We start from the raw sequence: 72,089 nt of genomic DNA on the forward strand, positions 1-72,089 counted from the left end.
GGAGAAAGATAAAGAGCTTTGGACTGCATAATTCCACCTAACTAAGGTGGAGGCAGATGAGAGCAGGATGGTAACCAAAGACAAGAGTCTGTTCAGTTTCAGTGTAGCTCATTTATCACAATCACAGCCTCAGCCGAGCGCTTTGGGAACGTTCACTGTGCATGTGTGTTTGTGAATATTCAGCCGAGTAAATCAGAAAAAGATGTAGCAATCCCCGAGAGAGCACAAGGTGTTTTATTCATTATTATTCCAATAGTTGTGCTCGGCACCACTCCTCTACAGAAACACTTGTTTCAGCGTGCGTATACATCCGTTTACATCCTTCTGCGTTGCTCCGAAAGCTTTCACCGAACTCCAGCATTACAGCTAATAAGCCTCTTACATCAAATTCTCTGGCCTTGTTCGGTGTTAAGAGTGGCTGCGTGTGCGAGTTTCACAGTCGTCCTCGCTGCTGCTCAGTTGTACCGCAGCACTTTACAGCTAGATGATCTGACAGAAATACACAGCAGCCGGCGCTTCAATTCCCGACTCGTTTCATCTGCAGGAGTCGGACCAGTGACCTCAGAGCTTCTCCTGCAGTCTGTGACTCGGAGCTGCTTCCTCCAGAATGCAGACCTTCAATTATTTACAAAGCCTTGGAGTATTTCTTTCTTTTGGGGGAAGATTTATGTAATCATTGTTAGAAGGAGGGCAGGGAAAGCGGTTTTTGTGTGTCCGCCCATCCACCCATCGTCTTCCCCTTTACGGAAGTTGCTAGAATAAGGAGAGAAACACAGATTTCCTGTCGCCTTGCAACACTTTCTAGCTCCTCTCAGCGTGTTTTCCAGGCCATAACTCATCATATAGAACTAATGATCAGAACTGAAATCTGGGTGTCGTGATGGACCCAGATGGACTCTAGTTAACACAACTTACTGCTGTAACTTCATCTTTCACAAACTCACATTTAGGTTCAAAATCTAAAACTGGCTAAATGTATTTTACTTGATAATAGACAACTAAATGAAGCTCAGTCGTTTGACAGTGTTTTTATTTTTGTGATTTTAAGATGTAAAACACCGAGCTGCCTCGTTGCTGAAATGTGATTGATTGACGTGGGATTTTTATTGTTTCTTATTGAATGAAAACACCAAAATTGTGTAATTGTGTTTCTTCCACAATATCTGAAAGTTTTAAACTCATTTCTGTTGGAAACCCAGCCAGTGTTTCTGTTCTGACTTCTCTCCTGCCTGCTGAGGAGTTGGATCGTCGACGTCGGCTCCTTCTTCACCTCCGCAGTTTGGATCAAAGCCGTCATGTCGCCGTCCGTCTGTCCACCTGTCCCTCTGTCCTTCTGTCCGTCTCCTGCTCTGTTCTCCTGTCACTTCTTGACTAAACACCCAGATACTCAAACTGCAGCCTGAGGCAGAGGCTGACCTTTGACCCAGACGTAGAACACCATGTTTTTCCAGCTCAGAGCCTCAGACAGAGAGGAGCTAAATGACCGGAAATAACTCTACAGCGTTAAAGGAAAATATTGAATAAATCTGCTGTTCAGCCTAATTTTAGCTCCATTTGGGAAACGGTTTATCGTTCCACCTCATCTCTCTGTGATGAGGCTGCTTGATAAGGAAGGTCATTTTGTTCTATTAACTTTATGAAAAGTAGGCTCTAAAGACTCTTGTACTAATTTCAGTGTCTTCGGTGGTGGAATGGCTAACGGATGACGTGTTCCCACCGGCCGCCGTTCCCACAAGCTTCGGCAGTTCACCGCTCCGACTCTCAGAAGCTGCAGCCGACGTTCTCTATAAATCCTGAAATACAGTCGGATGCTGCGATAAACTTCCACGTGGGGATGTGATATACGGGCGCTGGAGTCCGGCGTGGTTCTGTTTTTGAGTTCAGAGCGAACATCTGGATGGCGCCGTGAAATTGCATCTTTCAGAGCCTGGAAGGGATGAGTTACGTCTGCCAGGCAGCGAGCGGCGGGGTCAGAGCTACGGCCAGGTAGCAGCTGGACGCCGCAAACACAGAGGAGGAGGAGGATGGCTCAAGGTTGGGACGGTCACAGAACTACAAAACTACAGAGCATAAAACTACAGAGCACAGAACTACAGAACTACAGGGCACAAAACTACAGAACTACAGCTGCAGGGACTTTTTATTTATATGTAAAAAGGAAGGAAAACGAAATGCTACTGCAGCAGCTACAAGCTAAAAATTATAGCAGATGCAATAAAATAAAAACGGATGAAATAAAATCTATGAACATTGAAAATTCAGTTTAGTTAAATTATTCATGGGTTGAAATCAAAGTCAAGTAAAATCCAATGTTAGATTTTTTTCTTCTGGTGAGAAACTGGTTTGTTTTGTTACATAATTTTAATAAAATAAATAAATCTGTACCATCGCAAGTCGAATCAGCAGTTCGTTTTTTTTTTATTTAGTGACTCAATTAAAAAAGTGGACTTAGTTTGCACACAGTAACACATGCTAAGCGTTTCTTTCTGATAACTTATGGCTTGCAGCTGTTAACACAAAATTCAGTTTTTCTGAAAAAACATACATTGTACTTATATAAACGGATTAATAATAAAGAAATGTTGACGTACTGAGAAATGTGTCACAGTAAATACAGTATTCTCACTCAGTTATTAAATTTGTTGATTAATCATCTCAATTCGGCTTTTTACGATTAACTTCCAGGATCATTTTATACAAGAAAATATGTAAAGCAAAACAAGCAGAATTACAAAATAACAAAGAAGAGAAAAAAACAGAACTGAAACTATGTGAACTAAAATATATGAACCAGTGTCAAGTTTTAGTCACAAACCCAAAGCAAGTGGAAGTTCTCCCTCCGAAATTGTATCATATAAAATGTTCAAATGTCATAATTAATGTGCATAAACCTGCAGTTTACTGTTAAAAAGAAATATAAAACAATAAAAACCCAAAGTGATTCCCCTGCTCTGGCCTCACTTTGTTTTTATCCAACTTGGGGATTCAAGTGATTTTTTTTCTTTCTTCTGATGAATCCAAACCAAACTGTGACCAACTGCAGATAAAAATCCAGATTGTTGCAGAATGAGTAAGAGACAATAATATTTTTTTAAAAACAAGCAGCTTGAATCATTACAAGGCAGGAAACGTCCTGAGTTCGTCATCACCTCCCAGCCGGCGCACAATTAAGAGCCGCTGCCACCACTGTTGCTCTCTCTAATTTAATCCATCTGTGTCATCATCCTCTTCCCCATGCAGGACGTAATCTGGGCTAAATGCAACTATAATCCAATTAATCTGTCATAGCACAGTCCCGTTGATGGTATTTTTGCTTTCGACTCACGCTTCCCATTTCCCTCCTGGCTAAATAATGAGGGAGGATAACTCAATTTGGATAACGGCGAGCATTAATGAAAGACAGTTAACACAGCAGGGACAGGCGAGGAGCAAAGAAAAGGAAGGAGAGGAAGTCTCACAAACTACAAAATTAAGTTTTATGTGCCGCTCAATAACGCCAAAGAAGCACATAATCATATTTAAAATATTCAAATTCACATATTTTAACAATTAACCCAACAAAATATAACATAAAGTTATATTTTACACGTTTTAAAGAATTAAAGCATTTCCAGGGACTGCATGTTGTTCTAATGTTTTTGTTTTGCAGCAGCTTCCCCAAGACAAGTCTCCCTCCAGGACAATAAAGTTTATTTTAACTGCATTCTTTTGTAAAAATAGATTTTTAACTTCAGTGGAAATTTCCTGGTGAAATAAAAGTCAATAATAATGTAAGAGCAGTAAAGTTTGTGTACAACCTTAGCATAAATTGTGTATCAATGTGTTTTTCCTAATTAATTATTCTGAAGTACTTGGAGTAAAAAGTACAGAGAAGGAAAACCTTAAAGTCCTAAAAGTACATTTTATCCTAAAGTTACACAAACACTGTAATTTCTTCATCTTCATGATGTCATACTTAGTCATTCTGAATGATAACTTACAGCTTCATGTCAAAGGACGCCATGTTGATCTCAGACCAACATGGCGTCTGCTTCATTCCCACCGTCGGATCGACTTGTTTTATTTACTCAAGTCTCTCCTCTTCAGATTAATGTTGCTTCTAGATTCCAGACAGATTTTTATTCTGAGACAAATTGTTGAATGAATGAAAGGAAGAAAAATAAGATGCTTATTTCTTTAAAAAGCAAATCAAACAATCAACCTAAAGCGTTTTTCATGAGTAACTTTTTATATAGCAGAACTATTGTTTTTTAAATCTGACCACTTTCTAACAAAATCCAACTACATTGAAATGTTTTTAAATATATATCTTATGAACAATATGTTTTTTAAAAACACACAATGAATTTGAGTATTAATTGAACAATTTTTCTCAGCAGGAAAATGGTTGAGAATGAGAACAAAAATAACTAAATATGAGAAAAACACCTGAGAGTACAGCTGAAGCTGAAATGGGTTCCTGGTTACACTGCAAAAACAAAATATTTCCAAGTATTTTTGGTCTAAGAAAATATCTTATGACACTTGAATAAGACAAAACTAACTGCCAAGCAACTTTTCAGCAAGATATATGAGTTTATTTTAAATTAAAAATGCCTTAATGTTGGTGGAAAAACAACCATTTTACATAAGATAACCAGTGGAAAAAGATGTTTTTCATATAAGTTAAAATTTCTTGTAGTGCATCTTTCATCAATATAAAGTAATTATTGATTTAAGTTAGTTTTGTCTAATTTAAAGTGTTTTAAGACATTTGCACTAGAAACTAAACCAAATCTACTTGGTAATGTTTTGTTTTGAGCTCGATTTTATCAAGAGGAGCTCTGAGTGGAGCTACTTCTCTTCTTCATCCAAAGAATCGGTTTGGACCGGTTTGGGCATCTGGATGGGATTTCTGTAGTCGCCTTTTTAAGAAACAAATATCCTCCTGGAAAATGGCCTTCAGGCAGACCCAGGACTCTCTGGGAATATTATCTGAGAGGTTTGGGGTGGAGGAACCTCGTTTATTCGCCGTCGGTTTGTAGGTGGGAAGGGAAACATCTGGGGAAAGTTAGAAGATGTGACAAAATGAAAGAAAAAAGTATCTTTGATTCATGATTAGTAATTTTTTTTTAATGGTAAAAAGGTCTAAAGAGAGTCCAGATGTTAGTTTATTAGATGAATCCAATAAGTAGCAGAGCTGCAGCAAATTTAGCGTCGCATCGTGTCGTTAGGCTTCAGACTCCTGTTTATCTGGATAAGATAGGGAGGCATTGGTCGGTTTTAATGAGTCAGGCAGAGTGCGATGCAAAGCTGAAGCAGCAGCAGCAGTTCAGGACTCACATTAATGTAATTAACGCTCAGAGGACGGCGGCTCCTTTCACTTCCTGCAGTCACTTTTTAAGTCCTGAAACGCCGCAGCAAAGCTGAGCCAGCGACGATTTCATGAGTGAATTCCTGATGCTGTTTTTAGTCCTCATTAAAGAGTAAAACAACAAATCCTCTGAGCTCTCATCCCGCTGCACTGCGACACACACGAGTGGAATAAAGATGCATTCAAAGATCCAACGTAATCTTCATTGTTAAAACATGACGTCGTCCTGCTGAGCTTCCCTCAGGCTGCGCACAGGCAGACCTGAAAATCAGCACATTAACCTTCTGCCTCACAATCACATCAATCCAGCAGAATCTTCAACTCCAAGCTTAAAACTCAACATCATCATCATCATCATCATCGCAGTGAAATCGAAGCTCCTTGCCCTTCAAACATGCTTTCGCTTTTTGCTTTAGTTGGTGTTTCAACGCTTTACAGATCAAACACTTTGTCAAAATAATCATCACAGAAGCCAGATTTTTAGTTTCAGTCTGTCTGAAGGTAGTTTGTAGCAGCAATCATTAGAAAATTGTGTTTTATTTAAACAAATGTGGAAAACTTGCAAACTTGCAGGGTGAATTTCCCCAGAACAAGAAATCACGAGTTGCTTCCATAAAACTCCCAAATAAATGTTAATAGTTTCACCAAAATTAAATTTCACGGACCGTGTTATGACATGAGGTGAGTTGAAACTTTTGTGAATTTATGGATTATTTCTTAATTTACAGGTTAATATGAGGTGACAGGATAGATCACATAATAAACAGGATGTTTCCTCACAACAGATCCTGACTAATAAACTATCAGTATTGTCTATATTCCACTTTGTAAAATATATTTTAATACCTTCTCCTGTAAATGTGAAATGCTCCAGAATGCAATACCTGCTATATAACATCTATTTTAATATTTTCAAGAATTTAGTTAAGATTTAGCATCAAATAAAGCTTGTTTAGCTGTAAATGCTTGAACATTTTTTTTTTTCAAAATTATAATAGTTTTTTTAATTTGTCTGAGGGAGAGTTAGCCTTGTCTTTTTTATATTTAGCATCTAAGTAATGTTTTAGAAATTTTTTTATTTTTGAACTTTTTAATAGCAAGCCCCAAACAGAGGCCGGGTCTGTGTACTAGTTAGCAGCTATAAGTCATATTTATAAAGTGATTGTTGCTTTCACACCTTGAGCAAGTGCTGCCAACGATAAAACATCAGACTAAATACTGACTGCAGAGGCGTGTAAAGATATTTTAGGGGCCAGGTGCTCAACAAACATGGGACCACCATTTGCATGTGAGATTATTTACAGTTACAGCTTGAACATCATTTATAAATAAAATCAGTAGCCATATTCTAACCGGGGTCGCACAAAATACACACAAACAAAAAAAAACACTTTCTTTGTCCAGAGGAAAAGGAGCGGTGTCTGTGAATGTGGCCTATGAAAAGTTCCTCAAAACAACTAGAATATCCGTCTTTCTGTCTTTCCGTCCATCCGTCCATCTGCCGATTAACAAAACTGAAGTTATCATCTTTTTAATCTAAAGAGCAACAATAGACTCAAACCGCAGCATCAGTTATTACAGCTGGAAAACAGAGATCAGGGCTGAAATCTTTGATGGACTCAGACCTGAACCTTCAGAGTCACATAAAGACAGTCACAAAGTCGGCCTTCTGTCACCTGGAGAACATCTCCAGGATTAAAGGACTAATGACTCAGCAAGATCTAGAGAAACTCATCCATGCGTTTATCTTTAGTCTCACTGATTACTGCAGCAGTGTCTTCACAGGTCTGACTAAAACATCAATCCAAAATAAAGCAACAAAGAAGAATTAAAATGTAACTGTTGTAGTTAGATGTGATAGATTTGAGGTCTTGCTTTAGTTTAGTTGACGTGTCTTAACCCTGATTTGTGAGACAAATCTAAAATCTTTTTAGATATGGCCCAAAGGTTTTTCTGCTCAGTCATCCCTCATCTGGATCATTTAGCAGAATAAAGACTCCGACTTTGAATGCGTAACGTCACAGTGAGCTAAGAGGATGATGTGTTTGTGTTTGAGCTGCTGCTGGTGTTCTGACTAAAACCAGGAAGATGGAGGACATCGCTCCTGTAAATTACTGACTGTAAATTACTGCTGTTAGCTTAAAAAAAAATCACTGAACGGCTTAAAGATCTGCTGCTGTTGTCATGGCAACCTTCCAGACCTGAGTCTGGTTCTGGGTCAGAACCAGAACCAGAACCAAACAGCATTCAGCTTCTATGCACCACAAATCTGGAACAAACTTCCAGAAAACCACAAAACAGCCGAAACACTGAGATCCTTTAAATCCAGACGAAAAGCCAGCAGCTCAGAGCTGCTTTTGAAACATAATAAATGAAACATTGATCAACATATTTGATATTTATTGATGATTTTGACAATAGCGCTGGTCAAAATGTAAAATTTGGTTTCTGAATTTTGAATTTAAAATTAAATTAAAACCAATTTTGATTCTGAATTTTAATTTCAGACTGTATATTTATGACTTCTTATTTTTGTGTTTTTAGCACTTTGAACTGCCTTGGAGCTGAAATATGCCATACAAATACATTAGATTTATTAATTATTTATAAACTTAATATTATTATTATTTTTTTACCCCCCCATGGGGTCTTTTTGTGGGCTCTAGTGTCCCTTATATGATAGTAGGCTGACAGGAAACAGGGAAGGAGAGGGGGGAAGACATGCGGTAAATGTCGCCGGGTCCGGGAGTCGAACCCGCGACAGCCGCGTCGAGGACTTGAGGCCTCCAAATGTGGGTCGCGCTAACCCCTACGCCACCACGGCACGCCCAAGAGTTTTATTATTTTTATGGCTGTTTTTTTCCCTGAAAAAATAAATCAAACTTTGTCATAACAGATTATTTAGGGGGTTTTTGTCTTGGCATAAACAGCTTGCTTCACTGGTAATAACTGAGGGAAATTTAATGAGTAAACAAAATTATTTCCTCTTAATGGTTATAGCCAGCACTAATAATCCACCTGCTTCTATAAAAGCATCACATTTATGCCCTGTTTTCATGTTCAGTTATGAATCTCCTCCAGCATTCAGACAGATATTGTCAGTTGAAATCTAATTAACCAAACACCCATCTGTTCTCCAAAATTGTCTGATATTGTTGAAGAAACAAAGTGTGCTCCCTGAGATAACAAATTCATTCATCTTGTTTAAAGAAAACAAAAAGTCGATACCTTGTGAAAAGGAGATGCATGACTCATTATCACAAGAAAAGCAGCTTTGCTTTGTTGAGACTTCTGTGGTGTCAGATTCCCTCTATTGGTTTATCGTGGTGTTCGCTCTCTGACTCAGAGTACTGCTCCCACAGCAGCAGGACCCCCTGGGAACCACAGATCGGGTCAATGTGTAAGGCTACGCATCGGATTGCTCTCTGCCAGCCATGACTGCGATATCACTTCTTTTGGACAACCCCAATCCCCACCAGAACATCAAAAAGCTTCTCTAGTAACAAACTCTGGCCACATAAAAACATAAGCTGGTACCTGTGTGACCACGCCGCCGACAGCAACGGCCGTGGAAAACCAAATTTAAACTTTGTTGTTTCTAGCAACTTGATTTGAGTGTTCAGTCTTCAAATCTTATAAGCTAATCTGATGAAGATTTCTCAATTTCTAGCGTTTTTCAAATGAGTATCAATTTATGATTCTAACCAACATAAAATGAAAATGCCGAATGTCTTTTCATACAATAAATGCAAATATCTGGTTTCAACTGGATCTGCTGACAGGCTCAGAATCCTCCTTCATTCAAAGCAGATCTGCAATTTTCAAGATAAAGCAAATTATATTGAATGAATTTGTGAAACGGTTTCCCTCCTGCACTCCTACTTCAGCTTTTCTTAAATGCGAAGGAAGGGCTCTTTAAATTCCCATTGCCACAACGTACTAAAACCTAATTTTCTTACTTTACCAACACAAAAAAAATTATTCTTGCTATATTGGAACATGATGTGATGTTTTATGAAGTTATCCTGTCAGGATCTGTGTTTTCTGTGTTCATTTAGAGTTTTTTGTCCTTGAGTCTCTTCGTTGTCCTGTCCTCCCCTTGATTGTTCCCAGGTGTGTCTCGTTCTGTCATTACCCTCCCATGTATTTAACTCCACCTGTGTTCCTTGTTCCTCGTCGGGTCCTCGTCAATGTCTAGTCTATTTGTCGTCAGTGTGTCCATGTGCCTGCTGCTCGTTGTTTTGGACTGTGAGTTTCCTCATTAAATCATTATTCATCTTACCTGGGTCCGCTGCGTCTGCCTCACCACCCCTCACCACCGCATTCCATGACATATCCATTAAGAGCAAACACTTAAAACAATTTGTTTCTTCGAATAATAAGAAAAATAGTGGCAGCAACTACCTAACTGTTTTTTTCTTTTCTCAGATTTACAAATTTAAAATGATGCTTCTTTAACTGACCTGACACTACAGTAAGATCCCTAACCCCAATCCTAACCCCTACCCCAAGAGCTTCTTTTTCATATTTTTACCTGCAATTGTGGAATAAATTAAACTCTAAATTTAGAAGCAACAAATACTTCATGATCTACGAACACTACTGTGTCCATAATTTTCAACACTTAGATATTTAATTTAATTCCAAACAAACTCCTTCAGTAAGGAAAAAACCCTTCAGTGTCAGCTGATTTCCAAAAGTTATAAATAGTCCAGAGACCCTTTTTTACTTTTTCCATTATTTTTCCTTTTCTCTTTTCTTAGAATTGTTTTAATAATTCCCATTGATAACTTTTCCACTTTATTATTTGTATTACTAGTTTTGTTTTGTTAAAGATAACTGCCCTTTACTTAAAAGGAAAACTTCTTTTTTTAAAAAAACAAAAACAAAAAAACAAACAGAATAATTTATTTCAGCATGATCTAAACTGTCAGGATGGCTCTATTTTCCCCAAACAGTCCATATTATACTGTATCTCTAAAACGCCATCATTCGTTTCTAATCTTTAGTGATTTATAGTTGGTGGAACTCCATAACATAATGTGTTAGCTCATTGCAGAACTTAAATGTTTACAGATTCGCTTCACGGTTTCCTAATCTTTAGCTTCTTCCCAGGATTCAGAGGGAACCAGAACAACCTCAGAGATCTTCTCTAATATCCAGCTGAATACCTCAATTTAGGCTTTGATGAGAAGAGAGCTGCTCTTTTCTCATCAAAGCCTAAATTGAGGTATTCAGCTGGATAATGTTCAGGTTGGCACCTTAACACTTGCTTGTCAACCTCTCTGGATGTCCACTCAAGGCATCACAACACCAAATTATTATTTTCTTTGCAGTTGTGAAACGTTTAAAACTTCCCATATTATTTCATTCCTCATAAATCATTTGCTTACTTAAACAAGCCACTCTAAAGAGAAAACTGTTCTCTGAATTTAGAAAACTAAAACTACATCAAAATCTTGCCTTATGCGATGATCATGACTTCTCTACTGTCAGACAGACCACAAAACAATCCTCACTCCCTCCTTGCATGAACTTCCTCTCACCTACTTTTCTTTCCAGCTTTTAGATAATTCATTATTTTTCATTTTGTTTACTAAATCATTTATTTATCTATCTATACTCTATATCTTCAAAATCTTCTTTTTATTTTCTTTCTGTATTTGGTTGCTTAAGAGGAAAGGAGATGGGCTTTTTCTGTTGTTGCTCCTCTTCTATGGAACAATCTACTTTTCCAAATTAGATCTGCCCACAGCCTGGATCATTTTAAATCGCTTCTTAAAACTCATTTTTATTCCTTGGCATTTAATTGAACTAGTGTTTTGATACTCTGTTTTTATTCATTGTGTTATTGTCATTCTTGTGCAGCACTTTGGTGCAGTTTTATGCCTGTTTTTAAAGTGCTATATAAATAAATTTGACATTGCTTTTTTCTTATAACTCCTACCTGAGCTCCTCCCTGCTCTGCTGCCTGATCTGCTTCACTCTTCTTGCTCTCCTGTTTTATCCTAACTTTTCTGATTGCCCTTCTCTCTTTTTAGCTCCTCCATCCACTTTTCTAACTCGCCCATTCCTTCACTACTCATATTTTTTTGATTTGATTTTTGTTTTCTGTCATACTTCATCCTATAACTCAGTCAGTTCGTTTGAGTGTTTAATTGGCCCTGAAAGTTATATTTTTCTATCAATTTATTTAAATTCTTTACTGAGTTAGGGTTTTGTCTTTCCATAAACTTCCAGTCCTTACACTGGAGTTTATCTTTCGGTGTTAATTTGCTATTCCCTTTTCCCATTTTGAGCAAATTAGTCAATTTCGTTCCAGTCTTAAAAACACATAGGGTGGACTCTAAAAGACTGGATAAATTCTTAGCAGGACGGTGATCAATCCCCTGTTGTGGTAATTCCCTCTTCAACCTTTTCAGGTGGGAAATTCTTGCCTACATGCATCCACCAGAGGTTTCACCGTTTGCACTCCTGCCGTTTGGTATGAGGACAAATTACCTAGTGGTATTTAAATTCCCTCCAAAGTATTCTCACACTCACAACACACACTTGGTATTACGGGTTTTTCAGTTTACGCGGACTCCGCCGTCCTTCTGTTACCTATCAGTGCCTAGGATTCATGGGTTTTACACCCCAAAGACCCTAATTGTTCGCTCACTTTTAATTTAACGCTACTCAACATGTCCCCCCTTCACGGACGTCCCGGTCAGCCGTTGGTTTCCAGCAGGCGTATCGGACTCCGGCTTCGAAGAGCAATTTATCCATCCATCCAGCTTCTTTCTTCCTTCCGCTTACCCGGGGTCGGGTCGCGGGGGTAGCAGCTTCAGAAGGGAGCCCAGACCTTCCCTCTCCCCGGCCACTTCATTCCAGCTCCTCCGGGGGAATCCCAAAGAGGCGTTCCCAGGCCAGCTGAGAGACATAGTCCCCTCCAGCGTGTCCTGGGTCTTCTCCGGAGGGCCTCCTCCCGGTGGGACGTGCCGGGAGCACCTCACCAGGGAGGCGTCCAGGAGGCATCCTGACCAGATGCCCGAGGCCTCAACTGGCTCCTCTGGATGTGAAGGAGCAGCGGCTCTACTCTGAGTCCCTCCCGGATGACTGAGCTTCTCACCCTTGTCTCTAAGGGAGAGCCCAGCCACCCTACGGAGAAAACCCATTTCGGCCGCTTGTATCCGCGATCTCGTTCTTTTCGGTCACGACCCAAAGCTCATGACCATAGATGAGGGTGGGAACGTAGATCGACCGGTAAATCGAGAGCTTCGCTTTGTGGCTCAGCTCTCTCTTCACCACGGACGGACCGGTACAAGCGCCCGCTTGACTGCAGACGCTGCGCCAATCCGCCTGTCGACCTCCCGCTCCCTTCTTCCCCCATTCGTGAACAAGATCCCGAGATACTTGAACTCCTCCACTTGGGGCAGGACAAACCCCTGACCCGGAGAAGGCACTCTAAACCCTTTTCCGGCTCAAAAAAATGGCCTCGGATTTGGAGGCACTGATCCTCATCCCGGCCGCTTCATCACCTCGGCTGCGAACCGCTCCAGCGAGAGCTGCAGATCACGGCCTGATGAAGCCAAAAGGACCACATCGTCCGCAAAAAGCAGAGATGAGATCCTAAGGCCACCAAAACGGATCCCCTCAACCCTTGGCTGCGCCTGAAATTCTGTCCATGAAAGTGATAACAGAATCGGTGACAAAGCTTCAGCCCTGGCGGAGTCCACTCTCAAACTCTCACCGGAAACGAGCCCGACTTACTGCCGGCAATGCGGACCAGACTCTGACACCGGTCATACAGGGACCTGAACAGCCCGTATCAAAGGGCCCGGTTACCCCATACCTCCGGAGAACCCCCCACAGGGCTCCCCGAGGGGACCACGGTCCGAACGCCTTCTCCAAGTCCACAAACACATGTAGACTAGTTGGGCGAACTCCCGTGCACCCTCCAGGACCCTGCAGGGTGTAAGCTGGTCCAGTGTTCCACGACCAGGACGAAAACCACACTGCTATTCCTGAATCCGAGGTTCGACTGTCCGACGGATAGTTTCCAGCAGGCGGTCGGAGACACAGTCCTGGAAAGGATCTGTGAGACTCCTAGGAGCCTGCGGTGGTCACGGTCCTTCTGATGTCCGTTCCTCCCTCTGGAAGCCGCAGATTTCTGCCTCTGCTTCTCAAGCTTCATCTGAATCTAGCCCTGCTTTTGTGGTCGCTATTTAATCTTATTTCGAAATTAAAATATCCAGGGTGGCACCCAATACCTCAAAGTCCCTGATTGGTACATTTTGATGAACGTTCTCCCAATTATCTGAAATAAATTTGATTTCTCTTTAGTTTTCTTCATCCGGGGTCTGAGTCTCTGTTTGGTCCATCTTTTCTCGTCAGCCTTTAAATTTTCTTCCCTGGCTTTAAGTTTGTCCATCTTCAATTTAAGTCCAGCAATTTCTTGAGTGAGCTCTTCGTTCACCTTGCCAATCCAGTACAACTGTTGCGATTTCTCCTTCATTGAATTGTTAAAGTTTTTTTTATCGACCATTGTTCCCCATTTTACCTTCTTATTATGTGTTGACAGGGCTTTGCTTTCTGATTGTAATTGTTCAACTGTCGCTTTAGCCTCGTCCAATTCACTATTTAAGTCTTGAATTGTTGCTTCAAATAATCATTTTTGCTGACCAGCCTTTCATTCTCTGTCTGCCAGGTATCTTTTTCCTGGCATTCAGTCTCTCAATCTTCAGCCTCAGATTTTCGACAGTTTTCTGAAGCTTCTTGTTCTCTCCTGTAAGCTTTCCGGCAGCTCTTCTCCAAACTTTCCACGTTCTCCAGCAATTCATTTCGTCGCGCCATCGTTCAGTTTTGTTTGAGATTGAAGTCTGCAAATGAATTTCTCTGTGGAACCTGGGAATACAAAGACAGGCGGCTGTGATGTCACAGACAGGATGAGTGACATCACAGCTTCACGTCAAAGCCACAAGAAGTCTGTTGGGTGAGGGGGAGGGAGAGGGGGGCGGATGTTGTTTTTTTTTAAACTTTATTCGCAGACACACTGTATAACGACAGAGTTATGCCTCATTTGTTCTGCCTCAAGAAAAAACAAATACAGATAAACATATTCAAGATAAAGAAAAAGCTAAGGGTTCATTTAAAGCAATACAGATTTAATTGTTTTATTTTCTGTAGCTCTTTTTCTGTCATCTTCATGTCGAATCTTCACATTCAAAGACAAACTCCCAGGATTTCTGGTTTTTATTCATTTTTATTTTTCACAGATTGTGAGAACATCCCACCTTTAAATGGCTTGTTTTCCGGTAGAGAAGAGACATTAAAAAAAATTAAAGATAGGCAACAAGTTTCTATGAAACAGTGTCATTGTTTTTATTGTTTTATACTTGTGCATATGTATTAATTGTTTTTATCTTGTAACCAGGTTGCTATGTATTGCAAATTTTTTGCTCAGGTCCCTCTTGAAAATGAGATCTAGATCTCAACGGGGTTTACCTGATTAAATAAAGGAATATGAATTACACCCATTGAGTAAATATGAATGCAGCAGCGCCCTCTGCTGTTTGACAAAGGTTAAAAAAAAAACCCAAAAAACTACTTGCCGCATGTTTACGTTTATTAAGTGTTATGTCACCGAATATCTTACAAAACTCAAACTCTTATGCATCACTTTTTACACAAAGTGATGCATTTCAAACAGTTATTTTCATGATCCAATCAACTTCTATTCAGACACAAGAAAGTTCCTAACAAAGTTGATAAAATGTCAAATAAAAATGATTTACAAATCCTTTAAACTCACTTACTTTGAGCCATGATGGATGGTTTTGATGTTATTTGGATTTGCATTCATCTTTCACTTAGAAAATATCTGTATTTTTACAGACTCTGTGTGCTGATGACCACACCTATGCCAAAACAGCCGAGGCACAAAATGAGGTTAATTTTAAAATTTACACATAACTAGTAATTTTGATTTGTATATCTTATGTGCAAATGAGACTAAAACCCTAAATGGTTTAAAAAAATAATTATTGTAATTCATTATTTGGACAGCATTTTTTATACCATTAGAGATGGAAAGGATAATATACTGAGAGATATAAAGTGTTAATTATTGTTTAATGCTCTTCACCATGCAGGTACAAAGGATACCACCAATCTTACAGGTAAGATTTAGTCATAATCATATGTGTCATAGCCATTCTTCCGGTATGACAGTCTTGCAATGCACCAGGTTTTTTGTTTTGTTTGTTTGTTTGTTTTATTTTCAGATGCCTTTGAACGTGCTTGACGCTGTTCTCCAGGAGGTGATACCAGCACAGGGAGACTCAGCTTACCTCACCTTGGCATTGACATGCAAGACCTTTCAAGCCATTGTGTCTGACCCTGTTTTCAGGAAGAAGACTCACTTTGCTTGGCTGGATGGTAAGGACCTTTGACTTTTTTCACCCAAAACATGCGAAATTAGATTTTAACTACATGAAATCGATTTTTCATTAACAGGTGAGATCAACTGGGGCAAATTTTCAAAAACATTCAAGGCAGAAAACCGGATTCCTTTTGCGGTTGTAACATGTTCCTCCTGCAACCGGCAATATAAAGACTGCGTGGGCTTCACCGGCAATGGAAGACGAGGAGAGTACCCTGGTTACTACTGTGATGGCCGACCTGGACTTTGCCCTGAGTGCCAATACTGAATTCTAAGAGAATATAAGTTGCTTTCCACAATCTGTCACACATTTCAGTTGTCACACATTGTTTGTTTTTTTGTGACATGCCATTTTAAATAATTTCTGATAAAGCACATTTACCTTTTGACTTGTGCAGTCATCCTTTTTAATAATGTGTTCTTTCAATATTATTTACATTTTTGAATGTTCCTTTTGTTGTAGCTCAGTTGATTTACATAATTTAGTTTTCATAGAAATGGTGCCGTTTCCACACAAAGTTACATTGTGGCTGTAATTTGTTGGAGAAAGTAGAACCAATAAAGTAGTTGTAAATATATTCTAACAGCGTTGTTTAACAATAGGATAACCTTGTTTTAAAAATTTTAAATGCAAGCAAATCTAATAACTTGCAATATACTGTGTTTCCTATACATTTTGAACAATTACTGGAATCAATACAAATTTTCTTTACAAACCTGACATACAGCCAAGTTGTTTATGTTTTAACAGTCAGAATCAACTTGGGCTTTTTTTGTAATAAAGCAAGCACATACAGAAACATATTGTTCAGATACAAACAAGATTAAACGAGCAGAGCGAAGGCGTAGTCGGGGTGGAGGTGATGGAAGCTCAGATGAGGAGCAGTTGCACACATCAAGCCGGACTTTATGAAGGGTGGAGGAGATGAGCCCGGCGCCGTTAGACTGGGATGGAGACACCTGATCAGGTGATTGGCTGAGCAGGTGAGATGAAGACAGTTATAGTTAGAAATTACACACTGGTTTAATTTATGTAACCAGTGACTTTATTCAAAAAGGTTTTCATATAGAACAAAGATCATTCTCTCTGGCGGTTACCAGCGCAGTGTCTACTGCCGGGGTCCGAGGGCCAAAGATTATTTCTTGTCAAATAAACTTTATAAAACCTACTTTCTTTCTGTGTGAGTCTTTCCAGGCTGAAGCTACATTTAAAGTTTTAAATGAATCTCTTTGGGTTTTGCAACAATTGGATATTTAAGGTCTTTATTTTATGAATTGATTGCAATTGGTAGAATTGATATGGGATTTCTAAATGGAATAGTGGGACACCAATCAGTTTACTGGTTGAACTGGAGTCCTTATAGCAAACGTTTCCAATGAGACATTATGGTAAACAATGATAACAGTTGAGCCAGGTCACCTGCAACCAAAAATATTCCAGTTTTCTGAATGGCACTTGTTAGAAGTTCAGAAGTCCTTTGGTTTGTTTGTAAATTATATTCACAATGTGAATAATAAGAAAAATATTTGGCAAATAAACAATAAAAGTGCGCTGTGAATGGACGTACTAAGTTGGCCAAAATTGTTGACTAAATGTTTTACCGACCAAACCTCTTTTCCATCTAGTTCTTATTTAATAAGCCAGAGGCTATTATAGTTTAGATTGTAACTTATTTATTTTAAGAGTACCATTCACAACATCAAAATATATTATTTGAACTTCATTTGTTTATATCTGTTTTCTTAATCTGCAACAGACTGGCGATCTGTCCAGTGTCAGCAGCCCTCATGACCCACTATAGGGATAATTCATGATAATTAATGGGTGGATAAATGTGCTCTTAATGTAATGTACATTTGTCTCCAAAATATTGATTTGATTCATGTTTTATTACTTTTGTTTGAGATAGATTGGGTGTAAGGATAGATAAATACATCTCCATAATGTTTCCTTATTGTTGCTTATTCTAGATTGTTTGTTACTAATATAATTTTAAATAAAGATTTAATAAAGATTTGGAAATAAAAAAGTGACTTACCACGTGACAGACATACCACGTGACATATCACGTTTTGTAGCCATTTCTTTACTATTTAATTTGTATTTTTAATGTTGAAAGTGTTTCTTGGGTGTTTTAAAAGGCGTTGTCAAATAAAATACGTTATTATTAGTATAATTATTATAACACGATCGGTACAGGAAATAGTGTCACTAGCGCCCTCTTCATTTCCGGAATGAAATAGTCCCATTTCCATATAAGGTATGAGACTGACAGTTGTTTTGGACACGTGCATCCTGGGTTCGAGTCCAGCTTATTACCTGGTATCAGACTTTTTGTAAGTCAAACCTATGTGGTGGTATTTGTAGAAGTCTGAATGCATAAGTTGTCAATTGCTTGGTTGGCACAACGGATAGCGTCTGTGCTTTTGATACGTGCATCCTGGGTTCGAGTCCAGCTTATTACCTGGTATCAGACTTTTTTGTAAGTCAAACCTATGTGGTGGTATTTGTAGAAGTCTGAATGCATAAGTTGTCAATTGCTTGGTTGGCACAACGGATAGCGTCTGTGCTTTTGATACGTGCATCCTGGGTTCGAGTCCAGGTCACGGCATAGTTTTTTTGATCTTATGTCAAGCAGCATAGTATTTGTAGACGTTCGAGCGATGCATGTGCATTTAAACCCCCTGGGGGCCTCTCCCTCCACTTAGGGTCGAGTGAGTGACCCTGGGCTCCCTCTCCCTGCCTAGCTTGAGTGAGGGACCCCTGGGGGGCCTCTCCCTCCACTTAGGGTCGAGTGAGTGACCCTGGGCTCCCTCTCCCTGCCTAGCTTGAGTGAGGGACCCCTGGTTCAAGTCCTGGTTGTGGATCAGTATGCACAAACTCAATCCATTGTACCAAACAAGCCTCATGGCAATGTTTTAAAATTTAACATGAAAAGCCTATGTTGTGTTATTTGTAGAAGTTCGAGCCCCAGGATTGTTAGGTGCTTGTTAGGCACAGTGGTTTGAGTCTGCGCTTTGGATACCATGAGACTGGGTTCAAGTCCTGGTTGTGGATCAATATGCACAAACTCAATCCATTGTACCAAACAAGCCTCATGGCAATGTTTTAAAATTTAACATGAAAAGCCTATGTTGTGTTATTTGTAGAAGTTCGAGCCCCAGGATTGTTAGGTGCTTGTTAGGCACAGTGGTTTGAGTCTGCGCTTTGGATACCATGAGACTGGGTTCAAGTCCTGGTTGTGGATCAATATGCACAAACTCAATCCATTGTACCAAACAAGCCTCATGGCAATGTTTTAAAATTTAACATGAAAAGCCTATGTTGTGTTATTTGTAGAAGTTCGAGCCCCAGGATTGTTAGGTGTTTGTTTGGCACAGTGGTTTGAGTCTGCTCTTTGAATTCTATGAGACTGGGTTCAATTCTTGCTCATGGCAAGGTTTTAAAATTTAACATGAAAAGCCTATATTGTGGTCCATTGTGCTTGGTTGGCACAATGGATAGTGTCTGTGCTTTGGACGCATGAATCCTGTGTTCGAGTCCAGCTTGTGACCTGTTATCATAATTTTGTAAGCAAAATCTGCTTAGTGGGTACTTGTACAAGTTTGAAGCGCTCCGTTTTCAGTTGCTTGGTTGGCACAATGGAGAGTGTCTGTGCTTTGAACACATGAATCCTGTGTTCGAGTCCAGCTTGTGACCTGTTATCATAATTTTGTAAGCAAAACCAGCTTAGTGGTACTTGTACAAGTTCGAATTCATCACTTTTCAGTTGCTTGGTTGGCACAATGGATAGTGTCTGTGCTTTGGACACATGAATCCTGTGTTCGAGTCCAGCTCGTGACCTGTTATCAAAATTTTGTAAGCAAAATCCGCTTAGCGGTACTTGTACAAGTGTGATATTATTTAAAACAATGTGGTTGCAAGGAAGTAAATTTGGTAAGACTTTATTTGAAGGGGTGCACGTAAAAAGAACATAGGATTCTTTATAAATGTTGAATTAGGTTTGAATTAGGTCCGCTGTATTTTATATTTCTGTTTTTTTGTAAATGTTTTTTGTAGCGATCTGGACAGGTAATGTCCTGTTCTACAGTGCCGGGGGGCCAGACGGGTGTAAAGATAATTTTCTGGACCCGGACTCAGACCTCAGAGACGCAGAGTGATGGATCCTCTGGGGAGTCAGAGGCAGGAGGCTTAAATGAAGTGAGCTCTGCTACGTGAGCGCTGAGGATTAGAACAAGCAGAAACTATTATTAGTGGTTTATTGTGTTGCTGAGCAGAAACTTGGTGCAGCTTTGGCTATTTTATAAAAGTCTTTATAGATAAAACTGAATCTGATCAACTTGAAAATCTTTATTAATTTAATGAAATAGTCATGGAAAAAACTTTTTGAAATGTTTAAACATAAATAATCTTTAAACTGAAATGTGAACTGGTTGTTATTTTCCATTTATTTCCTGGTAGTGATGATCAGACAGGATTCTTCTCATTAGCAACACACCTCTGCTGTGAGAGGGGGCGGAGCCTCAGGTGGGTCCGGTTCAAGTTCTGGAGAATCGGGTCCAGTTCGTTCCGACTCGGTTTGTGTGAACAGAAGGAGAAGTAAAGATCTGATCAGGTGAGTTTTAACTCCACATTCTTCTGGTTTCCAGTCCTGACTGGGTTTTCTCTCTTTGAGCTGCTGGACAGAACCAGAACCAGAACTGGGCCTGGTTCTGGTTCTGGTTATGATGCAGAGCTGCAGCACCTGGTTTCAATCAGGAACTCTGATTTTTTCTGAGTTTTCATCTGTAACCCAGACAATAAGCTGAGTTTGCTCCCAGTTTGGAGTCAAACTGGTACCAGTAGGTTCTGAGTGTTTGTGGCCCAGCCGAGATATCTGGGTTTCTGATTGGTGGATGGAAAATATTTCAATATGAAGTCTATAATTTATTGATCAGAGAGGATTTCTCTGGGCTTTTATCAGTAGAAAATCCAGATTGAATCAGACATTTTGGATCAAATGCGTTACTTTATGGACTTTCTTTAATATGGAAAACTTTACCTCTCTCTGACCATCGCTCCATTTCTGAGTCTTTCTGGTTTTAAATGTTTGCTCATTAGAAAATCATAAAATTGTTGGTTGAATCACAGCAATAATTTCCACAGCTGTTTGCCAACTTGCTAGGAAAGTTGTTTTATGTATTTTATATTTGAGTCACTGAATACAATCACGGACATTTCAAATATCCATGTTTTTCCTTTACTCTGATTTTGTTTTAATGAGGAAAATCAAAGTCCCTGGTGAATTAATGAATGAAACGTATTCATACCCCTTTAAATTTCTCACTCTGTTTCATTGCAGCCATTTGCTAATCTCAGAAAAGTTCATATTTCTTATGTTTCTTCTCATAACTTAACTTAATACGCATTAGCTACAATAATGCAGAAAACATCTACCGTGCAAGCAAGGAAAACGATTTACACCGCACGCTGAATTGAAGACGAAGACTGAATTGAACTTTGTATACTTCTTTGACTGCCATCAGGGAATCGATGTTTAAAGTGTCTGAATGGTCTCCAACATGTTGGTAGGTGGTACAAGTCAAAGTAGCGTCTTTGTGACTGGTAGGACTATAGATGTCTCAGCAAAAAACATTTCCTAAACCATTGCACTGCCCCCACCAGCTGACCTTCTCTCCATAGTGCAGAGTGTAATGCACACCCACCAGATCAACGTGACTCAAAAACCCAGGATGCTTTCTTTGATTGCTGTTTTTTGCTATGCTCATGTGTCCATTGTTGTTTGCCAATAGACAGGGGTCATCAGGTGTCTTCTAACTGGTCTTTTGCTATGCAAACCAGCCTTCACTTTGCCAACAATCACTTTATTGCTTATATGCCATTGTTTCTGTGGATCCCTTTTGTGAAAAACATATCACTACAGAGTAGGAACACCCAAAAAGAGCAGCGACTTTTACAGTTTCAGCTGTTTTCCATTGGCACACATTCCTTAAGATAAAGACCCAACCTATCTATTCATATCCGCTATCAATTGTCTTAACAAGACAATTGAAAGCATTTTTTCTAGACAGGTTGACTGTTCCACTATACCAGTAATGCTGCAAATTATTTGGTGTTGGTTTGCATTTATGTAGGCCTTTGGTATGTATAGGAAGAAGTGTTGTGGTCAGCAGTAAATTTAGGTCAAGAGTGTGTGTCTATGCATCGTTTCCCCCCAAGAGGAACAGTATGCAAACCCTTAGTCACCACTGCAGATCTAAAAGGAAGCTAAACTTCATCTTTCATTCCTCGAGATAGTGACAGTTCTTTGCTGGAGAATGTTTATTCTTTTAAATTCATATATTAAGTTTATTTTAATCAAAACTTAAAAAGAACAGTGCAAATCAGTGTTAATTTTGAAGACTATTAATTTAATTCCTTTAAGATGTCCTAATTTGAGCAAAGCAGAATTGGAGGACCCACTTGAAGTTATTTTCTGATCTCTAAGCCCCACTGGTGGTTGTTGTAAAGACACAGTTTCCTGACCACATAATCAATCACTTGCGAACTAAACTAATCACTTCCCTCCATTTTTCTCCAATCAATGCACTAACTTTTCCAAAGAGAAGCATTTGATTTGTGCATGCTTTGTTCTCGGAAATAGATAATTGCCTGTTTTAGAAGTTCTGCAACTGCTGAAAGCATTGACATAAAAAAAAGAAAAAGGTGGACTATTTGCACAGCAGCGGCCGATATCTCTTATTTTTGCTATGCCATTTCCTTAAGATAGCTTTGTTTGTGCCGATTGGTTTAACTAGTTTAAATATTGATTTAAAAATGTCCCTGTCTTAGATAATTTCCTATTATTTGACAATGTTTTGTCCACTTTTGCAGTTTTATAGAACATTTTTTATTCAAACAAAGATCTCTGCAGTAAGATAAGGGGCGTTGTTTGTGGGCGGAGTTTGTGTGAGCCGTGAATTTAAGGGGAAGTTCTTAGGTGTAAGTGGAAGTGCTGGACGTGAAACATGAAAGCTTCCATACTACCAAATTTCTACAAACAACCCAGGTCGTAGAAAGTGTTAAATCATGTGGGAAATGCAATATTTATCTGCAGGACTATAATCAATAATTCTTTTAAGACTAATCTTTTTTTTTACTACATAAAATATTTTAAGCTTCCGACTTAACATGTTTAACAAACCAGAGGTCGCAGCTTTTGGGGGCGGAGGAGCAGTTTTGCTTCCAGAGGACACAGATAAAGATTATGTACATCCAAGTTTTAAAATTGTTCTTTTGTAGGTGTAGCATTTACTGCAATAACATCAATTAAAATATAATTATTTGACCTGCTAGCAAAAGTGAAAGAAATCTAAAGAAATGTAAAACGTTATTTTAAGAAAGGGGATTTTTCTTTCTTTATTTCCTTAAGACAAGTAATTGCGTATCGCTGTTTGATGTTCCCTTTTAACATGTTGTGAATTTATAGTCTTATACTTCTCATGATCCTATTATCGAAGTCAAATTGTTATTCATGTTTTTATTGGCACATCTGCAGCTTCAGTGTCTTCTATTTCATGCAACTTCCAACCTCACACATGGATCCCCTTCTTCTTTTATTAGTTAATTTAACCAATCACGTCTTACACAAACTCCTCCCACATCCAGGAACCTCCCTGTTAGTGACTGTGGAGATCCCCTTCTTTTATTAGTCAGTGTATTACTGAAATGCTGAATTTTGTATTCAGAACAGGTCATAATGGAAAGATTTCTTCTCTTTCCTTACTGTAATTTCCAAACACCACAGCACTTGCAGCTTCTCTGCAGGTCAATGTTTTGGAAGCCAATAGATTCATTTGAAATCTCCATTACGTGGGAGGCACATTATTCCCTTCCTTGTACACGTGAGTTCTTCAGGCATCACTTTTTTCCCCCCCAATAATCAGCACTGGCAAATCTGTGTGAAGTTTCTGCTTTTGTTCCGTTCAGCACATCCAGCAAGTATGCTTACAAGTCAGATTCCCATGGCACGACTCCATCTTTCTCCTCACCACTATCGCAGACGTTATAATATACCGAGCTACAATGTTGGAGAGAAGGCACATCCCCTTCCTCTGCTATGAAATAATCTGCCAGCAAGCAGGATCACTGTGTTCCCCTCCCTCTGCTTCGTATCGTCGCTCGGAGGCAACTTCTTAAGTGCCTCCGAGTGTCGGAGAGAATGAGATATCGCGGGCTAAATTGAGATTTAATTTGCGATGGAATTTCTAAACATGCTGTGCGACGCCGAGCAGGTAACACTTTGGGGTGGGGTGGTGGGGCTGCCTCCATCTGGGCAAACAATTCCTAATTACTTCTGTCTGATTAAGTGGAGATTTTGATCCGAGTCCCAGACACAAATGGGTCACAGGTGCTTGTAGAGCAGCCGCACAGGATACCTGTTATGGTTGCTCGCATTCAGAACGGTCCTAATGGCACTGTTGGTGCTGTTTGCGTGTCAGTATTCAGACTCCTAATGTGCGTGATATGCACAGTTGCACTTTCGCCGGGACACATTACATTTTTCACACAGTAGACGGTCAATACGTTTCCATGTAATGTCATTTTGTCTTGCCCGTTTTCTCGTTTCCTCGGCGATGGCTATCTGTTGCGTTCCATAAGGATTTTGGAGCAAAATTGAATCATCGGCGCTTGCACACCCCCCTTACTGTCGATCTACCACTTTGTCTTTTTCCCTCTGTATCTCCCTCCCTCTCCATTTCTCTTTCCGTCTCTAAATAATTACTTAAATGAATCTATTACCGGCCTGGCCTCGGCATTAACTGAAATGCCAGCCTCTGTGGGAAAGTGATGCCTTCCACTGCAGGTGTAATGCTCGAGGGGGCGCAAACTGTAGAGAAGATCTTATCTAAGATGACACGAATGTGCTGGGGCTCAACATTTTCTGCTTAAGACAATTTTGTTTTACTTGCATTAAAAGAAAAAAAAAAGATTTTGAACATCTGAGGAAAGTGTAAAGGCCTAAAATGAAGCCCAGTGATCACTGTCAAAGTGATTGATTAGTTGCTCAGGTGTTGTAACAGCATCAAAGTTATTTTTTTCTATAAATGGCGAAGCTTTGATCAAATGGATGTTAAGGCTGACGAGTGCTCAGCGCCTGCTTTGTTCACATTCCTGTGTAGCTTCTTGATCTCATTTTCAACCACACACAGATTCCTTTATTGCCTTTGTATCACTTACAAAAGACTCCACAGTCTGAACTGTAAAGAAAAAAAAACAAGTCTCTCAAGTGAACAATAAGGTGTTGTTGGATTTTCCTTTAACGTTGACAGAATTGGTGCGACTCTTTTTTTTCTTAAGCATTTGGAGGATAGAACAAATTATTATGGTGGTATTTGCAATGTATGTAGTGGACAGTTTATTCGATCAATCAATCAATCAAATTTTATTTGTATAGCACATTTCAGCAGCAAGGCATTTCAAAGTGCTTTACATCATTACAAACACAGAATCACAATGCAACATAGAAGTCAAGTTACATCAATAAATTTGAAATTGATTACATTTCAAATACAGTTCTAAACAGGTAGGTTTTCAGTTGAGATTTAAAAGAAGTCAGTGTTTCAGCTGTTTTACAGTTTTCTGGAAGTTTGTTCCAAATTTGTGGTGCATAGATACTGAAAGCTGCTTCTCCTCGTTTGGTTCTGGTTCTGGGGATGCAGAGCAGACCAGAACCGGAAGACCTGAGAGGTCTGGAAGGTTCATACAACAACAGCAGATCTTTCATGTATTGTGGTGCTAAGCCGTTCAGTGATTTATAAACTAGCAACAGTATTTTAAAGTCTATTCTTTGAGCTACAGGGAGCCAGTGGAGGGACTTTAAAACTGGTGTTATGTGCTCTATCTTCCTGGTTTTAGTGAGAACGCGAGCAGCAGCATTCTGGATCAGCTGCAGCTGTTTGATTGATTTGTTGGACAGACCTGTGAAGACACTGTTGCAATAATCAATACGACTGAAGATAAACGCATGGATGAGTTTCTCTAGATCTGGCTGAGACATTAGTCCTTTAATCCTGGAAATGTTCTTCAGGTGATAGAAGGCCGACTTTGTAACCGTCTTTATGTGGCTCTGGAGGTTCAGGTCAGAGTCCATCACTACTCCTAGGTTTCGGGCTGATCGCTGGTTTTCAGTTGTAATAACTGAAGCTGTGCATTGACTCTAGATCTATAACTCTACATCTATGACTCTAGATCGTTCCTCTTTAGGTCCAAAAATAATAACTTCAGTTTTGTTTCTGTTCAGCTGGAGAAAGTTTTGGCACATCCACACATTTATCTGTTCAGTGATTGGATGGGGTCAAAGGTCACCTGGTGGCATCGTAATGTAGAGCTGTGTGTCATCTGCATAGTTATGGTAGCTAATATTATTTCCTGTTATAACCTGAGCTAGTGGGAGCATATAAATATTGAATAAAAGGGGTCCTAGGATTGAACCTTGGGGTACCCCACATGTGACCTTTGACCTCTTTGATGAAAAGTTTTCAATTGAAACAAAGAAATCCCTGTTCTTTATGTAGGATTCAAACCAGTTAAGCACTGGACCGGAGAGTCCGACCCAACTCTCCAGTCGATTCAGTAATATGTCATGGTCAACAGTGTCAAAAGCTGCACTGAGGTCCAACAGAACCAGCACTGTGGTTCTCCCACAGTCCGTATTTATATGGATGTCATTGAACACTTTTACGAGGGCGGTCTCTGTGCTGTGGTAACCATGGAAACCAGACTGGAAGGAGTCAAAGAGGTTGGTTGTCATGATGGGTGCGTTTTTCAAGCCCACATGCAGATCATCACACAGGAGAGCAATGTGAAAATAAAGATAAATTTATTGAAAACACTGCTGGCAGGAATAGTTGGCTCGGGTCGGGTCCAGGGAGAGAGGCTGGTTCAGGGAACAAACAGTTCACTAGAGACGCAGAGGGAGGTGATGAGTTCAGGTTTGTAGGAAATGACAACGTTAAGAGTGAAGGGGCAGATCTTACTTGTGATCGGCAGGTTAGAGAAGTGAGAGGGTAACTGCAGCGTCCGGGGTTTTAGTTCTCAGAGGTTCCAGGTGGTCGTCTTGTCTGACAGCGGGGATCCAGGAGGCAAAGGGAGTACGTCGGAGGGCGGACAGGTAGGCTCAGGATCAGCGGTTGTAGAGGAGTGTCAGGTCTAAATACCTATTAGAGACAATTTAAACAAACACAGGAAAGACGAGAGAGTTAAATTCTTTGTTCTCGCGAGGAGAGCAGACAGAGACGTGCTTACAGTTACAAATCTCCAACCGCTCTGAAACACATTTGTCCCCTCCTCGCTTTTTATTGCTTTTAGAAACCCTCTTACACCGGGCGCTGCAACTTCTCAAAGGGAGGGGGAAAACAATTCATCACATAGTTGCAGCGCTAATGACATTCACTATCTAGACACATGTTATCTACACTCTAGATTCTTCTGCTCCAGGCACGGCGTCGAATAGGACACGTTGTATAGCTTCAAAGCAACGGCTTTGTAGCACAAAGAAGAACAAAGCAGAGTTTATTGCAGGACTGATAAACTCAGCTGGGAGCAACTAGCACCTCTGTCTCGTAGGAAGTCCTGCAGGGCAACAACTGCTGAGAGTAGCTGTCACCTCTATTTCCCAGGGAGGCCTTAGGAAGGAATCAAAGTTATTTAACACACAGAAACATTACCCATACTTAAATTAGGAGTAAAAGAGAAAAAACATACAAGTAAAATTATCTAAATGTAACTACAAGGCTACATGATACAACAAATATTTGATAATTATTAAAAACAATACAATTTACCCAACAGGAGCCAGGAGGAAACACCTGGAGGCAGGAGAAGCAACAAAGAAAATGTTCACTAGGAGCAGATCAACAAGGCAAACCAGAAGCAAGCTTCTAGGGGCTCAGAGGTACCGTGACTGGCTAACACTCAGGCGCCGAAGGACTGGCAGTCAGCTCCTCTTGAACATCTCGCTGATGAGCCAAAACTCGCATCAGGTGTGGGATGACGTCATCCACGCCCTCCGACGGAATGGTAAAGGCGCCATCTAGTGGTGGAGAAAAACGAGTGCATGCACAAAAACTCCACAAAGGAGCTAAAAGACCCCGGAACATGACATTGGTTATAGTTAGGAAGCTAGTTAATTGTTTACACACAGCTTTTTCAATAACTTTGCTGATGAATGGGAGGTCAAAGGTCGGCCTGTAATTCTGCATTAGTGATTTGTCCAGATTGTTCTTTTATCAGTGGTTTGATTACTGCTGTTTTCAAAGCCTGGGGGAAAACGCCTGATGAGAGCGATGAGTTTACTATTTGGATCAGATCAGCAGCAATAACAGGCAGGACTTTCTTAAAGAAATGTTCTAGAGTTATAGATCTAGGACATCCAGACAGCAGGAACTGGAGCTTAGTTGACTTATAATTTCCTGTAGGGTTTTATAATTAAGTAGTTGAAATTGGGTCATTTTTCCTGTATTTGTTTTGTTTGGGCACAGCATTGGTACTGACTTTATAGTGGATGTACAGATTAATGCTCTGATTTTTTGAATTTTCTCTGAAAAGAAGCTGGAAAACTGGTTGCAGGCGGCAATACATTGGAATTCAGGCGGTAACGTCACAGGAGGGTTTGTGATTCTGTCAACTGTTACAAATAAAGCTCGAGCATTGTTAATGTTTTTGTTTATGACATCTGCAAAGAAAGCCTCTCTTGCATGTTTTAGTGTTAAATGATAGTTACGCAGTCTTTCTTTATAGATGTCACAATGAACGTGGAGTTGAGTTTTACGCCATTTTCGTTCTGCCCTGCGGCAGAGTTGTCTTGCAGATCTAACTGTTTGTGTATTTCTCCATGGAGATTTCTTTTTACCAGACAAAACCTTCATTTTAATTGGGGCAATGGAATCAATAATATCTGAGACTTTAGACTGAAAATCATTTACCAACTTATCTACATCATTACAGCTTAAGGGTGAGGAAGAAGAGTAGATTTGATTAAAAGTTTCTGCTGTGTTGTCAGTGAGAGAACGTTTTGTGATGGTTGCTGTTTGTCCAAGTGGGTTAAAAGATAAAGAACTTTCAAAGATAACAGGAAGTGATCCGACAATGCGACATCAGTTACAGAGAGATTGGAAATATTCACACCCTTACTGATAACCAGGTCCAGTGTGTGTCCTTGAGTGTGTGTTGCTTGTTTGACATGTTGTGTTAGACCAAAAGCCTCTAAAATATTAGCGAGCTTTTTTGCCCCTCTGTCTTGGGGGTTGTCAACATGAATGTTGAAATCACCAACAATTATTAAACAGTCATAATCAATACATATAAGAGATAGAAGTTCATTCAAGTCAGTAAAGAAATTTTCCATAAAAGTTGGAGTTTTGTATAGAGTTACTGTCAAAGTTCGTTTGTGGCCTTTAACCTCAATTCCAAGATACTCAAAAGAGGTGAAGTGACCCAAAGAGATTTTACTACTATTTATGGTATTCTTAAATATTGAAGCCACCCTAACCCTCGTTTTTTCGTTTTTTGTGTTTTCTATTCTCACTGAAGAAATTGTAGTTAGGAGGCGCAGATTCAATTAGTACGATCGATTCATTATTATCATTCAACAATGTTTCTGTCAGAAACATAACATCGATGTCATGCTCAGTGATGAAATCATTAATTAATAGAGCTTTAGCACAGAGAGATCTTGTATTTAAAAGAGTTTAAGTGACTTGGAGGCCAAGAAATCTTCAGTCTGAGGTTCCTTTAGGAAGGGGATCAGTCTGATGTTTGAATTATGTCCCCTGTATTTTATGTTTCTGTTTCTTGTAAATTTTCTTGTAGTTATCCGGACAGGTAATGTCCTGTTCTGCAGTGCCAGGGGGCCAGACACATTCTGGAGCAAGAAGGGTGTAAAGATAAAGTCTGGACCCCGGCCTCAGACCTCAGAAACGCAGAGTGATGGATCCTCTGGGACGTTAGAGTCAGGTGGCTTAAATGAAGTGAGGTCTGCTACGTGAGCGCTGAGGAGAGACGTCCCAAGTAAAACTTGTTGATTCATTCCATCTGTAAATTTAAGAAACTCCGGTCCAGAAGACATTTCTCCATGTGTATCTTGTGAATCCTGTGAATGAGAGGGTGAGCAGAGAGGGAGGGGAGAAGGAGGACGGGAACCAGTCGCTCCGTCTCCAGTCGATGTATCAACTTGTTTTTGTTCCTGATAAGGTTTCTTCCTAGTCAGAAATCCTTGAGCCTGTTCTTCTGAAGCGATGATCACGTTGCTGTCCTTGTTGATAAAGTGAAAAAGATTTGCAGTGAGCAGCTTTATCCCATGTTTATTAAGATTGCGTCCACTTCTTCCAAAAAGGTGAAAGCGCTGCCAATAGATCCAGAGGTTATCGATGAAGATCACTGAGCTGGCAGAGCAGCTTTTAATCAGCCATTTGTTTATCATGTCCAGCCTGGAGTGTTTTTCGTCTCCCCATTGAGGTGATGGAATTGGACCACTGAGAAATAACTTCATTTTTAACTTTCCCATAGTTTTCAGAAGGATATTAAAGTCCTTTTTCAGAATCTCAGATTTCTGCTTTGCCAGATCGTTGGCTCCAACATGCACAACTGAGGACTCAATATCTGGCTGATCAGCGGTTAGCGAGAGAACTTTACGAGTTAACCCTCCTGTTATGTTCCGGGTCAAATTGACCCGTTTTAAAATTTACAAATTAAAAAAAAATAATAGAAGCATTATTTTTGCATGAAACGTTTTCTATTTGTCTTAATAGGTGCACTCTAGACATAAGTTGAAAATTTATTCATTTTACACATTTGTACCAAACCCTAGGTCTACTTTTTACATCGATACTGTTCGGGTCAATTTGACCCGGCAGTCAGGTTAAAGTGCAAAAAAAGATTTTATAATGTCCAATTTTATATGTTTCCTTGCAGTTATGAACCATATTTCACCACACACACACTCACACACAAACACACGCAAACACACACACACAAGCCCACTTTCTCACTATTCTCTTTACTTCACTAGGAAACTGCGAGAAAGCAGGTGTTCACACAACCTTTGACGGGAATCTTTTCTGTTCCTGTGGACAAACTCCACCCACACTGAGTGGACACTCAGCAGAAGTGGAGAAAAACATAAATACTCTCTGCATGACTCATTTATCTTGATTTTAATCAGCGGGTCAATTTGACCCAGAACAGTATGTGTGTCTCAAGTTCAATTATAAAGATCACCCTTTGGTAAAAAAAAAAAGTATAATATAAAATAATTTACCAAAGGTCAACTTCAAGGAAATTATTGTTTTTTTGTGTCTAGGTTTTTTTCAGTGGACATTAAAAATCAAAATTCCATTTTTTATGTCCAAATGAGTAAATGAACAGGTTGTCGTCATTGATCCTTAATTTCTGAGAAATAATAAAACATCATTGCACAAATATTGATTGAAATGGTTAGTATTGGAGTTAATAATCAGATACAAAAATGTTTTGGAGGAATTTTTTGGTTTCTGACACTATTGCATGATTAAACACTCCCTGGGTCAAATTGACCCACGAACATTTTTGCTGTACCCTAGAAACGAACATAACAGGAGGGTTAAATCAGATACAGTGTCACCAGGAAAAAAAATCACTCTCGTTTTCTTGGGATTGCAAACGTGACTGATTCCATTTACTGCCTCATCTCCAACAATAAGCACTTTTGGCATACCTTTCGTTTTCCTGGTAGCCGCTTTGTCCTTTGGAGCTTTGGGGGGTGGATGTGTTAGACTTGCCTCATTGTTGATGTTTGAAAGCGAGGTTTCACTCAGAGGCTCAGGCTGGAGTACAGAAAATCTGTTTATCAGTGGGATTCCCACAGAGTCAGAATGTTTTGAGGCCCGGGCTGGTCGCTCTGTCCTTGGGAGCGGGGTCGGTGGAACCGTTTTGGTTGCAGCTGCTTGTTTGTTTTTCTTTGGTGGAGCAGGTGTTGAGGTTGAAGGTGGGTTTCGGCTCAGAGCCGGCCACGCTGATTCGTCCAGGTGAGGGGTTCTCCCTGTCAGTCGCCTCATCGGATCTGCGGTGTGAGACTTGCCAGGTCTCTGGCAACTCTACTGTTGCCTTTAATCATAGCCTTACCCAGTCAACTGTGTGGCTGTTTGGCGCCAGCAATATTTCTAAGTTGCGTCCTCTTTTTCTGCTTGGCTTTGAAAATTGTAATATGATTTTCAGTCTTTTTTTCCCCTTCATGTTATTAGGAGAAGGAGAACCACAAAAAGATATTTGCTGTTAATTGAACTAACTTTTTTTTTGTTTTCGTTCATTTATTTTTCTCTCCACAGAAGCTGCACCTGATGAGGCATTCAGTTTCGGCTGTGGTGCCGTACTGGAAGAGGACATTGGTTGAGATAATGCTGTCATCAGCAAATCCTTCTTCATATTCTGCTCTTAACTTTTTATGAACATCAAAAATAATCCAACATCAGTTCTGCTTTTTTGTTTGTTTGTTTTTTCGTGTGTGTGTATCTGCTCCAATCCCCAGTCGGTCGTCATCGCTTGTATTGAGCCGGGTTCTGCTGGAGGTGTCTTCCAGTTTAAGGAGAGTTTTTCCATTCCACTGTCACCACTTGCATGACGGACCACTTTAAAGTCAACAACTCAATGCAAGCGGTTTCCTGCTGTTGCTACGTGCTCATCCAGGAGGAGTGAATGATGAAAATCAATAACTCGATACCATCTGCCAAATTAACCTTGCTGTATTGTTTAACTAGGATCAATTGAAATGTATCTGTGATAGAATTGAAATGATTGATGTACTTTTTGTGTTGCAGATGCTGCCATATCACAGTGCAATTGGAGCTATCTGAACATTGCACTGATCAGATGGAAATAACGAAATGAGTTGGTCCTTTCTGATCAAATAAAAACATAAATTTCTTCTTTTTGTAAGCAGAACGAGCAATGTAAAACAGGCAACTAGCAATATACTGCTAAAATCGGAGTCTGTAGCATATTTTATGTCACATGGCTGCAGGTGGGATGGGAACTCGGGTGCCAACGCTGCAGCTTGAGAGAATAAGGTGATGCCTGTGCCTGGCTGGTTTTGTCTCTCCAAAGACAAAAACTAAAGCTGTTTGAGAATATTTCTAATTGTTTCACACCAAAGAAAAAAACTGCTGCGCTCTTCAGTTAAGTTTGATTCCATGTATGTATGTAATCAATGCTTGTTTTTTTTTTTTCTTGGTGCAGGGGATCATACCCAAATATAGCTTTACCAACCTTCTTTTTACGATGACGTTTCATAGAATTGAAGATGCTGCATCCATCCATCGACTTACCCAATGCTGGAGCCCTTCATCATGTTGCTGATGGATCCGCTACCAACATCAATAATCTATCTACAAATCAATGTCACAGACGTTTGCCATATAGAATATTTTTTTAATGTTTTCTCATGTTGAAAAACCTAAGGTTTGTGCTAACCATAATATGTACACAACCCACAACCCTGTGCATGTTTTGTTCTAACTCTGAGCATGTGTATGTGTTAATATCTAAATTAAGTCACCAAGAAACCAGGCCATACATGTCAAAATGAACTGCAGAATAGCATGGTGCCTCTCAACTTTGCTGTGATAATAATATCAAGTCTTTTTTAGCAATTACATTGACTGCTTTGAGTGTGGTAAGTACCAGAAGAGCAGTGGTTGTCAAATTTGCTACTTAAGGTATTAATGAGCAGTGACTCTTTTCTCCAAGATAAGTGCTCAACCATAGTTACAACTTAAATGTTTAAGCACATGTACACACAAATGCTCCCCACTTTTTGTGAACGTAAGTGGGAAAACAAAAGGTAATTTGTTGTTTAGGAATGGTGCAGTATGAGCATACTTCAGCCTGGGATAGAACTTTAAATTTTTCCAGTGGAAAGCAACTTAATGAACAAAACTATCCTAACTTGGATAGCGCAGTCGATTACATATGTGCTTAGTACCTAAAAATACTAGGTTCAAGTCCTGTTTCCGACAGACACCGACCTTTAAAAGTTGGAGTTCTCCCAACTTTTTTGTAAACAGGACAAGCAAAAAGTCATGTTTTCATTAGAAATGCTCAAATTTGCACTCCCAACATTGTGGAAAATATTTTCAGGAGAGATGAAGATGTAACGGGTGGGTCAGTGACATTAAGCATTTGTTGTAAAAATTGGGTGTTATTTGCATTGTAACTAATGTCCTCATAAAGAGTCTAATATCTTTTTCTACAACCCAGGATGAAAAAAAAGTCAATGTTTAGTGAAACTTTACGAAAAAATACAAAACCTTTTTACTTGCTGTTAATCACCATAAAAGCATTTCAGCCAGAAAGAAAATCAAAGGATGACAGTGAATCACATTTGTGGTATTTGTAGAAGTTTGAGCGTCTAGGTTGCCAGGTGCTTGGATGGCACACTGGATAAAGACTGTCCTTTGGTCCCGATGATTCTTAGTTCAAGACCTGCATGGTTTTAAAATTTCACAAGGAAAACTGACTATGTGGTATTTGTAGAAGTTCGAGCGTCAAGGTTGCCAGTTGCTTGGATGGCACACTGGATAAAGACTGTGCTTTGGTCCCGATGGTTCTTAGTTCAAGACCAGCATGGTTTTAAAATTTCACAAGGAAAACTAACTATGTGGTATTTGTAGAAGTTCGAGCGTCAAGGTTGCCAGTTGCTTGGATGGCACACTGGATAAAGACTGTGCTTTGGTCCCGATGGTTCTTAGTTCAAGACCAGCATGGTTTTAAAATTTCACAAGGAAAACTGACTATGTGGTATTTGTAGAAGTTCGAGCGTCAAGGTTGCCAGTTGCTTGGATGGCACACTGGATAAAGACTGTGCTTTGGTCCCGATGATTCTTAGTTCAAGACCTGCTTAAGGCATGGTTTTGCTGCAAAATATTGTTAGGATGAACAGGTAATTCCCCCCCCTCCAATCAGGGGGGGGGGGGTAAGGGGGGGGGGGGGAGGAGAGAGGAGAAGGGGGGGAGACGAAGAGTAGGGGGTGGGGTAAGGGGGGGGGAGCAGGAGAAGGGGGGGAGACAAGAAGAGTGGGGGGGGGAGAGGAGGAGAAGGGGGGGAAGGAGGGTAAGGGGGGGAGAGGAGGAGAAGGGGGGGACAGGAAGGGTAAGGGGGGGGAGAGGAGGAGAAGGGGGGGGACAGGAAGAGTAAGGGGGGGGGAGAGGAGGAGAAGGGGAGGAGACAAGAAGAGTAATGGGGGGGAGAGGAGGAGAAGGGGAGAGGAGGAGAAGGGGGGGACAGAAGGTAGGGGGGGAGAGGAGGAAGGAGGAGGAGTAGGGGGAGAGAGGAGAGAAGGGGGGGACAAGAAGAGTAAGGGGGGGGGACAAGGAGAGTGTCCACCCTCCCCCTCCCCCACAAGAAGAGTGTCCCCCTCCCCCCCGTAGGGGGGGAGGGGGACACTCTTCTAGTAGTGTCCCCCCCGTAGGGGGGGACACTACTAGAAGTGTAGGGGGGGGGACAAGAAGAGTGGGGGGGGGGGAGGAGGGGGCACAAGAAGAGTGTCCGTCCCCCCCATAGTCAGTTTTCCTTGTGAAATTTTAAAACCATGCAGGTCTTGAACTAAGAACCATCGGGACCAAAGCTCAATCTTTATCCAGTGTGCCATCCAAGCAACTGGCAACCTTGACGCTCGAACTTCTACAAATACCACATAGTCAGTTTTCCTTGTGAAATTTTAAAACCATGCAGGTCTTGAACTAAGAACCATCGGGACCAAAGCACAGTCTTTATCCAGTGTGCCATCCAAGCAACTGGCAACCTTCACGCTCGAACTTCTACAAATACCACATAGTCAGTTTTCCTTGTGAAATTTTAAAAACATGCAGTTCTTGAACTAAGAACCATCGGGACCAAAGCACAGTCTTTATCCAGTGTGCCATCCAAGCAACTGGCAACCTTCACGCTCGAACTTCTACAAATACCACATAGTCAGTTTTCCTTGTGAAAATTTAACGCCATGCAGGTCTTGAACTAAGAATCATCGGACCAAAGCACAGTCTTCATCCAGTGTGCCATCCAGGCAACTGGCAACCTTCACGCTCGAACTTCTACAAATACCACATAGTCAGTTTTCCTTGTGAAAATTTAACACCATGCAGGTCTTGAACTAGGAATCATCAGGACCAAAGCACAGTCTTTATCCAGTGTGCCATCCAAGCAACTGGCAACCTTGGCACTAGAATTTCAACAAATACCACAAGTTCGGACCCAGGAACGCGATCTTTTAAAACAATCCCTTAAGCAGGTCTTGAAAACCTTTGAATCCCTTAATATTGCACCTGCCTCAAAATGTGAATTTGTATCAAAGAATCAGCATACTTCGATAGCTGAGGTTTAATTAGAATGTTCTGGTTTGCACAAAACATCTTATTTAGACCCAATCAAATGATGAATGCCATCATTTTTTAATAAGCTACAAAGTGCTTTGTTTTTTGGTTTTGAAAGGCTGGAAGTTGATACCACACTTATTTGTTCCAAAACGCAACATGTTTGAAAATTAATTTCAGCCACAACATGATAAACCACAACTGATTTAAAAATAATTCTAATCGTCTCATCTTGAATGTGAACAAAAGAAATGTGATGATTGTAGATTTCAGGAGGAACAGGATTAGCTCAAACACTGTTCCCATCATGGCAGAAGAAGTGGAGATGGTTGAGGAATATGAATATCCTTGTGTTCACCTGAACACCAGACTGCAGTTGCAGTAGGGAGGCCGTCTACAAGAAGGGGCAGAGGAGAATGTAATTTTTGAGCAATTTAAAGGTCTCATCTCTTCTGCAGGCAGCTGTTGGTGTAGCAGCATCAGACCCAGAAACATAAAAAGGCTCAAAATCCTGATAAAGAATGCTGGTTATGTTTTGGGGTCGACTGTATAACGTTTGGAGATAATGCAAAAAGGATGAAGAAAATTATGGACAACCATGACCATCCGCTTCATGAGTGTCCTGGAAAAATGGTGTCTTCAGTCAGAGGCTTCTTCAAATTTGATTTCAGACATACCGCTAGGAAAGATCTTTAATGCCAACACCCAACTCTTTGAAGAAGTTGAATTAATGAGGTAAGTTTAATTTCCCTTTTGAATCAATAAATAATTTTTGAATTTCAATAAGGGATTGCTGAAGATGGTTTTTCAGTGTTTCCAGCCGCCTTCAGCTAATCACATTTATTGAACTGCCCCCTTTTATGATAACTCCCGGCACAAGGAGTTATATTTATGGTGTCAACTTGGTAAATTTTTAGTAAAAGCCTTCACCAGGTAAAAAGGTTAACTTACGTTAACAATCTACTTTAAGTATTCTCTGTTCATTAAAAAGTCTGTATGCTAGATGCATGGTGTGGTCATGATTCACAGCATACATTATGCCAAGAAAGATTTTTGCTGTGTCAGAAGGAAAGCAAAACAAAATTTTAATTCAGGAATTTAACCTCTCTGATGGTCAGATTTTTTTTTTTTTAAATAGAGTCATTGAATGGAAAAAATATATACATATACAGTACCTATTGCAACATTTTCATTCTCTGATGTGTGTTGCTTCCGCATCATTTTAATACTAAGTACACATGACCAAAAAAACCACCTACCTTCAGACCGGAAGTTCAGCATATTAGCGTCTAAACCAGAGGTTTTTATTTATTTTTTTTTATTGAATATACAAAAATAACAATAACAATCTCAAACAACATGTCAATAACAGACATTACAAAAAAAAAACTAATATCACAACTCCTGCTGTTAACAAAACCAATTAGATGCAAGGCTAAAACAAGTATTAAAATAATGAAAAAAAAGAAAATAAAATTAGATAAAATAATAATAATAAATAATAATAATAATAATAAAACAACTTAATCAGAGGGGACTCCTAACTGAAATCCTTCCATTAACTCAAACATTTTAATTGCGTTTAAATTCTGCATCTTTCTCAGAGATCTTTTAAAAAAGGAAAGATCATTTTTTAGAGCAGAGAATGAGAGGGAGCATTTTGCATAGCGACATTTATGGATATAATATTAGGTTATAATCATTAGAGCATTTACTAAAAATTCAAAAAAATTTTCTTTGATAGATAAACCGAATTTAATGTTTTGTAAGGAAATAAAATCCACATTTATTGTTTTAGAAGACAGAAAGTTTCGAAGTTGATCCCATAAGTTTAATACTTCTTTACATTCATAAAACAAATGTTTAGTTGTTTCCAATTGAGTTTTACAAAAACCACAATTCTCAACATTAAACCTAAATCTCTCTCTTAAGAACTCATTTGAAGGATATATGTTATTTATTATTTTAAAATGTAATTCTTTATATTTAGGAGGAATTGGGAATTTCAAATAATTTGTCCTAATTTTGACTATCATAGATTTGTTAAAATTTTGTAAGAGAACTGTGCTTTTTGTTCTTCCTGGGTACATAATATTTATAGAATACTGATTCAAAAACTTGTTATTGCATTTATTATCTCTAATGTCCACATGCTCAATTTGAATCTTATGAAGTCTTGGAATAAAGAAATTAGGTAAATTGTTTTTAAGTGACTGAATGAGGACATTAGGGATACTACGTAAAACTTTCTTATAAATTGTTAGTGAACAATCAGCTCCATACTTCCTGTTAAATTCCTCCAAACTTAGAATTTCACCATTTCCATCCAGTAAATGAGTAATTGACCAGATTTGTTTATTCCACCAATCTTCTAGAAAAATAGATTTTCTACACATAGAATGGCTCTGTTGTTCCACAGACTGAAGTTATTTAAACATTAACTTCCACTGTAACAAAACCTGTTGGTGGAAATTAGAGAGTTGTAGGGAGTTTTGATAATTCAAAATCACATTTCAATAACAGCTCAATACCTCCAACTTTTTGAAATACAAACGACGGTATAACAAACCAAATAAGATCACCGTTTTTTAAAAAGGACTGAAGCCATCTAATTTTTAAAGTACCCTTCATAATTTCAAAATCGATTGCCTTGATACCACCTTCCTCAATTTTTTTTAGCAAATCACTTTTTCTGATGTAATGGTGCTTGTTTTTCCAAATAAAGTTAAAATTAATTCTGTTAATCTGTTTTATGATATTTGGAGGGACGGCTAAGGAATATGCAGGAAACGTCAGCCTGGATAAGGATTCAGTTTTTGTTAATAAAGTTCTACCAAACAACGTCAAGTCTCTTTGAAGCCAAATATTTAAGGTTTTGCCACATTTATCAATGTTGTCTTGTAAATTTTTTCTAACACTGGTAGCTCTACACTTAGTAATCCACATTACTAAGTGGATTTAACTTCATTTTCAACTGGAATATTGAAAATTGAAGAATTAGAACTATTATGGATACTCATAATTTCACATTTATTTACATTTAGCTGCAGCCCTGAGGCTTGAGAGAAAAATTCTATTTCCTTTAAAGGAATTTGTTCTATGCTTTTTAGGAAGAGGGTTGTATCATCTGCGAATTAGCTAATGATTATTTTCTGATTAATTATTTCCAGACCTTCAATATTAGAGTTTTTAATTGTTATTGCAAGTAGTTCTGTGACTAAAATAAATAAGAGAGGCGAGATACTGCAACCTTGTCTGATTCCCCTTTCTACTTTGAATCTGGGGCTTGTGCCCTGTGACAGAGACACACAGCTTAATATTAATATATAATAATATATATAAGTGTTACTATTGGTGTTTAACATGGTAATCATATTAAGAAAACTATTTCCAAAACCAAAATGTCTCAACGTGTTAACAATAAATTGATGTTCCACCGAATCAAATGCTTTGTGGAAATCTAAAAACAACATAAAACCAAAATCTTTCACTGTTCAGGACTCCTTCATGTTCTCTTTGGAGAGTGTATCCACTTGTTTCTCAATTCTATTATTTTCTTTTTGCAATCGTTTAGCTCCTCTGAGTTGAGCTGAACCGATTTAGCAATAGCCGCTAGCATAGCACTGTGCTGCTTCATTTACATGCCAACTTCTTCCATGCGGTCATCTAATTTCTGTCCTAAGGAACTTATAGCGCTCAAAATAGCCTCAGTGTTCATTTGATCCTGGGACGAACCTTTGGTTCTTTTTTCCATGTGTGTATTTTTTTCCGGAGTGCTGGTCAGGGTTCTGGTCGGGGTTCTGGTCAGGGTTCTGGCTTCCCTTTCCCGTTTGCCAGCTGCAGCTGATTCCATTGGCACAGAATAGTCGTGATCACTTTTAGACTGCAAAGTCTTGACTGCAGGTGGCATAAACTTATTGCTTTTCTTCATACGTCAAGCTGGGAACTGATTTTTACAAATATTTACTAATAGTTTTACTTCATAAAGTAATTTAGAGTCGGGACCTCTTAGGGAGCTCAGAGAAACATGACTGCACTGTCCGCCATCTTCTCGGAACTGTCTCTGTTAGTTATAAAGCGAAAACAGCGACACCTACTGTCGTTTCTGTAAAATATTTCAATCCGTTCGGCTTTTGCTCCGTTTCACTTGATATTTTTCTCCACTTTTCGCCAGAATGACAACCACCAGCTGACTACAACAACAATGCTCAGTGAGCATGCGCACTGTACACGGTAACATGCTCGCTGCTTCTATTCCAAGAGAGAAGAGAAACAGCGCGGCCGCTAGCGCCCCTAGTGGTGTGAGGTCACAACTGCATTCTTACAGAAACATTTTCTACATTCAGGAATACTGATTTTATATTTCATTCATTAATTTAATCCGAGTTATATTTGATCTAAGGGCAGCTTGATAGTTTTGTTCAATAATCCACACAGTAAAAGTGTAAACTTTGTCCATTTTTTGGTAAATAATGAGATTTTTATGCACACTTACACTAAAACATTACATAAAAAGTCAATTAAAAGTGTAAACCCTGTATAAAAAAAGTGTCATTATTTACAAAATGACATTTCATGACAACATTTATAAAGAATTCTATGTCCTTTTGACGTGCACCCCTTCAAATAAAGTCTTACCAAATTTACTTCCTTGCAACCACATTGTTTTAAATAATATCACACCCTGGTTCACTTACACCTGCTTAGTTGTTAATGCTGTGGTTCTGATCCAAACATGACTAGAGCTGACACACCTGAGGCTCCAACCCCTGACCCAGCTGAGGCTCCGCCTCCTTCCAGGTGACAATTAACACCTTTATTTTCATGTTTTCCTTTGTATGAGTTGAGCTGTAAAACTTTAGGTCAGATTTGAACTTTTTCAGGTTTTTCTCAGTTTTCTGCTCATTTCCAGCCAACATTTTATTGCAGGAAATCATTTCAGGAAGGAACCAGAAGATTCAGGAGTCTGGGAGATGAGACTGTAACCGACCTGAACACTGAGGCCCCAGAGCGCCCCCTGCAGGATCTGCTGCACCATTAACCAGACAGAAATGGCAGTTTTATACAAGTTATTATTCTAATTCAATAGCTGATTTAATTAATCGAGTTTTGATTGAAAAGATTGATTCTCATCTGTTTTATTAAAAAAACATCTTCAGTCTGAATACTGCAAAAATAAACTGCTGGCTAAATTAGTAGCTTAAAGCTGAAATCAACTTGAGATGTTTCTGCTTTTACTAATTTAAGCTGTGAAACTAAATGTGAAAACTTATAATACAGCAAAAATGGCATGGAGGATTAAAATGAAGGTTTAGTTATTATATGTGTACACAGTCAGCTGCATAAAAAATACACAAAGATTTTTAAAAAAACTTTATTTGGTCGTTAAACATCCAGCAACCCACATTGCGTTAGAAGAATTATGAAAATCAAACATGAACCAATCAGCACATTATCCCAGTGATTCTCTGAGGTTTGAATAAATCAGTAAAATCACAGTAAAGAGCCTGAAGTTCTCTAGAAAACTCAAAACATGAAATATGGAGTTAAAAAAGTAAAAACCAAAACAAACTGAGAGAAATTAAAGCTGAGAATCAATGATGACGTAAAACTTCAAGATTTAGCTTTTACAATGAACATAAAATATATAAAATCTTTTTTTTTTCCAGGTTCCACATGTTCCTGAAAACTGCTCTAAGATCAGAGTTTCTGTAGGACATCCAGTTCTAAACTGGTTAAACTGGTTTCTCTGATGGAAGCTGAAGTTTCTCTGTAGTTTCCAGTAAAGCATCTTTTTATCTGTGGAGCTTTGAGGAACATTTTCATGTCAGCAGAAGGAAGAAGCAGCAGAGAAAAGAGGTTTCAAGTGTCTTTCATGGCTTCAGAGCTGAACTGAAAATGATTCCCATGTTTCCATTCTCAGACCATTTCTGGTTCCAGGATCAAAATGAATCAGAGAGAAAAAAGATCAACTTTCCAGTTGAATCCAGTTCAGATCAAAACTCCATGAAGCCTCTAAATGGAGCCCAGTTTGAATTGGATCTTTATTGATCCAAAGAGACAAACAATATCAGACACTAAATGACAGACACGAGAAAATAAACGGGAGGAAAATCTTGGAGGTCAGAGGTCATCATCATGATCCAGTCAGAGTCTCTTTAGACTCAAACTGCTGCAGCCTCAACCTCTGAGGATCAGCAGGACACTGAGACCATTCTCTACTTCACACAGGCCAGAACCTGCAGAGAGAAGAAGGAAGGAGAGAGCAGATCAGTGAGTGTTTCCAGCCTCTCTCCAGCAGCAGTCAGTGACGCAGCACATCCACTAGATGGTTTCCAGGCTGCAGTCAGACTGATCTCAGAGCTGTGACCAAGATGAACCTGATCAGTTGTTTCCTGTTGAACTGAGAGAACAAACAGATCTGAGATCAGATCTGCTGCTGCCACAGTTTGATGGATGAGGACCACTGTCTCTAGACATGTTGGACGGCTGGACGCTGGAGTCCAGCTGGACGTCCTGGAGACATGGACACAGCAACAACACTCATCTTCACACCAACACAAACGCAGGAACACAGCAAGCTGCTGCTCCTCTGGTTGGCTGATTGCTGTCTCTGTGTCCAATCAGGAAGCCTGAACCATTCTCCTCCCACTGAGAAGCTGCAGCTTTACTGGGAACACTGGATCTTTACTTTGATGCTAACTGGGTTTAGTTCAATATGCTGACAGGAGATGGACTCACTAGAAACATTTACTTACTGAACAGTCTTTATAAGGATTCTTCAGCTGCTGAACATCTGAATCCTTCAGGTTGTTGTATCTCAGGTCCAGATATGTCAGACGGGTCGGGTTGGACTTCAGAGTTGAGGCCAAATAATCACAGCTGGTCTCTGACAAACTGCAGAACTGCAATCTGAATAAAGAATAAAAGATGTGAGCTGAAGCCAACAGGATGCAGGTTAACCAGTCCAACAGAACCAGTTAAAGATTCTCATCAATATTAATGCCAACAAGCTGCTGCTTCAATAAAGACCTGCTGACTTCAGAACCAGAACCAGAACCAGAACCTGGTACTGGGTCATGTTGTGTTGGAGGATTTTAGTCAGTAAAATCATTCCAGGTTCTGATCAAAGTGTTGAAGCATCAATCATTGATTATTGATTTGTTCCTGTCAGATTCCAGGAATTCACTTTTCTAGACTGGGTTGAATGACCTTTGACCTGCTTCACATGAGGGGGATTTCTACACACTGGGGGTCCGAATGCTGTCCTGTTCTGACCTCAGATCAGCAGGTCCAACTCAGTTACACAGAGGGACTAAATTAAACTCTGGATCCAAGTCCAGGAACAAACTCAGAAAATATTTATTAGAACAGAAGAAATTAATTTGATTTATGATCAATTATATATAATTATTCACAGAAATATTGATAATTATAGAATTACATACCTCAATATCTCCAGTCTGCAGCCTTCAGTCTGTAGAAAACCACAGAGCTTCCTTCACTCCAGAACTCTCCCAGGTTGGTGTCAGTACAGCTCCAGTTTTGTCAGATGGGTCCGTTTGGACTTCAGAGCTGAGAACAGAGAAGTCCAGCTGGTCTCTGACAAACTGCTTTTAAATCAAGCTGAATAAAGAATAAAAGATGTGAGCTGAAGCCAACAGGATGCAGGTTAAAACTGAAACATGAACAAATAAATAATAAAAATGTAGAAAATTAATTTCCCTGAATGTAAAAGAAACATAATGAACTGATTCTAACATCTGATCCAGTCAAACTGGTTTAAAGAGTCCAAACCAGCAGAACCAGAACATTTGATCAATAAAGAAACTCAAAGTTTTTTATCAGCCTGGATGAGTTGAGCTATTTCTGCTGGTTCCTGATCATCAGCTGGAGACCCGACTTGGTAACTGGATCAGAACCACTCAGTTTCTTCATTAATGGCCTTGGGTTCTTATTAAAGCTGCTGAAAGCCAATGGAGGCCATTATTTCCTAAGGAGACGTGACCTGATGAAGCATCATCACAGAGACGAGGCTCCAACCGACTGACAGCTGTCAGACTGAAGAGGACGGTTCCTCTCTGACCCGGCCCAACAGAACCACAGCTTCAGGACAAAGCTGAGGAACCTGCTGCTGCTGCAAACCTCACTTTCATTCATTTCATCTAGATTTGCTTTTCTACAATCAGTCATTTCTTAGATTTGGTCATTAATGATGATTTGAACTTGTCAGTGTTTGTGGCTCGACTCTGGAGGAACAACATTTCATTCTGGATGTAAAGATGAGAATCAGAAATGAGAAATAAAACAATCTGAATCTTTACCAAACCAAACTGAAACATCTCCATCATTAATTTACATCATTTGAATTATTTTACTCATCAGTAAAAAACATTTTAAAGTAAAAACTGAAAAACAAAGTTCAATAATCTCAAAGTCTGATATAAGAAAAATATAACATATAAGGTAAAAAGTTTTAGAGATTTTATTCTGACATTTAAACCAAGTTGTTATGAAATAAAATATATTAGAATAAAAGCATTAATTAAACTAATGTTTAAAGTATAAATGAATGATTTTATTGTATAAATAAAGAAAACAAACCTCAGATTCTTCACTTTACTGACTGAACTCTCCAGGATCTCAACCACAGGCTTCATATCAGAGTCTCCACCTCCATCTATGTAGATCTCGACTTATTTCCAGTTCAGTCAGATCTGGGTTGGACTTCAGAGCCGAGGCCAAAACTTCACATTCAGCCTTTTGGAGCCAACAGCCACCAAGTCTGTGATTAGAGAAGAAATAAATTCAATTCTAATGAAATCAATCTGGATCATAAACAGACTAAAATATGATAACAGTGATGTCATCATCTGATCAACATCTGATCTTCAGTTTACTGAGTTTGACCCCACAGAGAATCTGTGCAGTTCCTGGTTAAAGTCCAGGTTCTGGTTCTGGTTCTGGTCCAGGCTTCATGTCCTCAGACCTTCAGCTGCAGTCAGATGTTGAAGATCTTCTATCATCTGTGAAGGAAAGTTCAGTTTTGTCTGCAGCATCTGATGGAGCTGCAGCATCAGAGCCTCAAAGGAGCTGAAGCAGCTGATGAAGAGGCTGACTGAGCTGATGAAGGAAACTACTGGAGATGATGGAGAGGAGGAGGAACTGCTCACAGCTCGGACTTGGACTAGACCGTTTGGCTCAGAGGAACAAAGGTTTGGATGTTAGAAGAAATTGTTGCTAAACTCTTAAAGAGCTGAAGACCAAAACAGAGCGTTTGGGTCCAGCAGCATTTTTCATGGTGAAGCAGTGAAAAGTTCTCCAGTAACTAGAAGAGGCTGGGATGTCTAAAGAGTTGAAGCTCATGTCTCTCCAGGTCTTCATGGCTAACAGCTTCAACAAAAGCTGCAGATGAAGAGTTGATGAGGAAAATGGTTCCAGCTCTGGAAGCAGAGTTCTCAGAGCTTTGGGAGGATCTGACAGAAACTAGGACTTTTTCTGGAGCCAGACAACAATCACCACATTTTGCTCTCATTTACAAACTCAGAGGAAACTAGTGGGAGGAGAAAAAGTTGGTCCACTAAGTTTCTAACTGGTTTCCATGACAACAGCAGCAATTATTGGGGTTATTTTAAAGTGTCCATCAAACCTAAACAGTGATTTTATTTTTTAAAAAAAGACAAAGATCCTAAAAGGAGTAGCGGCTCAATGAGTGAAGAGGAGTTTAAAGTGTAAAACTCTCTCTGGCTGATTGGATCTTTCAGACAAAATAGATTTTTTTCTACAGTTCAGGGTTTTCTATTCATTTAAACATGAAAACTGATAAAAAGATAAATATTTTTAAAATGATTAAAATGTCTAAAACCAGAAGCTGCAGCTGTCCTGGATGAGCTGAATGTTTAGATGGTTGAATAGCTGAAATAGTCCAGAGGATGAAGGAAGAAGTTAAAGACCAAAAACATCCAGAAGCAACTTGAAGAAGAAGAAGAAACAGGAGGACAATAGAGCTGAATCAGCATTCACACAATGAAAACATCTGGACTCACCGAGCCTTTCTGCAGTTCCTCACAGCTGGAACCAGTCTCCATCGTCCTGATTCTGATGTGTTGTACTTCTCCAGGTCCAACTCATCCAGAACCTCTGACATCTGCAGCATGAAGGCCAGAGCTGAACAGTCAGTCTCTGAGAGCTGCTTCCCTGAATCCAGCAGCCGTTGGATCTCCTGATAAAATGAGACGTCGTTCATCTCCACCAGACAGTAGAAGATGTTGATGCTTCTGTCAGTAGAGATTCTATCAGTGTTCATCTCCTTCAGGTTGGTGATGATTCTCTGGATGGTTTCTGGACTGTTCTCTGTCTGACCCAGCAGATCTTCTAAGAGTCTCTGGTTGGACTCCACAGTGAGACCATGAAGGAAGCGGACAAACAGGTCCAGGTGGCCATTTTTACTGCTGAGGGATTTCTTCATGACTTTCTTCATGAACTCATCTAGAGATGTTTCTCTGTATTTTCTCTCCAGAAACGTCTTGATCACCTCTGACTTCCTGCTGGTGAAACAGTGGAGCATGTAGACTGCAGCCAGAAACTCCTGGATGCTCAGATGAACAAAGGAGTAGACGGAGATGTCGCACGTCCCTCTCTCTCTTTTAAACATTTCAGTGAACACTCCTGAGAACAACGCAGCATCTTTGATGTTGATGCCGCACTTTTTGAGCTCTTCGTCATAGAAGATCAGGTTTCCCTCCAGCAGCTGCTCAAAAGCCAGTTTTCCTAGAGACTCAATCAGCTTCTTGTTCTCTGGACTCCAGATTGATCTTGTCTTTTTTCCTCCATCATACTTTTCCTTCTTGATTGCGAAGTTAACCTCCAGGAATGCTATGTACATCTCAGTCAGAGTCTTTGGCAGTTTTTCTCCCTCTCTGGTCATTCATCACATCCTCCAGAACTTTAGCAGTGATCCAGCAGAAAACTGGGATGTGACACATGATGTGGAGACTTTTTGATTTCTGGATGTGGGAGATGATCCTGCTGGCCTTCTCTTCATCATCTCTGAATCTCTTCCTGAAGTACTTCCTCCTTCTGGGGGTCAGTGAACCCTCTGACCTCTGTTGCCATGCCGACACACTCAGCAGGGATCTGATTGGCTGCTGCAGGTCGTGTGGTTATCCAGAGGAGAGCAGAGGGAAGCAGTTTCCTCCTGATGAGGTTTGTCACCAGAACATCCACTGAGCTGGACTCTGTAACATCAGTCAGGATCGGATTGTTCTTGAAATTCAGAGTAAATCGACTTTCATCCAGACCATCAAAGATGAACAGAACCTGGAACGTTTCAAAGCTGCTGATTTCTTTGGTTTTAGAAAATAATTTATGAATCAGTCCTAATAAGCTGAACTTTTCTTCTTTCAACATATTCAGCTCTCTGAAAGTGAATGGAAATATGAAATCAATGTTCTGGTTGGTTTTGCCTTCAGCCCAGTCCAGAGTGAACTTCTGTGTTAACAGTGTTTTCCCAATGCCAGCCACTCCCATGGTCATCACTGTTCTGATTGGTTGATCTCTTCCAGGTGGGACTTTAAAGATGTCTTCTCTTCTGATTGTTTCTTGTTTCCTGGATGCTGTTTCAATGTGTCTGACCTCATGTTCCTGGTTGACCTCTCTAGTTAACCCCTCTGTGATGTGGAGCTCTGTGTAGATCTGGTTCAGAACGGTTTGATTTCCAGGTTCAGCGACGCCTTCAGAGAGACTCTGGAACTTCTTCTTCAGAGACGCTTTATGGTCACTCTGACACCGAATATCAAAATCTGAAGAAAGAGACAAAGACAGGAGAGGAGACACTTCAGCTGAACATAAGGAAAACAATAATTTTTTGATATTCTCAGAGACAATTTGTGCATCAGCTTTAATGGATGAGAAAAAAGTAAATCAATAAATAAAAAGCCCAAATTTTATAAAAACTCTGCATGGTAAGAATAACGAAAGTCACGACTTAAAGTTAAAGTTGCTGCTGTTGATTCATTGGGATGTAAAGTTTTATCTTTCAAATCTATTTCAGCTCTCAGTGTTTGAAAAATATTAACACCATTAAAAAGCAACAGAAAACACCTTTCTCTAAACAAGTTTAAAATATAGAAAATCTACATGGAAATTGAAAAATATTCAAGAAATATGGACTTTAAACAAGCTTCTATATCTTCCTGAGACTTTATCTGTATATTTTCATCTTATTTCAAGTTTACTGAGATATTTACAGTCATAATTACACAAAATACTTGGAATGAGAGTTGCAAAAATAGACATTAATTTAATAAACAACTGCATAGACCCATGTATCAAATTGTCCTCTTTGATAGCCTCTGAGGCCACTGCTGTTTTATCACAAAATTATGGCCAAATCAAACTAGTTCTGATGGAAACAACGTCCAGCAGAGGGAACAGTTCCTGTTAGTTTAGGTTTTATTGAGGTCTGAGTTGTGGTTCACCATCTAACTTCTCATTCATGGAATCAAACTCAGGAAACAGTTTGGATTTTACAGAGCTGAAGTTGGCTTCAGATTGAGCTTCCAAGTCAGGAAATGGTAAAGGGCCTTTACCCATTAGGGCCACCTACTGGTTGAGCATTTTCAATCTGCTTGAGTTTAAAAGCTGAAATACTTGCACTCTTAAAATATGGGCTACATTATTCTACACTAATAGCAGAAAACTTTAAACTATAGATTGTGATTAGTGAAAATTTGGCCATAAATCCAGGTAAAAACCAGGATCTGGCAGACAGGGGACAAGTTACTAGTTATCTCTCTGAGTTTTTAACTCTTCACTATAGCATGTAGTTATTGTTTCTAGTATATTTCTCCAGTTCACCTCTTGTGGTTTCTGTGCCTCCATGGTCTAAGGATGCCTTGTTGGTCCCCAGATTCTCCTCCACTCCTCTGTTGTCTGCTGCAGCTCTGCTGTCCTCACATTCATCTGCCTGATTGTCTCCAAAACCATTTGGATCTCACAAACTATTCACTTCCTGAAGAAGCTTCTCTGTAACATAACTCCTTACTATATTCTACATTTACCATCATCTGCCAGGCTGAACCTCAACCACACCTTGAACCAGGGAGCTTTTCAGAGACTTCAGTGACCTCTGAGGTCACTCAAAGTCACTTTCTAATGGGCAGAAAGTGATTTAAACTCTGTGACAGAGTTTAAATCACTTTCTGCCTAGTGAAATCCACCATGTTCTCCCTTTTCATAGAGAGACATGGTGACCGTGGTCCAGATACATTAAAAGGGTTGAAATCAAACCTGTATTGAAGCTTCACAAATCAAAGCTTTAATGCAGCTTCGTTTAGGGAAAGAAAAAACTACAAACTTGGTTTTAGATATTCTGGCCTGAATAATCATGATTAGGGTTAGGGTTGATTGAAGTCTACATATTTTAGTTTTTGAAGTAGATCACATTAAAGATGCTCAAAGTAGCAAGAAATTACGTGGAATTGTCCTTTAGTCTTTTCCCAAATTAGAAACTCCAATTTTCCAGCAGAACCTTAAAGGCCTGGTGTAATAACCAATAAAAGTAGAACAAAAATCATTTTCAGCAAGGTCAGATTAACCATATTGGCAGCTGGGCAATTTGCTGACCTATAACTTTTGCCACCTCTCTTTTATTGTTTTATTATACACTTTATTTCTGTTATGCTAAACGTAACATTAACATCAACCAAAACCCGATTGCTGCTCTCCTTAGCCATCCTCTCTGCTATTTCATTCCCCTTAACCTCATAATGTGCTGAAACACAAATAAAATTATCTGTAAGAATCATCAAATTGATTCTATGAAGTGTTTGTTTTATTTACAGCTGATGACATGTTATGCTGCAACATGACCCTTCAGAGTAAGAGTCTTCACTTATAATTTTAAAAACGAACAAAATAAAAAGTTAAATTTGTACATTTATCTTGTGGCCAATTTTTTTTTAACAGGCTCAAATTAAATGAGGACTTTATTAAGCCCAGTTACCTGGACATAAGTTCCAGTTACACCAGCTGGAAAAACACAGATTCAGTTGAAACAACTGACCACAAAAAGACTTTTAAACCTTAAATTTCCAAATCTCAACTAAAGACGTGGATCTGGTTCCACAGAGACGACAGAAGGAAGCTCTGATTGGAGGAGTTCAGTCTCACCTGGAGCACAGCTGCTCTGATTGGCTGTCAGCCGTCCAGATCCTGTTCTGGGTCGTTTCCCATACTGGGGGCAGCTGGTACAGACCGGATCCATCAGAACATTCTGACCCAAAGCACAGCAGGATGGATGCTCCTCCTCACCAAAGCTCCTCCTGTGAAGACATTTCTTCATCACTGAAATAGTTCACTAGCAACAGGCTGGAGCTGAAGATGTTCATGAAGGTCCACAAAAAACAAGGGACCAGAAACTGGGTCAGAACAGAACCTCAGAACATTGATGATTTCTGGTTTTAAGTACTTCATTGAATTATATTTGGTATCATGACTGATGCCAGTGTTCCCAGTCTGGAAGATGCTGGGTTTCACTGCTTCAGTGGGTTTACAGACAATCTGAATTGTTGCTCTTCACAAGCTTGGTTGTTTTTGTTTCCATGCAACATTTTAATCCATATTAATTCATTCAGACTTTCATTCAAACTCTACTGATTTACTGACCAACATCCTTCATGTCCAACTTTAAATTAATATCTCAGAAAATTAAGTTACTGTTTATTAAAACACTGAAGATCAACCAGTTAATATCTTTTATTTTATATCTCTATAGATTCACATGAATCAGTTAGAAAATGGTTTCTTACTTTCTGTCTGAGGGTCCAGGTTCATTACTGAACCCTGGAGGAAGACCTTTGGACCAGTCACTCCTCATAGATGGACTTATGGGTCCTGGAGGTTCTGCTCTGTCCTGATCTTTCATCTTCTGGCCTTTTGGAGAGAGAAACCAGAACCAGTCAGTCCAGTGATCCGGTTCCAGTAACTGTCCTGTGAAGCAGAAAGCTGGTTCCCATCATGTGTTCAGAGGATCAGAGTGAATCATTTGAATGAATGAGTGAACATTTCCTATGAACTAGTGAACTTATTTAGCTCCCAGTGGACTTGAACGCATCATGACTCTATTGTAGCTCTGTATGGAGGGAGTCAGTGAGCAGAAGGTTCTGAGGGAGCAGCAGCTCAGGTCGGGTCCACAGCTCTCCTCCAGACAGAACCGGGTCCAGCTGGGATCTCAGCAACATGTCAGCCTCTGTGTGCAGCTCAGCAGGATTTCCTCTCAGCTCAAGAGACACAAAGCAGCTTTCAGGGACCACAGCATCCAGCTGAGGTACCAGCTGGACCCGCTGCAAGGAATCATGGGTAAACAGCTGCTTCAATAGGGGGATGAAGCCCCCAAACACTCAGCGAGGCCTGAAACATATTTAGTCTATTGATCTGATTGAACTTCAAAATAAAGAGACACATTAATGCAACTCTTTTAGTTAGAAACTAGTTTGTTACAACTGATCTAAAATGTTTGTGAAATTATTTATTTTATTATTATTGCTCCATTTAAAAGTTTTGTTATTTTTAGGGTTGAACCGACTGCAGTTTTCTGGCTGATCGATTCCGATTTTGCAGATACTGATTGCTAAACACAGCAACCTTTCAGGTAAGAGTCAGTCTGGATCTGGATGCATTTTTCCAGCAGAGCTTTGAGAGACAAAGAGTTTCTTCCTGCTGAAAGGAGCAACAAGAGGAAAACCTGGAAAAAGATCAAACTCAGTGAGGAGGAAGAGAGGAAATCTGTGGACGGCTTAAAGCCGGTTCTGATCCACAGACAAGAGAAACATCAGTTTCTGCTGAACCCCAGACTGATGAGGGACGGAGTGATGTGATTCACTTCCTGCTGATTTCAACAAGCAGAGAAACTAGTTTACAATGTTTTAGTTCTGCTTTTTAGGTTAAAACACCAGAGAGAGTCGCTGCAGCAAGAACTGAAGTTACATTAAGTTCTCAATTTATTTAGATTAAATCTGAAAAGTTCATTATTGCTCCACACAAACAGATCAGCTTTAGATGCTGCTGTCATGGTAGATCATAGCTGATCATTCACCAGGTTAACTGCGCAGTAACTGAGCTGTGTGTTTATAGTGTGTTCAATATTTCTCTTTTTGTTCCTTATAGTCGCATAATGTAACCTCACTTAGCATCACTTGATAAGCAGCAACGTCTCACAATAAAGTTTTTCATTTGATCTAATTCCTTTCTAGATCAGGCCTTCAATAAAGTAAACAGAGCGCTGCTGCGGGGACCAGGCCCTATGAGAGCCGAGCGACCCAGGCCGAGGTGACTGAGGCCCCGGGAAGCCTCGGTGGGTTCATCGGTTAGAAAGGCTCCAGAGAGCCGAGAGACACGGAGGGACCCGGAGCGGCAACACTTACCTCTAGTAACAAGTCAGCAAGTTATTTCCATCCTGCAGCTCAAAATGGAGGCTGATCTGAAGGAGACCAAAGTTGGTTTCAGTTTCTATTTCCACAGGAAGTCACGTAACTTGTGTTTCCTCTAGAGCCAAAGTTTGATTCATCTGAATAAACATTAATAGTTCAGTTAGATTTAACAGAGTGAAAAAACTAGAGTGAAGATGGAAAAGCTTCAGTATTTCTGTTTTGCTGTTAGTGAAGCAGATCTGAAGCTGAGCAGCTTTTTCATGGATTCAGCAGAAAACCAGCAGAACAAACTGCAGTTTAACAGGCGTTTGATGGAGGATTATGAGCGCTCACTGCCCTCTGGTGGTGAACTATCGCAACTACAGATATTCCTCTTCATATTAATTACAGTTTATTTGATCTCATTTTCACTTTTATCAGGCCAAATCAAATCAGCTTACATTAATGTTAAATAAGAGTCACTGCAGGGTTAGTACATGGAAAATAAAACTTATTCTATAAAAATCCTCCAAAAACGATTCACTGTGGGAAATTTTGAGACTCAAGGCCTGAAAAAATATAAATAATAAAAATGTGTTTGAAATAAAATGTAATCACCTGCGATAGGAGCATCAAGCAGGATGAAAGGGGCTAATAGAGAAATATTAAATATAAAAAGTTAATAAAGTTTCAATTATTAGTATTTAATATTACTTAGTTAATTGCAGTCTTTTGTAGAACTGAATTAATCTGTAAATAAATGTATTACACATACAATATTATGCTGCTGCTGTTAATGTCACTTAAATACTTTTATCTGTTTTTAAAGACTGTCTACAGAAATAAGAAAAGATCTGCCGTCAGATCGTCCACCATACCTGCAGAGACGATACGGGTCAGAACCGCCTGAGGTTCGATCCCACAATAAGAAACTGGAATCGACTCCACCTGCTGCCAGCGGCGCCTCGGGTCCGACTACGACCAAACCGACGTGGTGGTCCTTACAGAACTGAGCCAGGATGCTGTGGTTGCTCACCGACACCTCTGCAGAAACGCAACAGAAAGCTACAGATGCTCACCTCTGGTTTTCAATTCTGTCCAGTGACTTCAGCTAAAATACATCCTATGTTGAGCAGTTAGCAGGTCCAACAGCCCCTCAGGTACCAGAGTTGCTGATCTTGCCGCAGCTGGCGGTTCCTGCGTTTCCGGGAGCCACCAGAACCTGCTGGACCCGGGGCGACTGGGCCAGCTTCCAGGCCAGCGCGTGTTCCCGTCCCCCGCCTCCTACCACCAGAACCCGCTCCGCCATCGCAACTGGAACCACAAGAGATTCGACTTGAAGGAGGATTTTCTCTCACCGTGTGAAGCCACCGTGTAATTATGCAAGCGCTGACCTTTAGCAGGAAGAGCCGTGACCTTTTCCAGGGGATGGAGGTCCGATGAAATCGTAGAGATCAAACCAATGAGCTGGAAGAAAAACGAAACTGGACTTTTAACACAATCGGCATTGATGTGGAGCCCCAGATTACTGCAGAAACAGAGTAAAGATAAACGGGCCAATCTCTGGGAGAACAGAGAGTCCAGTGTTGGACCCTGGCTGAACATGTTCAACTCTGATTGGAGTCACTGGACTCATGTGACCTCCTGAAACCAACTGATAGAAAAGTACATCTAATAAGCTGGGAGCAGATTTAAAATGCCGCTAGAAAATAATGAAGGTTCTATTTGCATCCATCACTTTTAAGCGTTTCTTTTCTAAATATTGTTGACTTTAAAGTGAATCTAGCAGCAAAAAGACGTCGACATGCACAACATTTACCAACCTCTGTTGTTATGAACCAAGAATTACTCGCAGCCCGTTTCGCCTGCTGTGCTTTCCCCGCTCTCCGTGGGTGGACTGACCCTCCGTGGAAGCTGCGGGGACACACGTGACGCAACTAAACATTAACACACACACACACACACACTGCGTGGAGTCACAGTGAGAAAAACATGCAAAGTTTGCACAAAAACGAAATTACTAACGAAAAAAGAGAGAGAACAGAGAAGCTAAAACCGTCGACACGTGTGGAGTCTTGCCTTCACCAAATGATGGGAGGAACACTTTTTGGATTCCACTACTTCCTATGGGAGAGAGAGCGCAAAGCATCACGGGAGACGTAGTTCGTTTACCGCTGAGCTAAACTGTAAAATAAATAGTTAACATTTACCTTTAATACACTTTCTAAAGCAATAATGAAGCTTCAATCATCGTTAGAGCTAAAATAGGATTTTAACTATTTCACTACCATAGATGTGGTTAAAATCTATGGCCAGCAAAGGGAAGAAGTTTATCAGATTTAAGAGTTACTACTAACAACATTACTTCCTGAAGTTTCTTAGGAGACCACTCAGATGTTGCTCTGATGAAAACCACCCGTGGGATGAAAGTGCAGAAAACCTTCGGGTCGATGGATTCGCCACTGAGCAGCTGTGCTGGTTCAAACACTTTAATAGGAGTACTATGTTTTCGATTTCTCCCCAGACTTACTGAAACAGTGCCAAAAGAACCAACGACTGATGGCTCAAATTAGCATCCATTCTTCAATTGTAAATGTGGTCGTTGACCGTCAGGCCAGAAGGTAGGAGTGTGAATAGTCCATGTTGGGGGTGGGTATCTATGATACCAACAGGAGATCAGATCTCCTGTAGGTAATACTCTTCAGTCTAGTTTTGAAGCATACATGAAGTGGTTTTGGAGAGATGTGACCTTTTGCAGCTGATCCATGATGTTGTGCTGCATTATCCAGTCTAAGTCTAAGGAACAATTGTGCAACTGTGAGATGCGTTGAGGCCATTACCAGGGTACTTATAAGGTAATGGCCTTATTTATTTACAGAACAAAAGCAATCCTTCAGGTCATTTGGACTAACTCCAGCCTATGTCAAAATGGACTAACTCCAGCATTTCTAGTGTTTTAAGCATCTGGAAGCACCTTAGGCTCCTCCCCCTTTCAGGTGACAACAAACACCTTTATTTTCATGTTTTCCTTTGTATGAGTTGAGCTGTAAAACTTTAGGTCAGATTTGAACTTTTTCAGGTTTTTCTCAGTTTTCTGCTCATTTCCAGCCAACATTTTATTGGAGGAAATCATTTCAGGAAGGAACCAGAAGATTCAGGAGTCTGGGAGATGTGACTGTAACCGACCTGAACACTGAGGCCCCAGAGCGCCCCCTGCAGGATCTGCTGCACCATCACCGTTTCCAGCAGCAAATCAATCATCTGTTGGCCCAGACAGAAAAGCTGAAGCTGTCAGTGAAGCAGATCTGAAGCTGAGCAGCAGAAACCCAGAAGAACTGGAAGCATCAGCAGGAGATGAACTGGACCTGTGCGAGGACGCCGCCGGTGGTCCATATGGTCGGCTGTCGTTTTCTGTGTGTGTCCGGCTGACTCACGCAGAGAGCCACCGACGCTGCGGCTGCTCCCACCGCAACAAACCGGATCAGATGGCGGTTTTCCTCTAATGCTGGAGATCCGCTTCAATCTACAGTGTGCTGCTTTACATTTGACAGGCAAGACGCACAGTAAGAAAAGTTGTAGAAGAATATGTTGATAAACTCAGCTTTTCAAAAATTGTGGCTAATTATGATTTAACAAAAGAAGAAATTTCACTTTTTCTGCAACAAAAAGTGAAACAGTTTGAAAATTGCTGTGTTTACTCAGGTTGTATTTGTCAAATAAAATCTGTTAGATATGAAATATTGAAGTATTAAAAAGAAGAGAAAATCTTTATTGATTTAGAGATGCTTTTACAAAGCAACATGCTATGTCCCTGCTCTGCCTTAGTATAAATAAAAAAGGACAGAAAGGAAAAAGTTATATATTGATTTATTTTTTATTAAAATAAAAAACTTAGTTTTTTATAAATTGTTTTGCTACTTAAACCACTTTTTTCTGGAATAAATTACCAACAATTCTATTTGAGATACTCCGGTGTGTAATTTTTTTTTAAAGTACATATTTCATCTGTTAAAGAACAAATACTCAGGATGTCTTTTTTTTTTTTAGTTAGGACTTGTTGTCAAATGTTGTTTCTTTCTCCGTTTACGACGTAGCAGTGAGCTACATGCTTCTATAAAATGTAAGCGTCCACATTTGCCTCCCATCCAGGCCCTCCTACTGTCGATAACAGAATTTACCGCGCCTCCCCCACCAAAATCAATTTCTACACTCTGCGCAGTATTGAGCCAGGTTCTGCTGGAGGTGTCTTCCAGTTTAAGGAGAGTTTTTCCATTCCACTGTCACCACTTGCATGACGGACCACTTTAAAGTCAACAACTCAATGCAAGCGGTTTCCTGCTGTTGCTACGTGCTCATCCAGGAGGAGTGAATGATGAAAATCAATAACTCGATACCATCTGCCAAATTAACCTTACTGTATTGTTTAACTAGGATCAATTGAAATGTATCTGTGATAGAATTGAAATGATTGATGTACTTTTTGTGTTGCAGATGCTGCCATATCACAGTGCAATTGGAGCTATCTGAACATTGCACTGATCAGATGGAAATAACGAAATGAGTTGGTCCTTTCTGATCAAATAAAAACATAAATTTCTTCTTTTTGTAAGCAGAACGAGCAATGTAAAACAGGCAACTAGCAATATACTGCTAAAATCGGAGTCTGTAGCATATTTTATGTCACATGGCTGCAGGTGGGATGGGAACTCGGGTGCCAACGCTGCAGCTTGAGAGAATAAGGTGATGCCTGTGCCTGGCTGGTTTTGTCTCTCCAAAGACAAAAACTAAAGCTGTTTGAGAATATTTCTAATTGTTTCACACCAAAGAAAAAAACTGCTGCGCTCTTCAGTTAAGTTTGATTCTATGTATGTATGTAATCAATGCTTGTTTTTTTTTTCTTGGTGCAGGGGATCATACCCAAATATAGATTTACCAACCTTCTTTTTATGTTTCATAGAATTGAAGATGCTGCATCCATCCATCGACTTACCCAATGCTGGAGCCCTTCATCATGTTGCTGATGGATCCGCTACCAACATCAATAATCTATCTACAAATCAATGTCACAGACGTTGGGGGGGGGGGGGGGGGGGGGGTTAGGAGAAGGGGGGGCACAAGAAGAGGAAGTGGGGGGGGACAGGAGAAGGGGGGGCTAGGGGGGGGGGAGAGGAGAAGGGGGGGACAAGCAGAGGAAGTGGGGGGGTTAGGAGAAGGGGGGGCACAAGAAGAGTGTCCCCCTCCCCCCCGTAGGGGGGGAGGGGGACACTCTTCTAGTAGTGTGACACTACTAGAAGAGTAGGGGGGACAAGAAGAGTAGGGGGAGGAGGAGGAGCGGAGGGAGGGGGGGCTCCCCCCCCTAACCCCACCCCACTTCCTCTTCTTGTCCCCCCCTAGTATTGTCTAGGGGGGGACAAGAAGAGTGTCCGCCCCCCCATAGTCAGTTTTTCTTGTGAAATTTTAAAACCATGCTGGTCTTGAACTAAGAACCATCGGGACCAAAGCTCAGTCTTTATGCAGTGTGCCATTCAAGCAACTGGCAACCTTGACGATCGAACTTATACAAATACCGCATAGTCAGTTTTTCTTGTGAAATTTTAAAACCATGCTGGTCTTGAACTAAGAACCATCGGGACCAAAGCACAGTCTTTATGCAGTGTGCCATCCAAGCAACTGGCAACCGTGACGCTCGAACTTCTACAAATACCGCATAGTCAGTTTTTCTTGTGAAATTTTAAAACCATGCTGGTCTTGAACTAAGAACCATCGGGACCAAAGCACAGTCTTTATCCAGTGTGCCATCCAAGCACCTGGCAACCTTGGCACTAGAACCTCTACAAATACCACAAGTTTGGACCCAGGAACGTGATCTTTTAAAACAATCCCTTAAGCAGGTCTTGAAAACCTTTGAATCCCTTAATATTGCACCTGCCTCAAAATGTGAATTTGTATCAAAGAATCAGCATACTTCGATAGCTGAGGTTTAATTAGAATGTTCTGGTTTGCACAAAACATCTTATTTAGACCCAGTCAAATCATGAATGCCATCATTTTTTAATAAGCTATAAAGTGCTTTGTTTTTTGGTTTTGAAAGGCTGGAAGTTGATACCACACTTATTTGTTCCAAAACGCAACATGTTTGAAAATTAATTTCAGCCACAACATGATAAACCACAACTGATTTAAAAATAATTCTGAACTGTATTTTGTATCAAGTTAGAGTAATAAAAGTTGTTGGCTACAAAAAGGACATAATGCCTTCACCGAGAGTGGCATTACATTAAAAAAACTACAAAAAGGAAAATGAAGCTCTTTAAAAGAATAAAATTCAATATCATAAAAAAGTCCTTGTATTTATTATTTTGCCATTTTACTTTGTGAATTATTTTCTGGTATCTTCTCTGGTATACCCAAAATAGAAAACAGATCTGGCCTTTGCAGTTGAAGTACCTGTAGTAATAAATTAAGTGAACAATTGTTCACTTAAGAACAAATTTTCTTTCACTTTAGAGTAAAAGCACAGAGGTAAAATAAATAAATAAATAAATAGTAGATGCAGTTGTAAGGTCTTTTGCATAACAGTAATGTGATGTTGGTCTTTGAAATCTAATTATATTTCAGAAATACTGCAAAAATTGCCCATTTTCTAAATTGTGTCTATAGACGTTAAAAATCGTGATTGGCCAAACAAAATGCAACGGATCTTCTAAAACAAAGGAGGAGTCACTCTGAGTATCAAGGAGTGCATAAGTAAGTATTTCTTTCCCAGGATCCTTCACAGAGGACAGAAAAACTGGAATAATACTTGATGTGGCAGAAATGTTTCGGGTGAGTGCATGAGATAAAACACTGTGAGAAACCTGAGCTGTTTCTTCTGGAGAGATTGAAAACTGCTGACCAACATCCTGACATCTCACTCTGTCCTTGTGTAAACAAGTAGGATGATGTCGTCTACACTCTCCACAAACATGCCGCGTTTTACAGTCTTTCAATAAATGGCCTTTCCTTAAACATCCAAAACAAAGATGGTTCTGATATATAAATGATCTTTTGTCTTCCATTGATTTAACTGCAAATTTGGGACATTTAGCAACACTGTGTGATATGTCTGTACAAACCAAGCAAGGCAGTTTAGATTTCAGAACATGACCAGTTTCTTGTTTCTTGAACTCCGTACTGGTATTAAAAGTCTTAGCTTTCCTGGAAAGATCATTTGAAGAAGTTTTAGACTTTAACAAAAATGGAGAAGCAATAGGATTACATGCTATACGTGCTTCCTTTTGTATAAATCTAGAAAAACATTCAAAAGATGGATATTCTCCACACGCTTCAAGCACTTCAACAACAACTCTACTCCATTTACGTACAACCCAGTCTGGTCATTTCTTCAACATCTTATGATTTTCTTCACAGTCATTTAAGATGGACAGTCCTTTTACTTGAGGCATAGCCTCTTCACAACTTTTCAAAAAGTCAGCAAAATCTCTGAGAGATAATGGATCATTTGGTGCAATCTTTGGCCATGACATAAGTTTATCCCTAAATAGGTTTCCATATCTGTCCTGTACAACTGACCAAGCACCCTCATATGCATCCTCAGAGCTTCTGTAAAAGAAACCTTCCACAGCCTTTCGGGCTTCTCCAGAGAGATAACCTTTCAAATACAACATTTTTTCCCCAACAGAGATGGATTTTGAATCAATTACAGTTGTAAATGATATCTTAAAGTCCACAAATTTCAAAGGGTCACCTAAGAATATGGCAGGTTCAGGAACAGGAAGGCGACTTAAACTCAATGAGCTCGTTAAGGCTTCAGCCAAGTTTACTGCAGGAATCTCAGAGCTTGAGGTGGTAGAATTGATGCAGCCCTTGCAGCTGACTTTCTTGGGTGTTTTAAAATTTGCACTGATTTAACCTCAGGCTTAAAATCAAGATTTTCCCCTTCTACCCCATCTTCTAGTCTGCTATAAACATCAAGCTGAGCTGCAGCCATTTTAACTTCCATATCTGTTTGCATTACCTTTAACTTGCTCTTCTCCTCATCAAGCTGCTGTAGCACTTCAGCTTCCTTCTGCTTCATTTCTGCCATAATCTGGGACTCATGACGCTTCCAGTCACATTCAAGCTTACTGACTCTCGCATGTTGAGCTTCAATCTCCAACATGGATTTAACTTGTACCTTTTTAGCCGCAAGATCAGCTTCTGCCATTACACGCCCTTGAGAAACTTTGGAGCTGGTAATTGATGAACCACATGAAGAACATTCAGTAGAGATTTCTCCAAAAACAGACTGATATTCGTCTCTATTTAAGACTTCTCGCACTCTTTCCTTTTCAACTTCTTGATTACATTTTTCTTCAACAATACCCCCTTCTAAACGCTTACACACAAGATCATTAATCTCATTTGTTAGTATAGTACAGGCATCTAGTTTCTGCACAATATCTGGAGTATTTAAAGAATTACGTTGAAGAAACTCATAATTCTGTTTCACTTTATCAAGACTGTTTTGGATCTGCTGATTTATTTCATCCAGATTTTCCTGAGAGCAAAAACCCTTTAATTTCATCCTGGCTTCTCTGGCGATTTGTTTCCAGGATGCATAAGATTTAATCCATAAACAATCTGCGTCATATTTAATTTAGAAAATTCTTAATTTACTTTAGTCTACTATCTGTTACAACATATATACACATACATACTTTTAAGTACAATTCAACATCCTGGATGTCCATGTGACAATATTTTATTAACATTTATTTTAAAAAAACCCTACTGTATTGTTTTTACCTCTAAAATATATATTTCTCAAATATCAATTGTTACAGCTAATCATGGATCCATTTAAGTGAATTTAAAGCAAGGACACTCTGCGGTCGGAGATTCGGATCAACTGACAAAACAGTTGGATTTTTATTTTGCAGATTTTGGTTCAGCTGCTAAATAAAAGCTGGAGAGTTTCTATTTTGGAAACCAGTGTAGAGTCTGAAAACTTGTTATATATTTAAAACTCAATAATACATCCAGGCTGAAGCCTTTGTGCTATGAGTGACCTACACATTCAACAGACTCAGGCTGCCATATACAGATAAACACCACAGCTGGGAGGTCCAACATATACAAACAGTGGTGCCAAAGCACGTTGACATGTGGCAAGAGGAAGATGGAATCGAACCTACGCCCTTCCTATTACAAGACAACAACGCTACTCTCAGAATCTTGACTTTTGGATCCCACAGAGGAATGTTACTGACAACCTCAAAATATACTTCAGTTTTCCTGATTCAGCTCAATTCTTCCTCTAAAACCAGGTTCTGAGTCTCTGACGTCAGCAATTATAAATCACTGCAATTAATAAACATGATTTGATTTTAAAATAATTGGACATCATTTATTCTCCTTGTTAATTTATCATTTCTCTTTCATACGTTTTATTCATTGTTAGCTTTCAGTGCCTGCGATGGACTGGTGACCTGTCCAGGGTGAACCCCGCCTCTCGTCTGGTGACAGCTGGAGCTGGGCCCCACCGGCCCCCCTCACCACCCTGCAGGGATCAACGTGTTCAGATCATGGATGGAAAGATTTGATGGTAGATTGTCTCCCTTAAGACCTCACTGAAAACAGCTTCATAGTTGATGCCTCAACATCAACTGATTCTATCATATTGCTGACTATTTTTTCTACTTCTAACATAAACAGGTAAAGAAGTAACCTAGAAATGTTTTCCCAGCCCAGGCATCCGGTCCCAATCATCATCAGTTCTGATGATGTCACATGCATAGCGAGTCCGCTACGTCTTAAAATTGTAAGTCAGACTTTTTTCTTTGCCATTTTTCTGTACTCTTTAAAATACAAATGTTCTTTTTTGTAGGTTTCTGTAAAGTGCAGTGAATGGGAATGTTCTGCCGTTGATCCTCACTGTTCTTAGGAAGGAGAAATGTCAGTATGTTTGCAATAATACTGGAATACTGTGATATTAAATTAAAACAATACTCTGTCCTTGGTTAAATATTTTTCACATTTCCTCTAAAGTGTACCTATTGTTTCATTGTACTAATTTTCATAAGCATGTTGTCTGCAAATTTTGAATGTATTGACAATTTGTACAATTCTGTAATAGTATATTGGCAATGTACTCTTGAAAAATGTAAATATATTTCAAATAAAATGTGATTTGTTATGCATGCCTGCATCCAACTCTATGACCAACATTCACCATCCGACCCGATGGAACTGGAGAGGTTCTGAAGGAGGAATGGCAGAGGATCCCCAAATCCAGCTGTGAAAAACTAGTTGCATCATTTCCAAGAAGACTCATGGCTGTACAAGCTAAAAAGGGGTTTCTACTGAGCAAAAGGTCTGAATACTTATGACCATGTGATGTTTCAGTTTTTCTTTTTTTAATAAATTTACAAAGCTTTCTACAATTCTGTATGTTTTCTGTCAAGAGGGGATGCTGAGTATACATTAATGAGAAATAATATGAACTTTTCTGAGATTAGCAAATGGCTGCAATGAAACAGAGTGAGAAATTTAAAGGGGTATGAATACGTTTCATTCATTAATTCACCAGGGACTTTGATTTTCCTCATTAAAACAAAATCAGAGTAAAGGAAAAACATGGATATTTGAAATGTCCGTGATTGTATTCAGTGACTCAAATATAAAATACATAAAACAACTTTCCTAGCAAGTTGGCAAACAGCTGTGGAAATTATTGCTGTGATTCAACCAACAATTTATGATTTTCTAATGAGCAAACATTTAAAACCAGAAAGACTCAGAAATGGAGCGATGGTCAGAAAGAGGTCAAGTTTTCCATATTAAAGAAAGTCCATAAAGTAACGCATTTGATCCAAAATGTCTGATTCAATCTGGATTTTCTACTGATAAAAGCCCAGAGAAATCCTCTCTGATCAATAAATTATAGACTTCATATTGAAATATTTTCCATCCACCAATCAGGAACCCAGATATCTCAGCCGGGCCACAAACACTCAGAACCTACTGGTACCAGTTTGACTCCACTATGAAACTGGGAGCAAACTCAGCTTGTTGTCTGGGTTACAGATGAAAACTCAGAGAAAATCAGAGTTCCTGATTGAAACCAGGTGCTGCAGCTCTGCATCATAACCAGAACCAGAACCAGAACCAGGCCCAGTTCTGGTTCTGGTTCTGTCCAGCAGCTCAAAGAGAGAAAACCCAGTCAGGACTGGAAACCAGAAGAATGTGGAGTTAAAACTCACCTGATCAGATCTTTGCTTCTCCTTCTGTTCACACAAACCGAGTCGGAACGAATTGGACCCGATTCTCCAGAACTTGAACCGGACCCACCTGAGGCTCCGCCCCCTCTCACAGCAGAGGTGTGTTGCTAATGAGAAGAATCCTGTCTGATCATCACTACCAGGAAATAAATGGAAAATAACAACCAGTTCACATTTCAGTTTAAAGATTATTTATGTTTAAACATTTCAAGATTTTTTTTCCATGACTATTTCATTAAATTAATAAAGATTTTCAAGTTGATCAGATTCAGTTTTATCTATAAAGACTTTTATAAAATAGCCAAAGCTGCACCAAGTTTCTGCTCAGCAACACAATAAACCACTAATAATAGTTTCTGCTTGTTCTAATCCTCAGCGCTCACGTAGCAGAGCTCACTTCATTTCAGCCTCCTGCCTCTGACTCCCCAGAGGATCCATCACTCTGCGTCTCTGAGGTCTGAGTCCGGGTCCAGAAAATTATCTTTACACCCGTCTGGCCCCCCGGCACTGCAGAACAGGACATTACCTGTCCAGATCGCTACAAAAACATTGACAAAAAAACAGAAATATAAAATACAGCGGACCTAATTCAAACCTCAGACTGAAGAACTTTTGGCCTCCAACTCACTTAAACTTAAACATTTAAACTCTTTTAAATACCAGATCTCTCTGTGCTAAAGCTCTATTAATTAATGATTTCATCACTGAGCATAATATCAATGTTATGTTTCTGACAGAAACATGGTTGAATGACAATAACGAACCAATCGTACTAATTGAATCAGCGCCTCCTAACTACAATTTCTTAAGTGAGAATAGAAAACATAAAAAAGGAGGAGGTGTGGCTTCAATATTTAAGAATATACCATACCAACTTTATTTATGAAGCACTTTATACAGCGACAGGACCAAAGTGCTATACACAATCATAAAATACAATGCCATTATAAAATAGAAAAGATTGAAATATAAAATACATACAGACACAATAAAACAAAGGGAAACCTCTCAGATTGTGCCAAAAGCCAAAGAAAAAAGATCCTAAAACCAGGAAGATAGAGCACATAACACCAGTTTTAAAGTCCCTCCACTGGCTCCCTGTAGCTCAAAGAATAGACTTTAAAATACTGTTGTTAGTTTACAAATCACTGAACGGCTCAGAACCACAATACATTAAAGATCTGCTGTTGTTGTATCAACCTTCCACACCTCTCAGGTCTTCCGGTTCTGGTTCTGCTCTGCATCCCCAGAACCAGAACCAAACAAGGAGAAGCAGCTTTCACCACAAATTTGGAACAAACTTCCAGAAAACTGTAAAACAGCTGAAACACTGACTTCCTTTAAATCTGGACTAAAAACCCACTTGTTTAGGATTGTAACGAGTAACTCAATTAAGACCTGAACATAAAGTTTATTCATCCAGATCCCTTCAAATTATTTACAAATTACAACTTGCACATTTACATTCTACTCTCTGTACTCCAACACAATCAACAGCTTTTAAATACAGAAAATGATGACAAAAAATACATTTTCTGTCACTGCTATCCGTTCTAGTCTCAATAGAAATGAACAGCTGCACATTATTTCGCTGGCAAACATGTGAAAAACTATTCTTCACGCACCAACATCCCATAATATAAACATGGCCGCAGCTCACCTGCTTCGCTGCGGGACAGCAGGTAGTCTGGCAGCGGAGACTCGTTCCTCCTCAGGCGGGTCTGGACGCAGCGGTCAGCTTCTTCCGGCGCAACATCCACTCCGAGGGCCTTCAGGACGTCCACCACCGCTGTGGCCCCGCAGGCCGACGCTCCGATCTGCTGGGTCTGCCTCTCCAGAGCCTCCTGGATGGACCACAGCATGGCGGCAGCCGCCTCTTCCTCCTCCTGGTCCTCCGGCTCTGCCTCCATCCGAGCGCTCCACCTGCGGAGAAACGATCAACTTGCTCTAATTTTAAATAAAATTAAGCGCCACTGTTAGTTATAAAGCGAAAACAGCGACACCTACTGTCGTTTCTGTAAAATATTTCAATCCGTTCGGCTTTTGCTCCGTTTCACTTGATATTTTTCTCCACTTTTCGCCAGAATGACAACCACCAGCTGACTACAACAACAATGCTCAGTGAGCATGCGCACTGTACACGGTAACATGCTCGCTGCTTCTATGGGCTCTTTGCACCTGCCGCGCTGACTTCACAACCGCATGCGCAAATGCGGCTCTCTTTTTTCCGCTTTGAGTTACCATGACAGCTAGAAAAGACAAAGTCTTATTTCAGACGCAAATAAAACAATACTATGAACATTGCTGTCTTCCTAATATAATGGGCTTTTACGTTTTCATGGATTTCCAAGCGGTCCTGAATTAAGAAGATGGTGGCTTGTAAATATTTGTTGCTACCAGTTAAAGCTAACGCCGCACAGCAAAGTTTACAGCCTTCACTTCACTCCGGATCAACTTCTTCAGCCTAAAGAAGAAGGTTAAGGAGCCTCCTGTGTTATTTCCATGGAATCACTTCTGTATTCAGCCTGAAAGAGAGTTTATGGGAACCAGAGAGCAGACCAGAGCCAGACAGCCGAGCTACTGATCCGCCTGTACAAACTGCTGTGAACACCGTGCTGCTTCACAAGAAACATGCAAAACTAATAAAGCGAAATAACACGGAGACCTTAAGGAACACAGCCATATTTTTCTAAAAGCAACAACTTTGAACCTGAACAGTCAGCTGAACTAGAACTCCGACACCAGAGCTGCTCTACTGTTAAGCTAGTTAAGCTGTTAAGCTGGGCTTGTTGTTCCTCAGGCTTCAGAAGCAAAAAGCCTGAACCGTAAAGTCCCCGTTACTTGGTCTCTGACACTAACGACAATAAACCATGTAATATACTTGAAAACAAGGTAAAAACATTGTCCGTTAATGAATGATGAAAAATGTTTAGATACTTAAATAGCAGATATTTACAAGAAAAATGTCTAGCATAAGCTAAAGCTAATGTTAGCCACAAAGTTTAACGAAAGTAAAACTCACCTTTGTATCTGTGTATAACGAGGCGAACATCTTAATACCTTTCTCCAGCTACTTGTAGGGGCTTCGGATCGATGTACATTATTAATTGTTACTTTGGACAAACTCTGCAAATACCCAGTGGAAAGAGCCTTTTGCAATAGATCGGAAACGATTGAGCCGCTTTTCCCAAGTACACTTCGCTGCAGCCTGCGGAAAGGGGCGGTGACGGACCACTGTCAGTCTCATACCTTATATGGAAATTGGACTATTACATTCCGGAAATGAAGGGGGCGCCAGTGACACCATTTCCTGTACCAGCCGTGTTTTAATAATTATAATAATAATAACGCATTTTATTTCACAACGCCTTTCAAAACACCCAAAAACACTTTTAACATTTAAAATTAATTACTAATTAGGAAATGACATACCACGTGTTACGTTATGTTAGTGACGTGGTATGTCAGTCACGTGGTATGTCAGTCACGTGGTATGTCCGCTTTTTTATCTTTATTAAATCTTTTTTTCGGATGTTAAAATTACATTAGTAACAAACAATCTACAATAAACAATAATAAGGAAATGAAGGGTGCGCCGTGTTTTCATAATTATAATAATAACGCATTTTATTTGACTACCCCTTTCAAAACTTACACTTTCAAAACTTTTCAAAACACCCAATAACACTTTTAACATTTAAAATTAATTACAAATTAAACGTTAAGGAAATGAGATACGTTATATATTACGTTTATTAAATCTTTCTTTTCGGATGTTAAAATTATATTAACAAACAATCTAAAAGAAGGAATCATGGAGATGTATTTATCTATCTTTACACCCTAACTATCCCAAACAAAAGTCATAAAACAAATTAAATTAATATTTTAGAGACAAATGTACATTACATTAAGAACACATCTATCCATTCCATTAATTATTATACACATATAGCGGGGTGGTGAGAGCTGCTGATGGACCCTGGACACATCGCCAGTCCATCCATAAACAAATACTTGCTGGTGTTGAAATTCAAATAATAGTTTTAGATGTTGTGAATGGTATTCTTAAAATAAATAAGTTAAAATCTAATATACAATGTCCTTTTCATTATTTCATAAGGACTAGATGGAAAAGAGGTTTGGTCAACAATTTTGGCCAACCTGGTCCGTTCATTCACAATTCTGTTTATTTGCCAAATATTTTTCTTATTATTCATATCTTGAATATAATTCACTAACAAATTAAATGACTTTTGAACTTCTAACAAGCTCAACTGTTATTGTTTACCATAATGTCTTAACCAGTAAACTGGTTGGTGTCCCACTATTCCATTTAGAAATTACAAATCTATTCTAATTGCAATCAATTTATAAACTGCGCTCCAAAGACCTTAAATATGCAATTGTTGCAGAACCCAGTGATTCATTTAAAACTTTAAATTCAGCTTCAACCTGGAAAGACTCACACAGAAAGTAGGTTTTAGAAATTTTATTTGATAAGAAATAATCTTCGGACCCGGCCGTAGACGCTGCGCTGGTCACCGCCAGAGAGAATGATCTGCTGTTCAGGAGTTATTTTTTTCTATATGAAAACCTTTTTTTAATAAATTCACTGGATACATAAATTAAACCTGTGTAAATTGTAACTATAACTGTCTTTATCTCACCTGATCACGGCGCCGGTCTTATCTCCTCCACCCTTCAGAAACTCCGGCTTGATGTGCAACTGCTCCTCACCTGAGCTTCCATCACTTCCACCTGATCTCTACTTTTGCTCAGCTTACCTTTAATCTTATGTTTGGATTATAACTTTGTAACTAAACAATGTTTCTGTATGTGCTTGCTTTATTATAAAACAGTTCATTCTGACTGTTAAAACAAGCAGAAACATTTGTGTTTCTGTTTGTGCCGTATGTCAGGTTTGTAAATGAAATTTGTATTGATTCCAGTCATTGTTGAAAAAGTATAGGAAACATTGTATTTACACATATAAAATATTGAAAATTATGAACTTAGCATGTATTTTAAATTGTTAAATCAAGGTTATCCAAATACTAAACAACACTGTTACAATATATTTACAACCATTTTATTGGCTCTACTCTACAACAAAATACAGCCACAATGTAACTGTGTGGAAATGACACCATTTCTATAAAAACTAAATAATTTCAATCAAATGAGTTACAACAAAAGTAACATTCAAAAATGTACATAATATTTTATTAACATATTTCAAAAACAAATGACTGAACAAGAAAAAAGGCAAATGTGCTTCATCATAAAAAAAAAAGAAAAAAAACTAATATCTTCCTTGCATTTAGTACTGGCATTCAGGGCAGTGTCCAGGTATGCCATCACAATAGTAACGAGGGAACTCTCCTCGTCTTCCATGCCCGGTGAAGCCCACAGAGTCTTTATACTGCCGGTTACAGGAAGAACATTGGATAACCGCAAAAGGAATCCTGTTTTCTGCCTTGAATGATTCAGAAAAATTTTCCCAGTTGATCTCACCTGTTAATGAAAAACTTATTTTATGTAGTGGAAATCTAATTTCACATGTTTTAGGTGAAAAAAGTGAAAGGTCCTTACCATCCAACCAAGCAAAGTGAGTCTTCTTCCTGAACACTGGGTCAGACACAATGGCTTCAAAGGACTTGCATGTCAATGCCAACGTGAGGTAAGCTGTGTCTCCCTGTGCCAGTATTACCTCCTGGAGAATAGCTTCCAGGACAATCAAAGGCATCTGAAAATAATGATAGTAAAAAAAACAGGTGCATTGCAAGACTTATCCTGGAAGAATGGCTATGACATGATTATGAATGAATCTTACCTGTAAGATTGGCGGTATACTTTGTACCTGAATGGTGACGAGCATGAAACAATAATTAAGACTTAGTATCTGTCAGTACCTTATCCTATCCATCTGTAATGGTATAAAAAACGCTGTCCAAATAATACATTTTACTTTTTTTTTTTTGCCTAAATCATTTAGAGTTGTAGTTTCATTTGCACATAAAGATACACAAATCAAAATTACTAGTTATGCATATTTTTAAAAACTAACCTCAATTTGTGCCTCGGTTGCTTTGGCATAGTTGTGGTCATCAGCAAACAGAGTCTGTAAAAATATAGATTTTTTTAAGTGGAAGATTAATGCAAGCCCAAATAACATAAAAAGTCATTCAACCCTTTTAATTGTTCTATCCTGATTTTATTTCAGACTTAAAAAAATAAGCATACACCAAAAGTGTACTGTGAATAGAAATTACATGATTTGAAAATACAAAGTCATGAATTTTAGCTACAACTCACCTCACATTTTTCCCTTTCCTCAACTTTTTTCCGCTTTCTCTCCTTTTGCAGTTCTTCTCTGGACCTTTAAAAAGGACAAAGGGATGTTTTCTTAAAAAAACTGTCATATTTGTAACATGATGTGGTACATTATTGTTCTTACTTCACAGGGAAGTTTGTCAAGAGAGTGAGAGACCACCATCTTCGTATTGTCATCATATCATTCTGTGTACATCACAGGTTGAAATTTAATGAAATATCAAACAGAAATAATAGACTCTCATCTTTTTCTTTACCTCGCTGAAATCAAATGATGCTCCCATCACAAAGTACAGTGCATACTGTTGAGAAAATTTTGATTATTACATCTACACAAACCATACAACAATATGGTGGGTGAAAGCGGATGTTACCATCACTACAAACATTCCACAGTTGTTGGACAGTCCTTGTTTCGGCAATCCCTGTGGTGTTTAAGAGAAAATTCAAACAGGGTAGAGAAAAGTAATGCGTCATTACTTTAACTATAAAATTGAGGTAAAGGACAACAGCCTTACCCACAGTATTGCTTATAAACATTTAAAGCAGGAACGGTTTGAAATAAGCAGCTCTTAAGAACCACAAGTGTCCCATCATAACATCTCACCTCAACATCGTTGCCAACAAATTCTGTCCATGGACCAGATGACATCTGAAGACAGACTTCTCTGATGATGCAAATCATAAGAGAAGTTAAAAATTAGCAAGGGTATATTTCACAACATAAAAATTATAAAGATGTATGAAAATGCAAGACAGATGTGAGACAGAACGGTCTCTTGATGGTCCAGCTTTAACCCATGTCTTTGTTAAAAGAAACAAGAAACTGCTTACAAAATGTGTGTCTTATCAAATTTCAGACATTAAAATGTTATTCACAAATTCAATTTGTATATTTACTGTTACATAAAAATGAAGATTAATGCTGAACCTTTGCCTCCGTGGAACAACGGAACAACATATTGAACACATGCCACACTCAAACTTATTCCTATAAAACCTTAATGTTCTGATGCGGTTTTCATCAGTGAAGCCAGTGCCATTGATAGAATCAAGGAAGAAAATCTCCCTATGTTTAGGCTTCAGAATCTGAAATAATATGTCGCACTGATGGTGAACACTACTGCACATTAATGAATGAATTTGACTACTTTCAAGAAAGGCAGTAAATATGAAGGTGAATATCAAATAAGTATTGTACTAACGCATAGTGTCCAATGTCCAGGATGCCACACAGGAATCAGAACCCAGTCCAGATCTTGTGCCTGCGGCTTCCAATTAAATCAAATAATTAATATATTGTGGTGAATCTGACCTCCAAAGGTGAACATAAATTTATCAACAGGATGTACTGGTAGGTGTTGTGCTGGGTCAAGGGAAAGAGGTGGAAACCAGGTGTGGACTACATGACTGTTTCCTGCAAAAACTTTGATGCCCTAGAGAAATAATAATAAAAAAGGGACAATCAAGAAGTTCAAAGTAAAGAGACACTTTTTTGTCATCTATGTTAAATTCACATCCGAAACCATGCCTGACATTGTTTTTCATTTCCACGTTTATGAGATTTACTCTTTTAGTTTTTATACGATTCCAACCTCTCAAATATCATGAAACAAATGTAGGTTACATAAATTGACATACCTTGTTGATGCACATTCTTTCAACAACTTTCAGACAGGAGTTCAGAATCTTTGAAGAATTGTAGCAGTCATATTTTAACAACATAAAAAACAACTTTAACACTGATATGGCTTGAAAAATATTTAAACTCACCTGCCCATTCATGTCTTGCGATAAACCAAGAGTGAACATGTCTCCTCTGGTGAGGACCTGCCCATCAACACAAGCAACATATTCAGCTGGATCTCTGGTTTGGTCCAATACTTGAGCAAGCTTAGGAAAGAAAAATGGAAGACAAATACATT

At 39.4% G+C, this 72,089-nt stretch overlaps 2 protein-coding genes and 3 long non-coding RNA genes across 6 annotated transcripts in view; 1 reads left to right on the forward strand and 4 right to left on the reverse strand.

The window, feature by feature from the left end:
* Positions 1-26,624: 26,624 nt before the first annotated feature.
* LOC116722637 (uncharacterized) lies at positions 26,625-27,481 on the reverse strand. Its single transcript, XR_004339803.1, has 2 exons — positions 26,796-27,481; positions 26,625-26,719 (listed from the first exon to the last, which is right to left on the reverse strand). It is a non-coding gene; the product is annotated as an uncharacterized LOC116722637 (long non-coding RNA).
* A 4,356-nt stretch (positions 27,482-31,837) lies between these two features.
* On the forward strand, positions 31,838-33,284 carry LOC116723631 (uncharacterized). The gene is made up of 2 exons (XR_004340020.1): positions 31,838-32,966; positions 33,084-33,284. It is a non-coding gene; the product is annotated as an uncharacterized LOC116723631 (long non-coding RNA).
* A 2,360-nt stretch (positions 33,285-35,644) lies between these two features.
* Positions 35,645-46,218, reverse strand: LOC116723632 (uncharacterized). Of its 2 annotated transcripts, XR_004340021.1 has the most exons (4): positions 46,205-46,218; positions 44,763-44,943; positions 43,607-43,784; positions 42,937-43,070 (listed from the first exon to the last, which is right to left on the reverse strand). It is a non-coding gene; the product is annotated as an uncharacterized LOC116723632 (long non-coding RNA). The 2 variants fall into 2 exon arrangements; XR_004340022.1 differs by lacking the exons at positions 42,937-43,070; positions 43,607-43,784 and adding an exon at positions 35,645-35,659 and having other exon boundaries at positions 44,759-44,943.
* Positions 46,219-52,377: 6,159 nt separating this feature from the next.
* On the reverse strand, positions 52,378-54,481 carry LOC116723630 (trifunctional purine biosynthetic protein adenosine-3-like). Its single transcript, XM_032568684.1, has 6 exons — positions 54,391-54,481; positions 53,962-54,034; positions 53,732-53,881; positions 53,446-53,611; positions 53,186-53,218; positions 52,378-52,638 (listed from the first exon to the last, which is right to left on the reverse strand). The coding sequence occupies exons 3-5, from the start codon at positions 53,874-53,876 to the stop codon at positions 53,200-53,202; spliced, it is 330 nt and encodes a 109-aa protein (XP_032424575.1). The 5' UTR covers positions 53,877-53,881; positions 53,962-54,034; positions 54,391-54,481; the 3' UTR covers positions 52,378-52,638; positions 53,186-53,199.
* Positions 54,482-68,904: 14,423 nt separating this feature from the next.
* Positions 68,905-72,089, reverse strand: part of LOC116723726 (uncharacterized) — an 8,893-nt gene continuing 5,708 nt past the window's right edge. The window contains 14 exon segments of the mRNA XM_032568826.1: positions 68,905-69,345; positions 69,424-69,577; positions 69,665-69,691; positions 69,899-69,952; positions 70,147-70,210; positions 70,289-70,350; positions 70,422-70,466; positions 70,539-70,589; positions 70,772-70,832; positions 71,165-71,253; positions 71,370-71,435; positions 71,517-71,600; positions 71,806-71,853; positions 71,938-72,057. Coding sequence (XP_032424717.1) covers positions 69,152-69,345; positions 69,424-69,577; positions 69,665-69,691; positions 69,899-69,952; positions 70,147-70,210; positions 70,289-70,350; positions 70,422-70,466; positions 70,539-70,589; positions 70,772-70,832; positions 71,165-71,253; positions 71,370-71,435; positions 71,517-71,600; positions 71,806-71,853; positions 71,938-72,057 — 1,119 coding nt within the window. The 3' untranslated portion in view covers positions 68,905-69,151.

The sequence above is a fragment of the Xiphophorus hellerii genome, chromosome 7 (genome assembly GCF_003331165.1).
Source record: "Xiphophorus hellerii strain 12219 chromosome 7, Xiphophorus_hellerii-4.1, whole genome shotgun sequence".
NCBI classification, from domain to species: domain Eukaryota; kingdom Metazoa; phylum Chordata; class Actinopteri; order Cyprinodontiformes; family Poeciliidae; genus Xiphophorus; species Xiphophorus hellerii.

Coding starts and splice junctions, on each gene's coding strand:
- LOC116723630 (XM_032568684.1), bottom strand. CDS start 53,876: ATGGCGGAGCGGGTTCTGGTGGTAGGAGGCGGGGGACGGGAACACGCG. Junction 53,612..53,731: donor CGGCAAGATCAGCAACTCTG/GTACCTGAGGGG, acceptor GCGTTTCTGCAG/AGGTGTCGGTGAGCAACCAC.